The sequence below is a fragment of the Oreochromis aureus genome, linkage group 18 (assembly GCF_013358895.1).
Source record: "Oreochromis aureus strain Israel breed Guangdong linkage group 18, ZZ_aureus, whole genome shotgun sequence".
NCBI classification, from domain to species: Eukaryota; Metazoa; Chordata; class Actinopteri; order Cichliformes; family Cichlidae; genus Oreochromis; species Oreochromis aureus.
In genome coordinates this window covers 32,940,834-33,012,922 of record NC_052959.1, presented here as the reverse complement: position 1 = coordinate 33,012,922, position 72,089 = coordinate 32,940,834, and the positions used below count along the sequence as shown (strand labels likewise).

General features: G+C 41.5%; 1 protein-coding gene and 1 pseudogene across 4 annotated transcripts; both read left to right on the top strand.

The window, feature by feature from the left end:
* The first annotated feature begins 11,344 nt into the window (after window positions 1–11,344).
* Window positions 11,345–14,226, top strand: LOC120434336. Of its 4 annotated transcripts, none has more exons than XM_039602190.1 (5): window positions 11,349–11,564; window positions 12,740–12,823; window positions 12,955–13,185; window positions 13,318–13,392; window positions 13,744–14,224. In XM_039602190.1, exons 1-5 carry the CDS (start codon window positions 11,426–11,428, stop codon window positions 13,890–13,892), a joined length of 678 nt encoding a protein of 225 aa, XP_039458124.1. In that variant the 5' UTR covers window positions 11,349–11,425; the 3' UTR covers window positions 13,893–14,224. The 4 variants fall into 4 exon arrangements, with proteins under 4 accessions (XP_039458125.1, XP_039458124.1, XP_039458123.1 ...); XM_039602189.1 differs by having other exon boundaries at window positions 12,952–13,185; XM_039602191.1 differs by lacking the exon at window positions 13,318–13,392 and having other exon boundaries at window positions 11,345–11,564; window positions 12,952–13,185; window positions 13,744–14,226.
* A 43,699-nt stretch (window positions 14,227–57,925) lies between these two features.
* On the top strand, window positions 57,926–64,025 carry LOC120434143 (annotated as a pseudogene).
* The last annotated feature ends 8,064 nt before the right edge of the window (window positions 64,026–72,089 follow it).

Sequence of the window (72,089 nt, the reverse complement as noted above, 5' to 3'; positions counted from 1 at the left end):
CGCATCACTGCAGCTGTTGATCTGTCGACAGCTCCCTTCTCCCATCACTCGTGAACAAGACCCCGAGATACTTAAACTCCTCCACTTGGGGCAGGGCCTCGTCCCTGACATGTGGGCACATGATTGAGTTTATCATACATTTTGAATTGTCCAGGTTTCCCTGTGTCCCTGTGTCTTTGTCCTGTGTCCCTCTCTGTGGGTTCCGGTTTTTGTGCGCGTGTGTGTCTTGTTCCTCTTTCTGTTTCCATGCTCCCTCTCCTCGTGTTCATTCCATGTCTCCCCTGTCTGTCATGTGTATCCATGTATGCCCCCCCCCCCCCAATTCTGTCCTCCAGTTATCTCCCTCTCTCCATCTCGTTCCCCTGAGCATTCCTTCCCCTGGGTCACAGTGTCAAGTCTGTGTTTCTTAGTCTGCATGTTTCCTGTTTTATTTTGACAGTCTAGTGTTCTATGTTCAGTGTGTTAAATGACTTCAGCTTTGCTTCCTCCTGTCTTGTCATTATGTTTATTCACCCCAGCTGTGCTATCCACGTGTTTTCTCTTCCCGCTTCATCTCTCTGTGTATTTATTATGTTCCCTGTGTTCGTAGACAGTTCCCTGTGTCTCTATGTTTCATGTGTTCAAGAATTTTCAGGTTTCATGTACTTAGTTTTCCCAGTTAAGGTTATATGTTAGTTTCTCCCCTGGTTGTTTCCTTCATTCATTCATATGTTTTTCTTCCTAGCCTCAATAAAGGCTCATTTTTCATTAAAGTTCACCTCCGCCTCTTTTATCTGCATTTGGGTCTTCATAGTACAACTTCCATGCAATCTGCCATCACAGATTGTCACAAGTTGCTGCTCAGATTTTCATAGACATTGACCATAATGGACTTAATGGGTACATCAATGGTGCGGCTCAAGATGAGCTGTTTGGAGACCAAGTTAGAGAGACAAGGCTGAGATGGTTTGGACATGTACGGTAGAGGCAGAGGGGATACATGATGGTGTCCTTATTTTAAAACAACAATCACAAAAAAAAACCACCAACAAAAAAACTGCCTCATAGTTTCCCAAAAAAGTTGATTCTGTTCATCTGGATGTAGCGTTTTCAGTGGGAGAAACATTTTGTCACTCATCCAAGTGACTTCTTCAGTGTCAGCTGACTGAATGTTTCCCCAATCTTACAAACAGTACATTTGCACAATGACTGAAACCAGCCCACTGAAAGAACAATGAGCTGGTCATCTATCTGGTCCTCACAGAGCAGCTATTACAAACATGTGATTTATAGAATATGATGCTGGACATTAAACAGAATATATACGTATTTAAAATGAGATCTACTTTAAACATACTCAGCAGTAATATTAATATAATTCATTTAACACTGATAGTGAATATTTTTCTGCAGATGTTTTTTACTTTTAATACTGTATGCAATAATACATAATAATACGTAATACACAATAATAATTCATGTTTTCATGTTTTATTGTGTCTTTTCCAAAATGGTTTGAAAAATTAGTACACCACTTGTCATTGTCAGCTAATGTTAAAGACGTGCAGTAGATATTTATTTAAATATAGAAGTAATAATATTCTTAATTCAAACAAGATGGTGCTGGAGTGACGGCAGCCTTTCCAAGTAGCTCTGCAACACCGTACTTGTTTCTTAACTTTTAACCGTTTTCGACTAGTCTTTCAAACTTTTTTTTTCACCTTCCTTTAGTTACTTTACTTTCTACCTCTTAGATATAGTATGGATAACACACTTTTTAAAACTTCTGGAACCAGCTCCTTCATCTACTCGAGAGCGGAGCTGCTGGCACTAAACACAAAGACACAGACCCGCATGAGACACAACATCCCGGCCAAGCTAAAGAGGAGCTACAGAGGAGCTACAGAGGCTGCAAGGCTGGATCGAGGAAAGCGGATCACCGAAGGCGATTCAAACCATCAATCCCGACAGTGATAATGGGCAATGTGAACTCGTTACAGAATAAGATTGATGAACTGTCTGCTCTGAACAACCACCGACTCTAACGTGAGTGCAGTTTGTTTATCCTCACGGAGATGTGGCCAACCGAGCCAACGCCGCAGGCTAATGTAGACCTATGTGGATTCACATCCGTGAGAGCCGATAGGGACACACAGGCCAGCAGAAAAAGCAGAGGTGGGGGACTCATTGTCTACATTAACAACAGATATTGTAACCCTGGACAGGTCTCCGTTAAAGTATTGGCATGCCGTCCGGACCTGGAGCTGCTAGCCGTTAGCTTGCAGCCATATTATCTACCTCGGGAGTTCAGTCATGTGATCTGTGTGTGTGTGTTTACATCCCTCCGAGTGCTGACGCAACAGCTGCCTGTGAGAAAATACACACAGTTACAGCAAGACTGCAGACACACACTAGATTCTACTCTGGCTGCTTTTCATCAATTTGTGAATTGTCCCACACGGAGTAACAGGACAAGTGAACTACTGTATGCTAATGTGAGAGATGCATACAGAGCCACCCCGCTCCCCCCACTAGGGAAGTCAGACCACAACCTGGTTTACCTACAGCCACAATACACACCCCTCATCCAAAGGCAGCCTGTCACAACGCGCTCCATTAGGAGATGGACCCCAGAAAAGGAGGATGCTCTGAGGGACTGTTATGACACCACAGACTGGGATGTGCTTCTGAGCCCACATGGTGAGGACATAGAGGGGGCGACACACTGTCTGACAGACTATCTCAACTTTTGTGTGGACGCGGTCGCCCCTGCTAAGACAGTACGGTGTTATCCTAATAACAAACTGTGGGTAACACAGGAAGTCAAAGCTGTCCTCAAGTTGAGGAAGAAGGCCTTCAGGAGCAAAGTGAAGGACAAGATGAAAGCAACACAGCGGGAGGTGAAACGCTGCCCCTGAAGGAAGCAAAGGACACCTAGAGGAGGAAGGTGGAGGAAAAGTTGGAGAGGAACAATATGAGGGAGGTCTGGAATGGTGTGAAAACCATCACAGGCCACAACACCAAGAACAGCACAGTGGGGGGGACTGTGGAGAAGGCAAACGAACTCAACTACTTCTTCAACAGGTTTGACCAGCCCACAACCCCCCCACCCTCACCCTCACCTTTACCACAGAGCCCCCCCCCCCCGAAACTATGACATCCCCCTCCTTCTCCTCCAACCCCTCTCTAAACAACACGACAGTCTCCCTTCCCCCCTTCCAATCCACTCCCAGTGTCACAGTGGATCAGGTCAGGAGACAACTGAGGAAGCTTCGCCCCAGGAAGGCAGCAGGCCCAGACAAGGTGTGTCCTAGGATGCTAAAGGTGTGTGCTGCTGAACTTGGGGAGCCGCTACAACGAGTCTTCAACCTCAGCCTGCGACTGGGGAGAGTGCCCACCCTCTGGAAGACATCCAGCATCGTCCCTGTCCCCAAAAAGAACCGGCCCAATGAGATGAATGACTTCCAACTTATAAAGACTCTAGAGCGGCTCCTCCTCAACCTCCTCTGACCACAGGTAGAACATGCCCAGGACCCACTACAGCTCGCCTACAAAGCGGATGTTGGAGTGGAGGATGCCATCCTGTACCTTCTACACAGAGCCCACTCACACCTGGACAAGGGAAAAGGAGCAGTCACAATCCTGTTTCTTGACTTTTCCAGTGCCTTCAATACAGTCCGGCCCTGTCTGCTCCAGGAGAAACTAAACAGGATGCAGGTGGACCCCTGCCTGGTTGCTTGGATCTCCGACTACCTCACTGACAGACCACAGTACGTCAGGCTGAAGGACATCACGTCTGACACTGTGGTCAGCAGCACAGGAGCACCACAGGGAACTGTGCTGTCCTCTCTTCTCTTCACCCTGTACACCTCTGACTTCTGCTACAACTCTGAATTATGCCATATTCAAAAGTTTGCGGACGACACAGCCATCATGGGGTGTATCTGGGATGATCAGGAGGAGGAGTACAGGAGTCTGGTGAGGAACTTTGTCACATGGAGTCACACAAACCACCTGCAACTCAACACCTCAAAGACCAAGGAACTGGTTGTGGACTTCGGGAGGTCCAGACCAGGTCCACTGCCAGTTCAGATAGAGGGAGAGGAGGTGGAGGTGGTCAACACATACAAGTACCTCGGGCTGTGGGTGGACAACAAACTGGACTGGTCATGCAACACAGAGCACCTGTATAAAAAAGGCCAAAGCCGACTGTGCTTCCTCAGGAGGCTGAGGTCTTTTAACATCTGCAGGAAGCTCCTGAGGATGTTTTATCAGTCGGTGGTTGATGGAGTACTTTTCTATGCTGTGGTGTGCTGGGGGAGCAGCACAGCAAAGAAGGACTCATCCAGGCTGGAGAAACTGATCAGGAAGGCTGGCTCTGTGGTCGGCATGAAGCTGGATGAAGCTCTGGTGACAGTGGCAGAGAAAAGGACATTAAAGAAACTGCTGGACATTATGGTCAATGCTGGGCATCCTCTGCACACGGTCGTAAATAATCAGATGAGCCTATTCAGCGACAGGTTGCTTCTCCCAAAGTCAAAAACAAACAGACTTAAAAACTCCTTTGTCCCACACGCCATCAAACTGTTTAACTCCTCTCTGGAGGGGAGAGGGAGGGGAAACAGGGGGACAAAGGAGGGCGGGAATAAGCTGTAGCGAGCTGTAGCTGGTTTTTTTTACACCATGCAATATTTGCAGTATTTGTTTTTTCTTATATTCGACTGTGCAATAATCACTGTGCAATATACTCACTCAAATGTGCAACCCTATTTATCCATATTGTATATTCTGTATTTTTATATGTGTATATGTGGTGTATTTATGCTTATATCCTTACTCTCATTCCCCTTATTGTATCTGTAACATGCAACTTCTGTCGGTGCTGTGCTACTGGAAACTGAATTTCCCGGAGGAACCCACCCAAGGGATTAATAAAGTTTCATCTAATCTAATCTAATATTTTACAATTCTTCAGTCAGGAAGAATTACAAAAAAGTGAAGAAGTATATGCAGAGTGCAGCAAGCTTCAAGAGGCATACAACATATTTAAAAACATAAAAGAGAGGCAGCATAAAGACTTTGTTTTCATTGCAGTTGTCTCTAGTCGCCTTTCTGTCACAATTCTGTCTTATGTATTTGTGCTAGAGTGCTGGGCTGTTAAAGAGCACTTTTTTTTAAAGTGCTCTTTAACAGCAGTTACACAGGCTTTCTGAAGTTCTTGTTTTCTTTTTTCATATTTGGAAAATTTGTGTTTCCACTCATCTAACCTCTAATCTAACCTGTGTACTGTTGGTCTGCAATTGTAACTTTCTTGTACAAAGACCGAGTGTGTAAAGACGGCAAAACAGCCAACTGTAAGCTGTGTTCAAGTTCATGACACAAAATGTGTTTCTTCTTTATAAGGCTGGTGCCTACATCTGTCATGGTGGGGTACGCCTGTGTATAGTGGAATGGACCCAAAAGCAGAACACAGGAGGAGATGGTCTGATCTCTAAACTAAGGGTGAGCCTTTATTAGGGCTGATGACCAGAGTGCAACACAAAACTACATGAACAGCGGCGAAGGCTAAACTAAAACCTAAACTGGAAACACTAGAACTGACTATGATGACTGTGAATATGATTTTTCAACATAAAACAGGAACATAACGCGACCCCAACACAAAACGAGCTTAACAACATGACACACGCAGACATGAAACATGACAGGTTAAGACATGAACCAACAAGAGAGACCTAAACACAGGGGCTGAAGACACAAAGAGATCTAATAAGAAAAGAACTGAAACTGAGCTACCCAGGAGCTAATAACTAAATGAACTTAATATTAACAATGAATGTCAAAATACAGGGAAACTCAATTCCTAACTAATAATAGCTACAAGAAGAACTTAACATATCTTCAATACAAGAAGTCAAAGATACAAAATGAACACAAAATACTGGGTCACAGACCCAGCCTGTAACAACATGACTGTTGAAACTGAGCTCCCCACTGCTGAATAGACGAACATTGTATCCATACAATGGATATAAAGGAGCTGTTGTTATTGTGTGCCTGTATGAAGACTGTTTGTGCTGTGTTTATCCGTTAGCAAAGGTTTCTTTCTTTCTCAGCTTTATGTTGATTCAGAAAAACCTGCAGGCAGACTCAATGAGTTTTTAAACCCCCGTGGTCTTTCGCTACTCAGGCTAAACATGATATATAAGTGACTTAGATAACCTAAAAATAAATTTGTTTGACTTTTTTCAGTGTTTTATTTGTTTGTGAGTAAATCGGTTTGGCTGAGATTAAAGTTATTAGATTAGATTAAATAAAACTTTATTAATCCCTCAGGAGGGTTCCTCCTGGGTTTTCACAGCTGAATAAAGATCAAACAGAAAACGGATTAAGCAAAAGTGTGAGATGGTTGAGAATCTATGGCAGCATCCGGTTATATTTTAGATAGCAAGGAGCAGGCAGCAGTTTCACTCCACCGAGAGAACTCGTGACGTAAATCTGAAGGCTAGACCGTCCAATTTCACAGTCGCTCACTTCCGGTCTACCCGGCTTTCGGAGGACCCGGCCCACTTAGACCACGAAGGCCGGGTCCTCAGGTGGATACAGCCTCTGAATTTGGACACCCCCCTGTTTCCGGCCAGACAATAATAACGGTGACATTTAACTTATTTTATCCGATAAATAAGCATTGTAAAATTCAAGTTTTTTGTATATATATTTTTATGACATATATATAAATTACATTTACCAGCTTGCAGGACAATAGGCTCATGCAGAAAAATGAATTAGGATACATAGTGAATATTGGACTGTCACAGGCCGCAAAGGCAGACCATGTGGGTGAGAGAGAGGTGGACCCAAGAGCAGACACAGGCAAAGAGACGGAGCTGACATTTCAACAAAGCGAGCCTTTTATTGTGGCTGGTACATGTAATACAAAAACCAAGGCGCAGAACACACTGGAGCACACAAAACTGGCATGACTGTGGTAAAATGAAAACTAGAAATAAGTTATGACTAAACTATGCCGTTAAGAATAAACTATGGTGACTATGAATACTATGAGTACGATTTCACTGTGAACACTTTGGTTAAAACTCTGACTTGACATGGGAATGACAATACAGACGACACAACACTGAACACAGGAAGACAGAGGGCTTAAATACACACATGAGGTGATCAGGGGATGTGGAGACACATGAGGAGGAAACAGCTGACTAGAAGGAACATAATGATGCCACAGTGGAAGTGGAAACTAAGTACATAGAACATGGAAACAAGACTTCCAAAATAAACAGGAAACATTAAGAGTAGAACACAAATGGAAAACAAAATACAATAAAACTCAAACACTGAGTAACACGACCCAGTACCAGGACATGGACAAGATAAATGTGGAGCTTTAGAGATTCTGACTGAAGAACTAAAACAGGTTTTTTTTAGAGTGTTCCACGTGTTTCTCTTTCAAAAGTTGAACAAAATGAGCAAAATGATGTTTAACATTGCTGCATATGTTGGTGATTTAATGATCTGTTCTCCTTCTAATCAGACCTGGAAGACAGAAACAAAAGCACTGTTTAAATACCTCAATGACAAGGGTCACAATGTGAGCCTGTCACGGACCAACAGAATGAAGGACCCACTTGTGAGACACTGGGAAAGGTTCAACAGGTTTATTTACAGATTGTTAGGAATACATTATTAAAACAGTCAGTGAGTGGGCAGGAAGGGTAGCTGAGGTATGGTGGGTACAAACACACACACACCGAGCATCTCTGAACATCCCACATGTGATCTTGGAATGAAATTGCTGTGACATCGACTCCTGGGAACATTGCATCACTGTGATCTGATGATCAGTTATCAAGATAATACTGCTTATATAATTCAGGGTTATGGGCGCTATCACCTCTAGTGTTCTTGGTCTTAATTTAAGGTTTCTACCATGTGTTGTAGATAGTTCAGGAGGTTAACTCGACCAAGCAGTCTTTTTGTTTCCGCTATGTACTGTTTAAAATCCAGAATAGGGAGGATGGTGTAGGTTTAAGTTTATTAGATTGATACATATATACCAACAAGGCAGTGTACATCAAAGCAGTTGTTTTCATGCAAAGGCTTTATGGTTTTTCCTATAGCGATTGACAGATCACGTGACTTTCGTGCATTGCATGCCGGGAACTCGTGGCAAAACAATCCAAGTACCGCATCAAATGCAAGCATTTGCAGCACCGCAAAACGTTCATTCTCCGGTTCCAATACCTTCTTGGTTTTTCTTTGCCGCACAAAAAAGGAATGTACAAAACTAAGGAGAACAATGCCGGTCCGTACAAAGACAGACTTGACGAAAAGTCAAAGAAAAGATACGAGGAAAAAATCAGAGTGAAAGGGTCAGACCCTTACGAGCACACAGAGTGGACAAAAGACGTCAGCGTGCTGCCCAACTTTCACCACGCTCAGATTTATAATTATACGGTTCTTGGAGTGAGTGCATACACTCATGAAGTTTAGTAACTTCAGGTCACTGCAACAAGCCCGGGTACAGTTTACCGACGGATGGGTACAGGACCTTGAAATGCACCGTGTAGAACGAAAGACCATCGTACAAACAAAGGTAAGTTTACCAGTCTCACAAATCATCTTCATAAATACACATTCATTAACCGTTTATTAATAGGACCTTTGAGCTCAACCGTAATTAATTAGTAGTGGAAATAATTTCTGGTACGCATTACAGAAATGTAGCAGTGACAATAATATTGTATGTTGTAATCGTACTGGACAATTAGTGATACAAAACAACTGTTTTATCCTGTGAATAAAAGTATATGTTTTTGTCAATGTACCGTGGTAATAACAGAAGCGAAACGCAATATTGTGTCAGGACAATTCACTATTTATGCACAATAAATAAAGAAGCATAGCGTGACAATTTCTGTTCAGCGCCAGACTTGCTTGTAACCTATATCACCAATTATGTTATGAAAAATGACGTATTAACTACTACAAAACACTGACCTTTGTGGGAATGCTTGGAGCAGACTAACATGTGAGCTGGAGTGTTCTGAGACGTTATATTTGGTATATTCAGACCAGCCGTCTGCTCTTACTTTGGAAACATGGCTTAAAAAATTTCTCTTCAATGACGTAATCCGATAAAAAAACCTGTGCACTGTCGATCTTACGTGCTGCACTATAATGTTCAATATTTAGTATTTACTGTTATATTCACATAGATCATCGCGATAATCTTGTTTATTATATTGCTCTCTTTTTTTGCTTGTTTTCTCTTTTTTCTTTCTCAACAGGTGATCCAGGTGATTGATATATGTATTTTTTGTCTGTTTGTTTTTTTGTTTTTTGCTCTTCATCACCGTCCCTCTTCCCAGCTCTTTTTCTTTCCCTACCTCTCTTTCTTTCTCCCTTTCCCTTCCCCCAGTCATGACTGTCCCATATTTAGCAAGTGAAAATAACATAAAATAAACAACAAAAACAAAGGTGAATCAAATAGACCAATACGGCAAGGCCGGGATGGTCCATTTGGTAAAGTAAATCCATTGGGCATCTTTCTTTGCCTTTAGACAATAATTCTGATGGGAAAAAAAAACACACGGGACAGGCGGGGAAAAACATAAATAATAATAATAATAATAATAATAATAATAATAATAATAATAATACATTTTATTTGAAAGCGCCTTTCAGAACTCTGAAGGACACTCTACACAGCAGAATAATAAAAGCAACATAAAAGCTAGCAGTTTACACAATCATAAACGCATAAGACATAAAACAAATTTAAAATAGAAGAGTGGAGAGGTTATGTGGGATAAGCTCCTCCAGAGTCGAGGAGCAGAGCAACTGAAAGCCCTGCTCCCCATGGTGGCAAGATGGGGAGAGGGGACAGAGAGAGAAAGAGAAGAAGAAGATCTGAGACACCAAGATGGGATGGTGATCTGAACCAGATCAGAGAGATATGGAGGGGAGAGATGATGAATAGCCTTAAATGTGTACAAGAGTATTTTGAAAATGATGCAATATTTGACCGGGAGCCAATGAAGCTGCTGCAGGACAGGAGTGATGTGGTGGACAGAAGGGGTCCTGGTGATAATACAGGCAGCAGAGTTCTGGACACGTTGGAGCTTGTGGATGGATTTTTGAGTAAGACCAAAAAGAAGTGAGCTACAGTAATTGATCCTGGAAGTAACAAGGCTGTGAACAAGAATGGCTGTGACATGTGGAGTGAGAAAAGGACGGAGACAATTTATGTTGCGCAACTGAAAATATGCAGACGGAGTGACATTATTGCACAAGAGACACAGCACACCCTGGACAGGTCACCGATCCTTCACAAGTGATTTAATCCAGTGTAGGTTGTTTCCTTTAATACCAGCAGAGTATTATATTTTCTGTATTAATATTTTGTGATCAACAGTATTGCATGCTGAACTAGTGCTGTTTCTGTGCTGTTAGCAGTTAGTAAAGTTGCTTTACTTAGTGATATGTTGGTGGGAAGACTAAATCATTTTTCTAATTATTAAAATTTGTAAAGAAATTCATGAACCTATCTTTAGTCTTACTTAAAGAAATATTTGGAGTTCTGAGTTGTTATCAGCCTGGCTACAGAATTGAACAGAAACCTGGGTTTTTTTTCCTGTTTTCATCAGTGAGTGATGAATAGTAAGATGTTCTAGCTTAATAGAGGATCTTTTCTATAGAGCAGCAAACTAGTTTTTCTGGCCTAACAACGTTTTTCTAAATTGGTATAATTGCATTTCCTCTCCAGCTGAAATGATATGCTTTAGGTCTGCGTTTTGGGACTGATACGGGGGAGTCAGGCATGTCTGATGATTCTTCTGTAATGAACTTAAGTCCACAGTGCTGTGTAATCCATCCATCCATCCATCCATCTGCTTCCCCTTATCCTTTTCAGGGTCGTGACAGTGCTGTGTAATCCTTTAATGTAAATTTAATTGTTAATAAAATGATCAGTGAAAGGATAAATTTCATGAAACACTGTTGAACATTCTTCTTCTACATTTTAGGTATTTGTCCGGAGGATGATTGAAATGATGAGTCAGCTCATTTATATTTATATTGAAGTTAATTAAGTTTAAAAAAGAATTAAATACAGAGCTCCTGTTTTTATTTTCAACTTCCACGTGAATGTTAAAGTCAGCCACTGTAATTAGTCTATCTGAACTGAGCACTAAATCTAAAAATAACATAGCAACTCAGAGTAAGAGCCAGGCAGACCAGACTTCTGATGTATTGAGAAATCATACGTAAAGATTCCTGCCACTCCTTCTCCTCGGTGAGCTTTGCTCTGTTCTAGATGCAATCCATGCAGTGGCTCCAAGTAGTTGACTGACCAAAAGATTTAGAAGAGAAGAAGAGACAGTCATGTTGATATGAACATTAGAGAAACACATCATGGAGCTGAAATATGATCCTGCTTCCTCATTTGGACTCATTCACCTCAGCTGACACATTCAGCAGCAGACAGGTTTTTGTAGCAGTCTGTCTCACTGTGGGAGGAGGTAGCTACTACATCTTTGGCTCTGGAACTAAACTGTCTGTAACAGGTAAGAACAAACATTTATTTTCCTTCAGTTGTTTTATTGTAGAAGCTGAAAATGTGTTTAAAGTCAGTTTCTGCTGCTTCAGGCTTTACATGTTAGTTTTTTCATCATTAGTAGAGAATTCATCTGCAGCCATTGTTACATAAGAAAAGCTCAATAATCTCTGAAAACATGTTGAAATCTCACTGAACAACTAAAGTTATTCTTTATTTCTGCAAATATTAGTGATGTTACAAATATTTAGGATTTGATCATCTCAGTAATTCTGCACCATCTGCTGGTTTTTGTACATGAGATCATATTTGATGTTACAATTAATAATTTTGGTATTAAAAAGTACAAACAAATCTGAGATTTGGTTATATTTAAATAATAAAATTGAGAAATGTGTTTGTTCAGAAAGACCTTTTCTAAAGAATAATAAGAATGTGAGTTAAAACTGATACTGTTAAAAAATTACAAGAAAAGTGATTTATTGATTTGCTGATAATAATACATTTTATTTAGCAAGAAATTATTTATAAGCAATATTTATGTGTCTTCAAGAGGAAAATAATAAATATCATTAATGGTTAAATTAATAGATTTTTGGGGAATATTTAACATAAAATACATAAATATAATTACAGTTAATAGGAAATGAAAAACGTTTCAAAATTAAATATAATGGTGCCAGCTAATGTGTCCCTATCCTGATGGGCAGTTTAAGATTATTTTCATCATATTTAAAATAACTGAATACATTTTTAAAATATCATGAAGTAAATGTCAGATGTAAATAACCACGTCAGACACTACAAACATGTGAATATAATTTAATATAATTTGATGAATACTGTTAAATCTATTATATTATATATTTGCTTCATACTTTAGATATTTAAAATAAAATAGTATAATAACCACGTTTCATTTCATACATAAAAAGAACAAAAAAAATATTTATGATAAGGCAATATTGAGATATTATTTCTATGTTCATTTTATAAGGGTAAAGTATGTAATGTTTAAATACTTAAAATGTTATCTTGACGCTGTGTGCAATGAAATTTTAATTGGATTGTTAAATAACAAAATAAAATACTATGTTAACTATCTTTGTTATTATTACACTAAATATAAAAGTCGTAAATGGACAGAGTTTTTTCAAGCTGAACAAACTTGTCTTTGGATCATAGATGGAAACCAGAGCACCCAGAAAAGAACGACACAGGCACCGAGAATTCATGCAAACACACAGCAGAGCCCCACCCGACCAGCAGGTCTGAACACACCGTCTTGCGTTGAGGCTACAGCGCTAAACATAACACCACCATTTATGTTTTCAGTTATTTCTTTTAAAACTAATAAAAGGAAACAACAGAACATAATCTCTGTGTTGTTCAACCAGCAGGACCCAGAGTCCACGTGGCAGGGAACAGCTCCCTGCTGTGTGTGCCCCCAGCCATGTTTCCTCCTCTGGTCCAGCTGTCATGTAAAAGACAGAAGAAGAACAGCCAGCTGGAGGAGCTGCCCCCTGCTGAGGGAGAGCAGCTGGGACTGATCCATCAGAACAGAACATATAAATGTAACTGCTACATCAAAGATGTCAGCAACAGCACAGTGGAGGCCCAAACACAACAAGGTAATGAAGGCTTGGTGACTGTGTTCAGCAGTGATTCAGCTTCATGTGGAGATGCTGTCAAAGAGAGCAGAGGAGCAGAGGACTGACATTTCTCACTGCAGCTCCAAACATTTGACTCCTTTTCTGTTTCAGAGGTTCCAGCTCCAGCAGCCTCCTGTCCTCCAGAGAGAGAGCCAGCAGACCTGCCAGCTCTGCAGCCAGCTGACTGTAAGATCACCTGCTGCCTCTCTGCATGGACAGCTCCAATGTCCAATGAGGGAACAAGTTTAGGGACTTAAAGTGTCACTAATTGATCAAATCTTCATCCAACAAGCTCTGATAAAGCCACTGTACACTAGCTGCTCAGCACCAAACAGCAGACAGACCATAATATGTCAGAGATCAGTTTGTTAGCTGCTTGTGGAGTTCTTCTGCCCCCAAGTGGACACAAACACTACATCAATTCATCCACTTGAAGAAGAAGCTGTGACTGTTTCTATTTGGACTTTTTCTCCTTGATCTGAGAGGAATAACCCGACTGTCTGTCTGTCTGTCTCTTTGTGTCTGTCTGTCCTTCAGTGTCCTTCCAGTCTCAGTGCAGGGTGAAGCTGCTCTGCCTGCTGTACACAGTGCTGATAGTGAAGAGTCTGGTGTACTGCTGTGGACTCTCTCTGCTGATGATCCTCACAAACAAGGGAGCGTCCACCAACTGCACACATGCTGACTGACTGTTTTCTGCTCGCCTTTTCTCACCATCAAATCTCATCAATTCATCTCATTCATCACTTTGATCAGTATCACAAATGTTAGTTATGATGTGTTGTGCTTATTTTGGCTTTTTCTTCAATAGTTAGAAGATCATCTGAAATAAATACATTTTTACATGTATTGTTACTCTGAGTTAGAATTATTTTTGTACTTATTGTGACTTTTATTGTAGTAACAAAAATCATCAGCTATATTTTTATCACAAGTTTTCTGTTTGATTTGTTTTTGGTTGATTTTCAAATGTCAAACAGTGTAGTTGTGTTTGTAAGTGTGAATAATAAAGATTTCAATATGAAGAATTTGATTCTACTTTCATTGTGTGATAAACAACAACCCGTGTGAGTGAAGCACAAACTGACTGTATCCAAACTTGCTCTCCTGCAGCAGACGGGCTGTGTGGGTTTCTGCTCTGCAGCCTCCACACCGTTAGCTGTGGCTTTTCACTTTAATAACACAATGACAGTTACAAGCATGAACTCTGCTTCAAGAATGATTCCAGGAAGGATCTGTGTTCTTCACCTGTGAGAGAAACAGCTCAAATCCTCAACTCAGAGCTGACAAATGAACTTTAATGGAATCAAAGGAGAGACCATGAAGCCCCTGCAGTCTGCTCAGCTCCCATTTTATTAGCTGAGCTGAGTTTTTCATTCTGGATATCACACACGTAAGAACAGATCAAGTCTGAACAGCAAATGTTGGAGGATCATTTTGAAGTGTTGCTAAATGTCATTATTATTCCAAAACTACTGAATGATTCAGAAAATCGTTTCCAAAAAGCAGAAATATGCAAACAAAGTAGAAACAAGGCAACATGAGTCATTCAGATGCAGATAACATATTCTCCTTATTTTGAAGAACACAGTCATGAAATCTTTCTGTGTGTCATTCATTGAGTTGAAGTGCCTAATAGAAGAGGAAAAGCAGAAATAATCAATGATAGCTGAGACATTGAGAACATGGCTGTATGCCTGCTATCATAACAGGAAACAAAGCACACAAACAGCAAACACACAATAATGTGGTCGCAGCTTGTTGTGTGTTGTTAGGTGTCATTTTGACTTTGACATTTAATGAAGTCCCAAAATGTGTGCGACTCATTAAAGGAGTCTGTACGTGTCAGTCAGTGCTCTGTATTCATGTGTTCACCTCATTAAACTCACTGAGACACTTTTCTCCTCCAAACTTCCAGCACAGCTTCATATTTCACTGACTGATTCTTTGATTACATCCATTAAGGCTCACACAGTGAAATTAGTGCAAACTTACAAATGTGTTGGAACAATTTTGGCCTCCAAACTGAACTTTGAGACAAACAGTGAAGCTGTGAGCAAAAAGAGGCTCCAGTGTGTGTCATGGTGGAGGAAACTGTTGTATTCCCACATTCAAAACATGCTGATCTTATTGGATTTTTCCCTCAAAGTCTTTTTCCTCCTTTTTCTCTTCATCCAAATGTTCTAGCAGGCTGACTGTGAGTCCCTGTTTAACCTGTACAGCAGAAAGTAACAGCAGTCAGCGGCCTCCACTTGACTTCATGACTTCAACCCCTCGCACAGTCACTTTCACTTTCTTCCTTCTGTCTTTTAGTCCGAAAATGTAGAACAACACCAGATCAAAATATTTGTGTCCTTCACTCACATCTTCAAATGATACCTTCTATATCAGAGATGATACAAAGGCAACATTTGTCTTATTTCTCTTTCATGAATCAAAAAGTACTTTTGTACTGTTGTGTAAATGTGTATGTAAAGGTGGATGACTGCCTACTGCAAATGAAATCTAACCATGGGTACAAATAAATGAAGCTGAAGCTGACGTAAAACACAGCCCTGTTTTTATTACTGTTTATAGATATTATCATTGATGATCATCATTTTGAATGATTCTTAAAAAGGGTTTAATGAATCCTTCAGTCTGAAACCAACTTGGAACAAAACACATTAGAAGATGTGGGAAAGAACCACAGAGTGCACATATTTTAAACACACAACCGAACCACATGTGTTTGTTTAAAATAACATGTTCACTGTGAATAATGTTATATGTGATTTCATTTTTAAGTAATTTTTTCCAATTTATGAACTTTTAAATATTTTTTACACCATATTAATTTGTATTTAGAATTTATTTATATTTTACTTACTTTCCGTTTTTATATTTAGTGTTTTCATCACAGCTGTTAAACTACAGATAACAGTGTGTGTTACTAAATTCACAGCAACCTGAATGTGTTTGTGGGAACATGAATGTGTTTGAGTGTTTCTGCATCATGTGACCCAGATTTTTGGATCTGCTGTCAGATTGAAATGAAGATGATGAAACCACACAGCAGCTTCAGCTGAGCTGTCAATCAGCAGCAGCAGTCTTATCTGTGGGCCGCAGGGGCTGATGGGAGCTTTGAGGACCTGTTAGAAACCACGTGGCCCTCGTCTGATCTCACAGCTCGTCCTTGTTTGGCCTCAGCTGCATCAGAGCGCCACTTCTCCCCAGGTTCACCAGAGGAAACACCACTGCACAAAATGCTTTTCCTCCCAGCTGCTGCTCTGTGCTGTCTGTGTTCAGGTGAGTGTTTCCAGCCAATCAGGAGCCAACAAAGTCAACCTGTAACAAACACTGTCACACTAACCTTCATCTATCTGTCTGTGTCTCTACAGCACTGGTTACCATGGCAGCAGAACAGCTTATTCAGGACGATTTAACATTGACCAGGAGAGTTGGAGAAAGTGTCTCCTTCACCTGTGGAGGGACTGAACGGTGTGATAGCGGCAGCAGCGTATACTGGTACCAGAAGAAAGCAACATTCAGAGTGATTGGGTATACACCTAAGAGAGGTCGCTGCACACTTTCCAAACCTTACAACCATCCTCAGGAGAATGATTTCTCAGCAGTGAATATACAGGACAGCTGTGAGTTGAGCATAGAAAAAGTTAAAAGCGATCATTCAGCCACCTACTACTGCAACTGTTATAAGTATGCTCCCCACAGTGAGAAATGATCCCTGCAGCCTGAACAAAAACCAGCAGATGTCAAACAGTGTTTGTGACAGGAAGAGAGCAGTAAACCACAGCCCAGGTTCACAGATTTCACCTCCATCTCAGAGTCACAAACATACTGAGCTCAGGGAGATTTGTATTTACTGCTGTCAGAAATTCAATTCTATTTATTTCTGTGTTGAACAGATTTTTCATCATGTTTTAAGACAGAAACAAGAGGAACAGATGACATCAAACTTCCAAATGTAAACAAATGTATCCTCAGTCCCACAAAAACATTTATTCAAAGTGAAAGAAAAACAGATTGTGTCAAACTGAATCAAAGTCCATCCCTCATTCACAGTGTTAATGTTCTCTTCATGAAATGGTAAATGGTAAATGGCCTGTATTTGTATAGCGCTTTACTAGTCCCTACGGACCCCAAAGCGCTTTACACATCCAGTCATTCACCCATTCACGCACACATTCACACACTGGTGATGGCAAGCTACATTGTAGCCACAGCCATCCTAGGGCGCACTGACAGAGGCGAGGCTGCCGGACACTGGCGCCACCGGGCCCTCTGACCACCACCAGTAGGCAACGGGTGAAGTGTCTTGCCCAAGGACACAACGACCGAGACTGTCCGAGCCGGGGCTCGAACCGGCAACCTTCTGATTACAAGGCGAACTCCCAACTCTTGAGCCACGATCGCCCCATGAAAACTCTTCCAGCAGCACTTGTTGTTTAACACCTTTCAGTACATTTAACCAGACACCTTCACTTTATGACATTTTAAAGACAAATCTTGGACTGATGTCAGGTCAGGATTTTGTCCTTCTAGCAGCGGCTGAACTAAACACACAGATTTAACAGCAAAAAAGTGATTCCATGTAAAATAGTCTCACTGAGGTGAAATTGAATCTTAGTCATTTAATCACAGGAAGTTTCTGGGATTGTTTGTTCCAGTCCAATTTTTGTTTTCTCCATAAATTTTTATTGAACTGAGATCAGATTTCTTTTTTTTTTTTTTTTACCTGTCCAGTTTGGCTCTTTTGCCATCAGAATTATTGTCTAAAGGCGAAGAAAGATGCCCAACGGATTTACTTTACCAAATTGACCATCCCAGCCTTGCCATTTGATTCACCTTTTATTGTTTATTTTATTTTCACTTGCTGAATACGGGACAGACTTGACTGGGGGAAAGAAAGAGGGAAAGAAAAACAGCTGAGAAGAGGGACGGGGAAAAAGGGCAAAAAACAAAAACCAACAGAATAAGCACACAGGGGTGAGGTGTATACCCTGATGGTAATTTGAATTCCGTGTAGCGTGCCCACCCCCAAGATCCTATATGTATGTGTAATGAGAGTGTGAGTAATGTGAATGCCTAAGTTGTGGGCAGTGTTGGGTGTAACGCGTTACTAAGTAACGCGTTACTGTATTTAAATTACTTTTCCACTGAAAAAGTAGAGTAACTAATTACTGTTCATTTTTAGGTATTTTAAATACAGTTACTTACAATGTACTTGCGTTACATTGTAAAATAATTAAACTCGCTGAATATCATTATTTAATTTCATTAATTTATCTTCTAAACGTAAAAGTAAACTCTGCCGCTTTAACATCGCTGTAGTGCAGCTGCACGTCATTTGGCGCCAGTTTGCTGCATAGTCGTATTCTACAGCGGAAGATGTCGGACTCGGCTGAAGCGAGTGGCTGTTTTATGACATGGACATATTCCCGTCTCTTCACTTTTCTGAAACAAGCAGACAAGAACATTACAGCAATATGTAAGCTTTGTGCTATCGGCTGCTGTTAATAGCGCGAGTAATCTACTGAAGCGCCTGACACAGAGCATAGACGAACACTTCTGAGTGATTCTTGTTCATCATCCATGGATAACACCGGGGCAACTCCTGCTAAGCAGCAAAACAGCACAGAAAGCGTCTGAAGGTGAGCTTAAAAAATGACTGCAGGCTACATAGCTGGACGGGCCGATGGTGATTTTTCGTTTTTATGGGGGGGGGTTTCTTGGTTTTTGAACTTGTTTTATCTTATTTATAAGGTTAGTTATTAGAGTTTCCAACCGTCCCGTAAAAAACGGAATCGTCTGGTATACAGAGAAAATATTACGCGTTTCGTATTGAGCTGAAGAGAAACAGTTTGTCCCGTATTTCAGCTACAATGAAAAAGACACAAAGCTGCAGTTATTCTGTGTCTTTGCTGCACAGCTGCCTCTTCTTCTATCTCCTCTCTCTCCTGTTTCTACTTCAATCATGAAACTGATCAGTGATCAGCTGATCGGCTTTTCTCTCTTGTTTGTTTATCGCGCTGAATCTTACAACAAACGTTTTCATCTGATGTAAAATGTATAGAAATCCATTATTGTACATAGTATTTTTTAGGATCCCATCATAATTTCTTCAGAAGTAGCTAAGTACTGTTTATGATGCCAGCATTTTCCCACATTTTCTAGATACTGTACCAGTACTGTGTGTAAAATGCCATCAAAAAGTCAATTAAGTTTTTCTTTCTCATCTGTCTTTCAATCTCCTTTCACTTTTTAAAGGTTGCCATGTTAGAAAAAATATTTTGCCCTGCCATGCTGTTTATTGATGTGGTAAATGAATGGTTTATGAAAATATATCTAAATCTGTCATCAGTAATCAGTAATGATCATGTCTCACCTCTAGTCTTCTCTGTCTTAATTTCAGGTTTTCACATTGTGTTGTAGATAGTTCAGGAGGTTAACTCGACCAAGCAGTCTACTTTCGGGTTTCACTGTTTAGAATACCAGAATAGGGAGGATGGTGTAGGTTTAAGTTTATTAGACTGATACATATATACCAACAAGACAGTGTACATCACTGTGACAACAGCGTTTGTTTTCATTCAAAGGCTTTATGGTTTTTCCTATAATACCTGGTGGGCGGTCTCTAGTCAAAATGCCGGGCCGATTTTTTTTCCCCAGTCCAGCCCTGCCAGGCTACATTGTGGAACAGATGCTACCGCTGCGTGCTGTAGAGTGTCTGTCTTTAAAAATGTATTTATTATTTAAAGAGTTTAATTTCTATTGTTTGTCCACTCAAGGTTTATATGGATTTTAAGAAGTATTTAGTTAAATACTTATGTAGTACTTAAGTTACTTTTCTGACACAGTAATTAGATAAGTATTTTAAATACAATATTGACTAAGTAATTAGTAATAGTAATTAATTACTTTTTTAAAGTAACTTACCCAACACTGGTTGTGGGATAAAATTGAGGCACAGGCAGCCAGAAGGGGACAGAGGGGGGGATGCCTCCTCTGCACCCTGGTGACACACCTTTACCCCAGGGCCCTGCGTGTGGGTGATTGTGGTGGAGCGGGAAGAGGGAGGCAGCTGGAGATGGGGAGGGAAGGAAGGGAGGGGCAAGTGACCCCTCCCTGGGGCCAGCTCCCCCGCTGGCCCCAGTAGGCACCCCCATACTCTGCAACCCACCAGGGAAAGGGGGCCCAGGCCCATCTGGACCGGGGCCCAGTGCAGCAGCACCGCCCGGCCCCACAGAGCCCGGGACAGTCCACCTGACCCCATCACAGAGAAAAGTGCACCCACCCCGTCATCCACTCATCTTCCAGACTACACAAGACAATAGACGCCCAGGCTGAGATCTTCCTCCACCTCTCCTGTATCTCCCCCTCCTGCAGAGAGAGTTCCCGAAGAGAGGAAAACTCCTGCAAGATGTGACAACCTCCCCCACCAGTTGAAGAGCCCCCCAGGTGGCTCGATGCACCGGCAGCACCCTGCGCCAGGGCTGGGCCCCCATACACCCACCCGCCCACAACCCTGGCAACACACCCCTGAGGCCTGGCCAGGGCCCCAGCCCAGAGACGGAGCGCCCCCAGAACCTCACGCCCGTCCCGGATCCACCCAGGGGCAGCCAGGCTACCAGGTCAGTAACCCACGTCCGTCAGCACAGACCCTCCCCTAGCCCCGCTGCACGCAGCCATGAGGAAACCGTCACCTAAGAGCCGACAGAGCCCCTAATTGGCCATGGCCGCTACCCCGGGTTGAGCCCCCCACGGAAGATGCTCCTGGGGAACCCCCCGACGCCCTAAGCCTGTCCCTACCCCCACACCAATAACAACATTGAAGGTGGGACCAAACTATGACCCCCCACCCCACTAGGTGATGGAGCTGATCAAAGGAGCCCAGAGCAATTGATCAGATGTGGTGGCAGAGGCTGTATCAAGACTAATGTAATCTATTAGATAACTTCTATATTGGTTAGAATTAAGATTATTTTTATTTTTCCAGTTCATGAGGACTGTTTTCTTGGCGATGCATAGGGCAGTGAAAACCATATGGGCTATATTCTTTTCTGAAGTGACATTATCTAAGCTGCCCAACAAACACACTAAAGGGGAAGTTGGAATGTTACATTTCAGACACTTTGATAAGTCTTCACATATCTCGCGCCAAAACTTCTGAACTGGTGGACAGAACCAAAGAGCGTGGATATAATTGTCCGGTGTGAATTGGTTTGGCAGTGTGAGCAGTTGCTGGTAGACGTAAAGCCCATCTTGAACATCCGATGACCTGTATAGTGCACTCTATGTAGTATTTTGTATTGAATTAATTGAAGACTGGGATTTCTAATTAGATGAAAGGTTTTTAAGCAAATCTGAGACCAGAAGTTTTGGTCTAAGTTAACTGATAAATCCGCTTCCCATTTTGCAATAGGAAGTGATATTGATTCATCTGTTTTAGAAAGCATTCTGTATATTTTGGAAAGTAATTTGGGGGTTTTAAGAGTAAGAAATTGAACCACACTTGGTGGTGTTTGTAGTTCAACTTGACCCGGTTTAAATTTCTTTTTTACTATGGATTTAATTTGTTGATATTCTAAAAATCTTTTCTTGTCGATCCCATATTGTGTAACTAGTCTGTCAAATGAAATAAATTCTGTTCCTTCTAATATATGTTCTAAATATTTGATTCCTTTACCACTCCAATCTGAAAAGTTTATCATATTATTGTTTTGTAATATGTCAGGGTTGTTCCAGATAGGTGTACGTTTGCATGGGATTAATGAAGACTCTGTCAACTTCAGAAACTCCCACCATGCTGTCAGAGAAGAGCTGATATTGATGCTTTTGAAGCATTCATGTTGTTGGATGTTTGAGCTGATAAATGGTAGATCTGAAATCTCTAGATTATTGCATAGTGCTTGTTCTACATCTAGCCAAGGTTCATCTAAGAGGGTATGTTTTAGCCATCCTGAGATAAACTGAAGCCTGTTGGCTAAGAAGTAGTGCTGAAAGTTAGGTAGTTCTAATCCTCCTTTATCCTTGGTCTTTTGCAGTGTTTTTAAGCTTATACGTGGGGGCTTATTTTTCCAAAGGAATTTGGACATACATGAATCTAGAGATCTGAACCAATCTTGCGGCGGTTTAGTTGGGATCATTGAGAATAAATAATTTATTTTTGGTAATACCATCATTTTTATAGCGGCAACCCTTCCCATGAGTGATATGGGTAGACATTTCCACCTAGCCAGATCACCTTCTACTTTCTTTAAAAGTGGGATGTGGTTTAATTTAGTTAGATCTGCAAGCTTGGGAGAAACATTAATACATAAATATTTTATATTTCCCAATTGCAGTGGGGTAGAAGAAGAATTATGGAAGGAGCAATTAATCGGTAGGACTGTAGATTTTGACCAGTTAATTGAGTAATCTGATATTCTTGCAAAAGAGTTTATCAGTTCAATCACCCCAGAGATATTGGTTTGTGAATTTTGGAGAAAGAGTAACACATCATCCGCATAAAGGCTGATTTTATGTTCCACGTTCTTGCATTTTATGCCCTTAATTACTGAATTCTGTCTAATTGCTGCTGCTAGTGGTTAAATAAAAGTTGAAAACAGTGAAGGGGAAAGTGGGCATCCCTGCCTGGTGCCCCTCAGGAGACAGAAGCTGGAGGATGTTTGGTCATTTGTTCTGACACAAGCTGTTGGGGAATTATATAATATTTTTAACCAGTTGATGAAAGAAGATCCAAAACCAAATTTGTGTAAAGTTGCAAATAGAAATTTCCAGTTAACTCTGTCAAACGCTTTTTCTGCATCTAAAGAAAATATAGTAGTTTCAAGGTTTTTACTGTATGAGTAGTCTATCAGATTAAGTAATCTACGTGTATTTGTTGATGAGTGCCTACCTTTTATGAAACCAGTTTGGTCAGGATGAATTAAGAGGGGGGTTATTTTCTCTAGTCTCTTCGAGAGAGCTTTGCAGATTATTTTGAGGTCTACATTTATAAGGGATATTGGACGATAGCTTGAGGGATATACAGGGTCTTTGCCTGGTTTTAGCAGGAGATTAATGTTTGCAGAATTCATATTTGATGGAAGTCTGCCATTTTCTTTGATTTCCAACAGTGTTCTGTAAAAAACTGGTGCTAGAATCGTCCAGAATTCTTTGTAGAATTCTGCAGGAAAGCCGTCTGGGCCTGGGGCCTTATTATTGGGCATACTTATAAGGGCTTCCTGGAGTTCACCTGATTTCAGTGGTGAATCCAGTGCCATTGCTTGAGTGTCTAATAATTTTGGAAGAGTTATGTTGTCTAAAAACTGATCAATTTCCTTTTTAGATGGGTTTATTTGTGGTGAATACAACGTTTTATAGAAATCCCTGAAGATGTTGTTTATTTGTTTCAGTTCATATATTGTATTCCCAGATGAATCTTGAACAGCACATAGTTGTTTTTTCTTTATTTATTTTTAGCTGGTTTGCTAGAAATTGACCGGATTTATTACCATGTTCATAATTTTGTAAGCGTAGTCTTTGTACTAAGAATTTAGTTTTTTTATCAACTATCTCATTTAATTCTAGTTTTGTTTTGCATATTTTGTTCAATGATTCAGAAACTGGTTCACCCGAAAGACAAAACTCCTAAACACAAACTGAACAACGTGGTGTATGCTGTACAGTGCAGCGAGGAATGGCCAGACCTCTACATCGGAGAGACCAAACAGCCACTTCACAAGCGCATGGCACAACATAGAAGAGCCACCTCCACGGGACAAGACTCAGCAGTTCATCTGCATCTAAAGGACAAAGGTCACTCTTTCGAGGATGCCAACGTTCACATTTTGGACAGAGAGGACAGATGGTTTGAAAGAGGAGTGAAAGAAGCCATTTACGTCCACTGTGAGCGACCATCTTTGAACAGAGGCGGTGGTTTACGACACCAACTGTCTGCCATCTATAATCCAGTTTTGAGATCCTTCCAGACGCCCACTCACATCCTGGGCCATCTGACCTCAGGAAATCACATGATAGGATGGGACCAGGTTTCACAATGAGCTCACCCGAAACTCTGGCTGATTAGGACCCACACCCGCTTTCACACCTTGGCTCATGTGATTAGGTAGAGGATCATCAGGGGGTCCTTTGTCCCTCTTTGGGGGGGGGGAGAAACTCCCATTAGGTTTAAATCTGAGACTCTCCACCACTGATCCTTAGAACTGAAGAAGCTTCTCGGATGAGAGGTGAAACGTCTTCAAGCAACTCAAGAAGTCCAGACGCTTTTCTTTCAAAGCTCCTTAGTCTACGATGACCTGGATGACTGAGAACCTTCACAGACATATTCAGTGTTTCCTGATCTTGGTGGGACACGTAGGCTTCTTCTAGTGATTTGATGTTTTTTTCTAATTCCTGAATATTTTTGCTTTCTTTTTTCTTTTTATGTGATGAGAAAGAAATTATTTTACCTCTCATCACAGCTTTCCCTGCTTCCCATAAAACAGAAGCTGATGTTCCGGGAGTGTCATTAAAGTCTAAATATGAAGTCCACTCTTTTTTAAAATATTTAATAAAGTCTTCATCTTTAAGCAGTGATGTATTAAATGGTAAATGGCCTGTATTTATATAGCGCTTTACTAATCCCTAAGGACCCCAAAGCGCTTTACATATCCAGTCATCCACCCATTCACACACACACACACTGGTGATGGCAAGCTACATTGTAGCCACAGCCACCCTGGGGCGCACTGACAGAGGCGAGGCTGCCGGACACTGGCGCCACCGGGCCCTCTGACCACCACCAGTTAAATCTCCAGTTTTTACTTGGCGTAGTATTATTCTTGTGCATTAGTGTTAAAGATACAGGAACATGATCGCTGACAGCTATAGGGTGAATCTCAGTGTCTGAAATGTCACTCAGCAGTGAGCTGCTGACCAAAAAATAATCCAGACGAGAGTAGGAGTGATGAACATGTGAGAAAAAAGTATATTCCTTACTGGTGGTGTTGGGATTCAGAAATTCTTTTATTGCTGCCATATAACCTGCCTTATGATAAATGCATTAATGACATGTTTTACAGTATTATTTTATCAGTAATATTTCTTACAGGGTTCATATTGCATTGAATATGTTTGTCACCACATTGGCCTTTCTATTCACAGGGTTAGTTCAGTTTATACATATCTGTGCTTGTTTGGAGTTGATGTTCCATCCAAGAGGGTTTTAAGCTTCACTGGTGAGAGTGTCCAGGTGATACATGTTGAGGGAAGATGAGAACATAGCAGGTTAATTGCATGCATGCTTACAATACACATAAATCTAGTAGCAGACCTGAGCGAAGGCCCAAGTGTCTTCTGCTTTTCTTTGAGACCTGCTGCAATTCAGTTTACTTAGTGATTGATGACGAGGGTCAATAATTAGCCCTTAGAGACCCTGAAGCTTGAAGTTTATTATCTTAAAAGGCAGGTGTTATAGAAAAGAGAAGTTATGTGTCTGTTTATAGTTACTGTATTAGAGATGTACAAGATGTACCCTTGTCTGTAAACAATGACTGTACACAATGTATTTTTGACCACTGCCGGCGCATAAAAACAAAAGGTAAGCACAAGCCTCTTAAACTGAAATTGTGCAATATTGGATTACAATTCTAAAATAGGTGGTCAAGGAGTTACCTGTTGATCTCTGTTTGAGTTTTGTTTGAAATGAAAATTTTTGTTTGGAACGAATGTGAAACTTTGAAGTAATGTTGCATTTGAGGTCGGCTTGGAAAAAGCAGTACTAGGCTAAAAGTAACTCGAGACGTTGTTTTAAGGAAATAGAGAGAAGAGAGACTGATTTGTGATTAAGGAATAAAGAGATTATAAGTGTCTAAAAGTCACGGAATTGAAGAATTCCCTCCCTAAAAAAGGCATAAGGAAGGCCAAGGCAGACTATAGGAAGAAGATCGAGAACCACCTGGAGAGTAAGAACAGCAGGTTGGTGTGGCAGGGTGTCCAGCAGCTGACAAACTACAAGTCCAAATCAGGTGCCGCTGCAGGCGACCCAGCATTGGCAGAGGAGCTGAACATCTTCTTCACACGCTTTGAGGTCACTGCACCCTACGCCTTAGAGGAACAGCCACAGCACACAGCCCACAGTAGAAGTACCACCATCACTCTGGGAGAGCATGAAGTGAGGCGCACCCTGCGGGCCGTTAACCCGAGGAAGACAGCCGGCCCAGATGGCATACCAGGACGTGTACTGAGGGACTGCGCAGATCAGCTTGCCTATATTCTCACCAGGATCTTCAACCAATCCCTTGAACAGTCAAATGTCCCACCTTGCCTCAAGACCTCCACCATAATACCTTTGCCTAAGAAACCTCATATCTCTAGCCTAAATGACTATAGACCAGTGGCACTAACCCCGGTGGTGATGAAGTGTTTTGAGAAACTCGTGCGCTATCACATCATAGCAGCCCTACCTCGCAACCTCGACACACACCAGTTTGCCTACAGAGCAAACCGATCGACGGAGGACGCCATAGCAACAGCACTCAATGCAGCATTAACACATCTGGAGAAGCAAGGAAACTATGTGCGTATGCTCTTTGTGGATTATAGCTCTGCATTTAACACCATTCTCCCATACAAACTGGATGCTAAGCTAAAAGACTTGGGGCTCCCCCACAGCACCTGTAAGTGGATTAATAGCTTCCTCACCGACCGCAGACAGAGAGTGAGAGTGGGATGTCACACATCTCCAGCCCTAAATTTAAGCACTGGGTCGCCACAGGGCTGCGTGCTTAGTCCACTGCTTTACTCGCTTTACACACATGACTGCATCCCCGCCCACCAGAACAATACCATCGTAAAGTTCGCAGACGGCACTACTGTGGTGGGGCTTATATCTGGGGGAGACGAGTCTGCCTACAGAGATGAGGTGGAGCGGCTGTCTTCATGGTGTAAGGATAACAACCTTCTTTTAAACACGAAAAAAACTAAAGAACTCATAATCGACTACAGAAGACATAAGACAGAAATCCAATCACTAATCATCAACGACGACTGTGTGGAGAGGGTGGCAGACTTCCGCTTCTTGGGAGTCAGCATAGAGGGAAACTTATCCTGGAGTGTGAACACCTCTGAGCTACTGAAAAAGACACAACAGAGACTGTACTTTTTGAGAGTACTCAGAAAGAACAACATCACACAGAGACTGCTGGTGTCTTTTTACAGAGCCTCCATTGAAAGCATACTAACGTACTGCATAGGCATCTGGTACGCTAGCTGCACAGTGGCTCAGAAGAAAGCACTACAGGGAGTAATCAATGCTGCCCAAAGGACAATCGGCTGCCCTCTCCTCAAACTGGAAGACCTACACAGTTCTCGCTGCCTCAAAAGAGCCCATAACATTATAAAAGACATTTCACACCCTGGACACTCCATGTTCGAACTGTTGCCTTCAGGTAAACGGTATAGAACTATATACACAAGGACTAACAGATTCAAACACAGTTTCTACCCAATTGCAATATCCTGTCTCAATGCTACTAAAAGTAGATAACGTTCACTGCCCCTGCTGTCAGTTATGCCCTGCTGTTGGAATGATGTACGCTAACATAATTGACTGAGTGTTTGATTGTTGAGTGATATATCACCTAGGACGTATGTCGAGTGACTGTATGTGGCATTAGGCCTGGATCGCTTTGGGTGCATCTACTGTATGAGAAGGTTGTATTTTATTTTCTATAGTATTTATAATATAGTTTTTATAACATAGTTTTTAAGTATTTATTTTTTGTGAATGTTGCATTGATCAGAGACATCTCTCAATTTCATTGTACTTGGAACAATGACAATAAAGAATATTCTATTCTAGGAAAGACGTTTCCTAGGTGGTCTTGAGGACCTACTAGGGGAAGGGCCCCGCTGAGACTTGTGGCCTCAGGAATAGCCCTGGTGATCGCAGAGGATCATTTTGAGAGACACTTAATTGTGAGAAAAAGAGTAAAAACCGGACGCAAGGGTCCAAGGAGTTGATATATGATCTAAGAGAAACTCAGGCCAGCCGTGAGCTTGAGGTTTTGCAGCAAACCGAGCCGAGCAGTAAAAGTGAAACTAAGGTCTATTGTGTTGAAGTAATTCTGATAATAAATACTGTGAGTTATGAGAGACGATTAAAAGCATTACCTGTGCATTTGTGGACCCGCCGTGGTCAGTGAAAATTTGTGGACCCGCCGTGGCCCGTGAAAAGCTGTGTTTTTGTTGATATTCCTGTTGGCGTCTGAAAGACGAGCGGCAGTGTGCATATCCGGGTCGAACTGAACTGAGGCTGTGACGTAGGAAACTGTCTGAAAATGATTTAAGATCAGCCGGCTGCAGGCTGGGTGTGTGAGAGGCTTCGAAGTCTCTTTTTCTTTTCTTTCTAGTGAAGGTGCGCAGTTAAAAAATTAGGGTGCGGCTACATCTCCTTTTAGGTTCAAAGTAACAGGCACGTTGATCAAACGGGGGGTAGCAATTTCAGTTTCATGCTTGGAAAAAAGGCATGTTCATTTCGGGATCTTGAAAAATTGAATATTCATATACAGTGGATGCTATTGAGGCTGCACGTGAATTTTCTCGCTTCTGTGAGCGTGCATTTGATGGGTTTGAAATAGAGTACCAGTGGACCGGATAACCGGACGCGTAGTTTTAATACACGGGTTATTTTGATGGAAATAGAAACTCAGTGATAAATGGTGGTGTATTACTTTTGAATGATTTAAGGGCTTTCTTCGTTTTGAAGGAATCTGAGCATTGAATGAGTGAGGCACACCTCTCATTGTTCGGAGTGGATCAGAGAGAATTAACTGGTTTTACATTTGCGATTACGTTGGATCCCGCAACTACTGGAATGCCAGGAGAGGTGCAGGTGGAGGTGTCTGTTTGCTGCGAAACAGAGCACAAAGAGTATGACTTTTATAGAACAGTGATTCTAACTGAATTAGAGTTCACTAACTGAAGGGGATCTTCTGAATGCGCAGGTTGTTTGCTACTGTGAGACAGTGGAGAGAACTTACGAAGTTATCTTCTTTCACCAAGTAAGAGTGGAAGATCTCGTAACATTCCGGTGGAGATGACGGGGTAAAAAGAGTGAGCTCGGACGAGGGAGTCCGAGAAAAGGACACCTTGAGTTGAGCAAGGTGTTTAACTGACTCAGGATTTCAGAGAATCGAGTCAGCTGTGGTCTTGAGTTTTAATGGTAAGGTGATTTTAAAGGAAGATCAATGTTTACCATGTTGAAGTAATTCTGATGATATTACTAGATGTGCTGTGATACAAGTGAAGAATAAGTTGTGTACATGTTGACACACAATTGTGTTGATATGGATGGATTGGCTGCAGTCCATCTGATAAGTGAATGCTGGGTAAACTGAGACAAGAAACTGTTTTTAAATCTTCACTGGCTGCAGTGAGATACATGTGCTGAAGATTACTGGACCCATAGAGGTCCATATGATGAAGTTCTTGGGCAGATAAATGACAGAAACAGTTTCTGAATTTTGAGGAGAATTCTGAAGCACTGAGGTTGAATTTTCTCTTATATCAGAGTTATAAGTCCAAAGGTTATGACCTGGTGGTCATTCATGGTGTTTAAAGAAGAAAAGGAAATTTAATGTCATATTTTGGGTAAATTGAGGAAAACTCACCACATAGGTTCACCTTTTTTTTCCATTTGAAGGGACACAGACATTAACACACACAAAGTTCTTAGGTGTGAGTTACTTCCTCTTTTAATTTTAAACTGTGACACGTGTTCATTGAGCTAGAACTTCAGCAGTGAATGAGACAGGATTTAGATTAGGTCCAGTTCTGTAGTTGTGTAGAGAAGAACATGACTTAGAAACGGACATTTAAGGTCACATTTCGTCTAAGATGGGGAGAATTGTCTCATATGTGTTTATTTCTCTTCTCTTTTAAGAGGACATACGCACTTAACTGAGTGTTGTCTACTTCCTCTTTCTGAGTCTCAAAAGTATGTTTGATAAAATACTCTTAGGAAAGCGTATTTTGAGTGATTCTAAGTGTGTGAATGTTGTGAGTACTCGATTTGAATGATTCTGTGTGATTTGTACAAAATAATAAATAAGTAATAATAACACATAGGAGAGTGTGTGAACAGAGGAAGTCTGAGAGAAAAGTGTGTGCGTGGAATAAGGGTGTATTGTTTTTAGATCAAGATTTAGTAGAACTAAAGAGGGTTTGTAAATTGTAAATACAGAAAACAAGAGGTTGATTAGCCTGTAAAAAGAAAATAAAAAATAAAAAAATTGTCACACTGCAGATGATAAGAAGCATGCTATTTTAAAAAACAAAACAAAAACAGCAACAAAAAGCAAAAGGTGAGCATTTTACATCTGATTTATTTCAAAAACAGGGATCCACAATGAGATTTTGAGCAGTACGTTAAAAGTATAGACTCTCTGTTGGAGAGTGGGCAAGCCATTTTCATCTCGACAAATTTTGGATGAAACAAAGAAAATTTCCAGAGCCAGTGTGTCCCCTCCCCTCATAGCACCCGTGCCCGCTTGGCCCCCGTATCAGGCGAGTATGGAAGGCTGGATAGCCCATGACGTGTAAGATCCCACCTCGAAACCCTGGGACAACCTAAGGCAGGCACAGTCACCATTACTCGGCCTCAGTCCCTGTGAGCTCAGACTCACTGGTGAGATGAAGTGGGGAAGATGGGACTTCAAGGGTAAAGCCGCTGGGCTGAGGCGGAGTGGGAAATGTCATTAACAATGACCAGTGATGAGCCAAAGAGAGAAAACACTCCCTCTCTTTCTGGTTGAATTGTTCACAGCGCCATGTCTGCATAAACCTGACAAGTGGGCCCTAACTTCTGGCTGAGGACAAGGAATGCTGTTATTTAAGGTGGGAAATCAAAATTGGGGTTAGCAAATTTGGGAAAGAGAAAACTGACTGTTTAAGTGGAAAATTGTGAAGGAGTCTGAAAAAACCACAAAAAGAAACATATACACAATCACACACACAAATAGAAAATGCATTAACCTTAGAATACAAAAGAGCTCATGAAGATCAGATAGCATGTTGAGCATATGAGTCTGTTTATCATCTTGTCCAACTCGCTTAGTGTGTAGTAGTTTTTAGAAAAGAAAATTTAGAATTTTGTGATGATGGTGTGCAAGTTGTGTGGTTTTTAACAAGATCTTCTGTGTATTGAGCAGGTGAAATTATGTCAGTTGACCTGAGAGTCTCAGGATGCTGAAGTACCTGAGGCAACTGAAATATGATGTGGGGAAAATGAACAGATGGAGTGATTTAAGTCTGATTTCAGACTATGTAAGTATTAGTTAAGACAAAAGTAGGGCAAAACTTTTGTGACCCTGAAGTTCTAATCCCTACAGCATATGGATAGATTAATAAGCAAAATGTTCTGTGTTTAAGATTTTTGAGGTTGTGGTTGTAGTGATGGGTTGATTCGGTCGGTTAGATTTAAGTTGTCTTGTTGTTGTTTTTGTTTTTTTTAATAGAGGGAGTTTTATTAGACATGGACATGTCTAAGAGGGCCCATGATTTTTGTAACAGTGCACTTAGAAAAACCTGTCAGGTGATTTTGTTTTGTGTTTGATGAGCTAATAATCAGCTCTCTTTCTTCTCATTTTTGTTCTAAGCAGGCCTGCAAGAGTGAACTAACAGCGCTGTAAAATTTCTGGGAGAACAAACATAAGGTGGGCTTTCCAGATTATAATTGGTTGAGGAGGAGTCTACCTGTGGGGACCTGATTGGCTGTAAGTCCCTGTCGAAAAGGATTGTAGCGATTCAATCCAGTCCAAAAGCATAAAGAACTCTTTTCCTAAAAACAAAATAAAACAAATAAATGAGCTGATGTTGCTGAGAGTGGAGAATGTGATTATTATATTATAACAATAATAATAATAATATCCTTTTTCTGTGTGTCAAATATACTAAGTAAACATTCCTCCAGCAGACAACTGTGTTTGCTGCACACCTGGCTTGTCTTCTAAAATCACTATTAAAAACATAAAATACAATAAACATCAAATACAGTTCAACAAATTTCCCAAGCTAGGCGAGTGGCTCCAGCAGATCCCGGGAACAACATTGGAGATCTCTGTCCAGAAGAGCGCAGTCCTGGGAACAGCTAAGATACTGCACAGGACCCTCAAGCTCCCAGGCCTCTGGTAGAGGACCCGAGCTTGAAGGATAAATCGCCCGCAGGGGCGTGCTGGGTGTTTTTTTTTTTTTTTTATATCCTATATATATATGTGATTAAAAACAATTATCATGACAAGCAGCACACATCATTCCTAACAAAATGGAAAAATGAGTTTCATACTCAATTAAGTGAACTTCATTGTACAAACTGTAAGCAAATATAAGCGATGCATATGTTGTTGCCAGAGGGCCACTCAGTAAACACCACATCTGTTCACATCTGGCTGTAGAGCTCCAACCACTATGGGTTCAGGCTCCACTGTAATACTTGATGTGATAACATTACAGGCTCTCGATAAACAGGCAGGCTGTGGAGTGGACAGGAGAGGAGGATGTGACGGGCTCTCCTTTCACAACACAACGTGACAACAGTGAGTGGATCATCTGTCTGATCTGAACTAGTGTCTTATAAAACAGTGTAAACAGAATGAAATCAATTTAATCATCATGTCAAATCTTTTCGAACTCCTGGCTCCATCCAAAGCCTGCATCCTTGGAACTTCCTAGAAACAAAACCTGTGTGTTAACCAGAACTTCACATTTCATACTCAGTTTTCCTCACTTATGATCCAACCTGTGTTATTAGAAAGAAAACTTAAAACAGAACAGTTATCAGTCATGTGTTTAACCTTAGTCCAGTCTTTACCTCAGTGTCCAGTCGGTCCAACCTTTGGTCCACGTCGTCCGTCCAGTCACCGTCCAGTTACACACATTCACTCACACGCATTCACACAAGGTATTGCTGATAGGGGAGATTCCCGCGCAAATAATCAGATTCTCCACTCTCAGCAACATCAGCTCATTCATTTGTTTTATTTTGTTTTGTAGGAAAAGAGTTCTTTATGCTCTTTGACTGGATTGACTGCAATCCTTTTAGACAGGGACTTACAACCTGATCAGGTCCCCACAGGTAGCCTTCTCCTCCACCCATTGTAATCTGGAAAAGCTCACCTTATGTTTGTTCTCCCAGAAATTTTACAGCGCTGTTAATTCACTCTCTTGCAGGCCTGCTTAGAACAAAAATGAGAAAAAGAGAGCTGATTATTAGCTCATCAAAGCACAAAACAAAATCACCTGCCAGGTTTAGAGCACTGTTACAAAAATAATGGGCCCAATTCTTGACATGTCCATGTTTAATAAAACTCCCTCTATTAAAATAAGAAAACAACCCATCACTAAAACAACAACCTCAAACATCTTACACACAGAAAATTTTGCCACAAGTTCTTCAGGGTCCTGACACTCTCAGGTCAACTGACATAATTTCACCTGCTTAATAACTTCACACAACTTGCACATCATCATCCCTAAATTCTAAATTTCTTTTCTAAAAACTACTACACACTAAGCGATTTGGACAAGATGATAAACAGACTCACACGCTCAACATGCTGTCTAGTCTTCATGTGCTCTCTTGTAATTCAAAATCACACATTTTCTGTTTGTGTGTGTGATTTTGTATATGTTTCTTTTCCAGTGTTTCAGACTCCTTCACAATTTTCCACTTAAACAGTCAGTTTTCTCTTTCCCAAATTTGCTAACCTAAATTTTGATTTCCCACCTTAACAGCATTCCCTGTCCTCAGCCAGAGGTCAGAGCTTGCTTGTCAGGTTCATGGACACATCGCCCTGTTAACAACCCAACCAAAAACTTACCTGAACATTTCCAGTGATGTTAACCTATAACTTTCTTCCGACCGCTGCATGTGGAAAATTGATCCAGGTCTGCTTCCACCTACAGATAACAAACTGAGACATTTTCATTATTATCATCAGTGCTTAACCGACCCACTTCTCTCTCTATCCGGTCAAAATTACGAATTACGTCATGTATACAAGCGTAATCATGTCTTCATTGCATTTTTTTTATGTTGTCATGTTAATGGAGTATAAGCTGGTCCTTCATTGCATTTTTATAATCAGGTTTAATACATGCATCTTTTCAGTGAGCTCTGGAATCAAACTGTCTCACTTCTGATTCTTTCCAAAAATAATTTCACATATAACAATTTGTGTGTGTGTGTTTTCTATTTATTCATGTAATTGTTAGTTCATGTATTTATTTTCCTCGGTCTTTCTCTTTTCTTTTCTTTTTTTTTGTGGTGGACAATCCTAAACCTCCATGATTTAGCTTCCATTTTCAATCCAATTATATCCTGTACTCTCGCACTCAAACTCGTCCGGGCTTGACCTCTGACTGGTCCCTGTTCCTCTCTTCACAGTGTCCTGTGTGGCCTTAAAATCTCCAACAACACAGTCCCACTCAGATTTTTCTGCTCCTCTGTTTCTTCTCCGTTGATCTTTTCAGTTTTTTCCTTTAGGATTACTCCAAGCATGGCAAATATCACACCCAATGGCTTCAAACAGTCATGTCACTTGTCAGGTTTCCAGCTTGTAATTCAAAGCTCATGTTCCATCAGTGGTATTTATACATGCTGCTGCTTGACCCTTCAGTATTATAGGTCAGTTGCACTGTCTTTTGCCTGCTGTTAACTCTTCAAGTACACGGTGTTCTGTCTTCTGTCTTCATCAGGAGATTAACTGTCCTTTAAGCTTCTTCTCAGGGTGGGGACAGAATGAGAGGTCAAGCTGTAAAATTTTGAAGCCAAAGGCCTGGCCTGTTTTCATCCCAATTCTGTTAATCTATCCTTTTGCCTCTGTTCTCATGTTTTCAGGTTGAGGAGAGTCCACCTGTATTGACACATTAAAGCATACAATTAATATCATTTTTATTACTTTTTCTTAAGGCATTCAGTCTCTAATTCCTCTGTTTTTATGTTGCAACGTCTCTCACAAACACTTTTCTCTCAGACATCCTGTTTGACACACACACTCTGCAGTTTGCCTACGCACACACTTTTCTCTCAGACTTCCTCTTTTTCCCTCACTCTATGAACCCACATTGTGTTATTATTACTTATTTATTATTTTGTACAAATCACACAGAATCATTCAAATCGAGTACTCACAACATTCACACACTTAGAATCACTCAAAATACGCTTTCCTAAGAGTATTTTATCAAACATGCTTTTTAGAATCAGAAAGAGGAAGTAGACAACACCCAGTTAAGTGCGTATGTCCTCTTAAAAGAGAAGAGAAATAAACACATATGAGACAATTCTCCCATCTTAGACGAAATGTGACCTTAAATGTCCTTTTCTAAGTCATGTTCTTCTCTACACACAATGAATGACCTCCAGGTCATAACCTTTGGACTTATAACTCTGATATAAGTCCACACAGCGCACCAAGCACAGAGAAAATTCAACCTCAGTGCTTCAGAATTCTCCTCAAAATTCAGAAACTGTTTCTGTCATTTATCTGCCCAAGAACTTCATCATATGGACCTCTATGGGTCCAGTAATCTTCAGTACATGTATCTCACTGCAGCCAGTGAAGATTTAAAACCAGTTTCTTGTCTCAGTGCACCCAGTATTAACTTATCAGATGGATCCATCAATATCAACACAATTGTGTGTCCCCCGTGTACACAACTTATTCTTCACTTGTATCACAACACATCTAGTAATATCTTCAGAATTACTTCAACATGGTAAACATTTATTTTCCTTTAAAATCAATTTACCATTAGAACTCAAGACCACAGCTGACTCGATTCTTTGAAATCCTGAGTCAGTTAAACACCTTGCTCAACTCAAGGTGTCCTTTTCTCGGACTCCCACGTCCGAGCTCACTCTTTTTACCCCGGCATCTCCACCGGAATGTTACGAGATCTTCCACTCTTACTTGGTGAAAGAAGGTAACTTCATAAGGTCTCTCCACTGTCTCACAGTAGCAAACAACCTGCACGTTCAGAAGATCCCCTTCCCATTGTAGTTCAATTTTCATAGACCCAAAAGTAAGCATATTATTTCCCTAGTCAAACGTGAAACCGTTCCTCACACAGTAATTCTTAATCCAACAGCCTTTGTGTTTTGAAACTAAAAAGAGGAAGGAACAGCGCCCAATTTTTAACTGCGCATGTTGGTACTGAACAACACACACACACCAGGCAATCCTTCATGGATAATTAATCAACATTCAAACCAACACAGTCCGGATTGATTATTCTTCTGGACCTCAGCGGATCCACCAACTCGCCCAGCTCTAATGACCAAAGTCCAGGTGTTTTCCCTCTGTCCACTGACAAGAAACAAAGAGCTGAGTAGCCCTGCAGGTCAAATCCTACCAGTCACCTCAGTATGACAGCTCCCCCCTAGATCGTGGAACTTGTTAGTAACAGGGTTGATGTTAGAGGCCTGAACAGTCAGCCCCAAGGGGATGTTATATTTAAAGGCCCGGAGTAACCTCTAAGAGCTATTTATAATAAAACAATTAATATTCTTATATTTACTTTTACTATTTCACAAAGGTTTAAAAAGGGTATGTCCACAATTTAGACTGTAATTACAGGATATCTTACTAAGCCATTTGGCAGGAGTGAAGCAGAGGCAGAATTAAATGATAATAACAGTCACAAAATAATAAAAAATCACATCAATCATAATTATCTCATTAATCTACTCTGAGCTAATGCTGATTTTGTCCTTATCTTTGAGATGAGAGAGGTTGGAGGAGAGAATGAGCATATCTAGAGCTGAATTTTGTTTCATCTCAGTGTTTTGTGCTAATGGAAATAATCCAGCAGGAAAGCAGGAATCCTTGAATATTCAATACTTTAGGAAAACAGCGAGACCCCAGATCTTCTCAGTGTTGGGAGAAGCTGCAATCCACCAGGAAAATGATGGAAGTCCAAACCGTCCAAATCCAACACAGCAAAGATGATGATGATGATGATGAGAAAAGATGGAGCCAAATCCAAGTTGAATTGGTAAGTCCATTGTTTGGGCAGCTGCTTCATCTCTCTGGTGTCTCTGCTAGAATTTCCAATGGTGAATTTCTGGTATCCGATCATCTGAGCTGCTCATCACACAGGACTGCCGGAAACAAACCCTGAACATCTCTGAGGCTCCAATTTATGCTCTGACAAGTGCTCACTCACCCAGCTCTCCTCCCTCTGGTAGGTATTCACCAATCACTGTTTACATAAGATTAGCAGATATTTTTCATTTCTGACACTACATTTATTATTTAACATATTGATAAGGATTATACTTTGATTATAAGTTTGATTAAAAACAAAGATGATTTACTACTAGAACATAGGGGGAAAAGCACTTTTTTTACACTGATGCCACAAATCTGGGTCTAACACATGAGGCTGGATGTTAAATCCTTTTACCCGCTCAAAGATGTGACGACAGAGTAAAGCGAAGGAGACTTCAGCCTCTCTTTCTCACATTTCTTCCGTCAGAAACTTTTTTTTTTTTGTTCAGCTGAGATTAGATTTGTGATGATCAATCTGATAACTTGATGTTGTTGCCCTCATGTTGCAGATCCACTGTGAGCTGAAATTCCAATGAAGCTGTTAGAAAAATCAAAGTGATGTTTCAGATTAGTCAATGAGCTCATTAGTTAATAACTGTGTAAGATGGTGTTATGGTCCCCCGATCCTCTGCTGCCTACCCACCATCGATCTTTCCTCCCTCTGTTTTCTATCTTTGTCTCTCTGTGAGTGTGGCATTTGTGGTGTGTGTGATGTGTGTCAGTGGGGTTTGGCAGTTCTGGTGGTTCCTGCTCCTCCTCGGCTGGAGCACCTGCAGTAACTGATAATCAGTCCAGCACATCAGTTTGGAAGAATTTGACTCCATTTTTGACACAGAGCAGCTTTAATTCTGACATGTTGGATTTTCTCACATGAACTGCTCGCTTCCAGCTCTTTCACACCATTTTTGTTGGACTCTGTTGGACTTGGTTGTTCCAAAGCTCTATTTTTAACAGCAGGCATGGACGCTTTGTGTTTCTACGAGGCTGCTGGAGCTGATTGAGGCCACTCAATACAACACTGATGATTCCAGCAGACATGCCATAGCACATTTCAGAAGCATCCCTGAAGCATCTCTTTGCTCTGCACCACTAAAAATAACTCTGGCTCTATTTTTTACAGAAGCTTCAACAAGCTGCACAAAACAGAGGAAAATGTGCAGGACAGAAAAAACAGCAAAGGAAATCCTGTCAGTGTTGAAAATAGAAGCGCCTGTGCAGACCAACATGTTTCACTTCTAAAATACACCAGGTGTGGTTTGAAGGACGCAACAAAACCACATCAGAAAGACATCAGAGACTCATCACATCACTCGCTGGATTCACTGGATTATTTTTCTTTCAACATTATTTGGAACAAAGAAAAAAAAAACTTGACTGTTTTGTGTCATTGTGGTGCTGCATGGCCCACTTTCTCATGAGATTCAGGTCACAGACAGATGTTCTGATAGTTTTCTTTACAATTTGCTGGTTTAATTCAAAATTGATTGTGTGATTAATGATGGTGAGCCAGATGGGCCAAACCATGATACTGTCAGCAGCATATTTCATTGTAGTGATGGTATCATTGATGGGATAAATGGACTGGTGCTTATATAGTGATTTTCTATTTTCATGTGGACTAAAGTAGTGGACTGACCAACAGACTGACATTAACATCAGAGCCGTGCTGCTAGTGTGGCTAAAAGAAAAGAGAAGAAGAGACCAACATGTTGATATGAACATTAGAGAAACACATCATGGAGCTGAAATATGATCCTGCTTCCTCATTTGGACTCATTCAGCTCAGCTGACACATTCAACAGCGACAGGTTTTTGTAGCAGTCTGTCTCACTGTGAGAGGATATGGCTACTACATCTTTGGCTCTGGAACTAAACTGTCTGTAACAGGTAAGAACAAACATTTATTTTCCTTCAGTTGTTTTATTGTAGAAGCTGAAAATGTGTTTAAAGTCAGTTTCTGCTGCTTCAGGCTTTACATGTTAGTTTTTCATCATTAGTAGAGAATTCACCTGCAGCCATTGTTACATAAGAAAAGCTCAATAATCTCTGAGAACATGTTGAAATCTCACTGAACAACTAAAGTTATTCTTTATTTCTGCAAATATTAGTGATGTTACAAATATTTAGGATTTGATCATCTCAGTAATTCTGCACCATCTGCTGGTTTTTGAACACAAGATTATATTTGATGTTAAAATTAAATTAATATAAATTAACAAATATGGTTTCAGGAAATATTTGCTTTATGTTGAGGAAAAAATATTTTTTAATAGTCAAACATTTACATAGCTACTTCAAAAAGGTAAAAAAAAAAAAAAAAGATAAAAACAGATACTGGTTAGAAAACTCAGAAATGATATGACATGTTAAGAGATTTTACTGTTTTATTATACCTTTTTATAAAGCTTATGTTTTACTTCATTTAACACGGAAACTATGTGGAAATAACTGCTCCTGTATAACTGCTTGTGAAACCAGTTTCAACCACTTTTAGAGAAAAACAGGAAACGCCTGAGGAATTTGAAACTAGGAGATCACGCCGTAGTCGCGAGGACGAAGACGTGCAGTAGAGTTAGTCTAAAGGGGAAGCACGCCTTTGCCCTTATTAGAGTTATGAAAGGGTGTATTGTGTGAACGAGTGTATAAATAAAGAAGGCGGACTACAGTTGGGTGTGAGTCTCCACTGAGATCACCCATGTATATACATGTTTGAGTTGTGTCTTTCTTTGCTTGCTGAAATGATTCTTTGACATATTTTTTGGTCCTTCGAGCCGGAGAGGAAATAACAACTGTTTTGCTGTGACTCCAAACAGAGATCTACACTGATTCCTGACGCCGTGGGGATCCCACACTGAAGTCTGTCGACAGCCCTCTCCAGGTAGAGGAGAAAGCCTAGAAACGTTAAATTCGGGTTCTGGCCAGTGTTTTTATCAGTGGTCCACGGCGGTGGGATTCGGTGGAATTATCTAACGAAACCGGCTGCAGCGACGTTTCAGTAAGGTAAAGAAACTCACTCGTATACACTCGCGTAAAACGTTGTTCGCCTATAGCACGGGCTGGTAGAAAAGTGCAGGGATCCAAAAATAGGTTCGCCACCGCACGGGCTGGTATAAAAGTGCAGGTTCGCCACTGCACGGGCTGGTATAAAAGTGCAGGGATTCGCCCGCCTGAAGGGCCGGTAGACTGATCCACTGAAAGGATCTGCGCGACTGTATATTAAATGTTTGTGTTTTCTGTGTGTGAAGAGTAAATCATTTTTAACAGCACAGTACGCTGCTGGATTGCTCTTTTGTTTCTGTCATTTTATTTCCTGTCAGTGGCCAAAGTACTGGTGAGGAGGGAGAAAGGTCGTGTTTTATCACGTAAAGCTGACACCACTCCATGAATAGCTTGGAGTAGGAGGGCATGTCAACTACCACTCCTAACTCTAATACCAGAGACGTCTCTGCAGTTTTGTTGTAATGGGTAATAAAGCTACAAAACTCACTGCTGACGAGCAGTGGCTAGAGAAAAAATGTCCAGGCGCCGGACAAATTAGTGCATGCAGATGAAGGAACCCAAAGAAAACTAAATGTCCCACATGGGAGGGAAAAATGTAGCCTCTCCGCATTGACTAAATTAAAAGAAACCCTCCAAGCAGAAATAAATACCGAAAAAGATCCAAAAAAGAAAATAAAACGCTCACAAGAACTGCAATATTTTAAAGCATGGAAAGAGGAATGAAGTGGAATAAACAAAAGGTTAAATTAAATTAGAGCTTATCTAATGTATTCAAACTAATAATAGGAAGGATAACAACCTGTAAACTGGTATTAACAATGAAACATAGTTGGCATGACGACCGTGCCTAGAATGGATAGAATGCATGAAACCAGATAATTCACACGAAAGTATATCAAATAAAAAAGAGAGATGCATAAGGTATATTGAGGCTGTGTCATTGTTCAGCCAAGGAAAGTGTGTCTCCAGCTTGGGTAAGGGTGAAACTGCAGATCACCCCCAGCCCTTGATGGATACATAATAAAATATATATGAAATATTATAATAGACTATTGTATATTTGTAGTACAGTAGTATATTGTAATATACTATTGATGTTATATAGAAATAAGAGAAAATAATTAAGAGATAATAATATTAATAATGACATAATATTAATGAGAAGAAGTGTCTTATTCAGTTATGATGTGGGGTGGATAATTGTTAAAAGTAGTCTGAATCAAGCTTAAGGTTTGCTCAAACTCAGTTCAATGATATATGAGATGAAGAAAATAAAGAAAATACCTAAACTAATCAGGTACATAGAGGCGCTTGACCTGATTGAAATCCTGTCATCCTAGATGAGACTTTGTTGAGATGAAGAGCAAACCTATACTAACAACTACTAAGCCAAACCCTGAATACAACAGCTAAAGCTACAGGTTTGAGAAGCTGAATTAAATATGTGAACACTACTAAGCTGATGAGCAAGTTTCACATTTTTTATTTTTTTAAGAGCAGAAGCTGCATGATATTAAAGCTCATACATGCAGCTGTCTGTGAGCTCAGTTTTTTTTCCTCACACTTCTGCTTTGTTTCTGACAGCAGCTTCTTTCTTTTTCTTTTTGTGTCTCAACTCATGTGTGTAAAGCGTTCATGCCATCAGCAACTTGTTTTTGTTTTTGTTTGATTATTTTGTTGGTTTGGGAACAAATTTGTGATCATACTTGTGGATCACAGTGACACATAATGATTAGGCATATGATTTGTTGATGCCTAGTTTTAGAGCTGTGGGCTATGAGCTGTAAGCAATGCAGTTTTTCCCAACTTAGAAGTTTGACATATCGTTAGCTTCATAGCATAAGTGCCTAAGTCATTTCAGCATAAGTGCCTAAGTCCAAACACAAAAAAATGACTTAGGCAATTATGCTATCAAGCTAACGATATGTAGCATGTGTGAGATATATGAATTCTTTTAAAACAAAATAGAAATTGTCCAAAATGCCTTAAGAAAATATGTAGTGCTGCATCTACAATGGAAAAAAGAAGAAGCATTCAGTAACTTGGAAATAGCCTTTCTACTTACATGTAGATGGAAGTGCAGGTTACATGAAAGCAGTTTTAACACAGGCATTTGGAGAAAAACAACGCCTGCTTGCATTTTACTTCTGTAAATTAGACTCTGTTGCGTCAGGCCTGCCCACATGTGTGCAAACCTGCGCGGCCGCTGCAGAGGCAGTAAAAAGTCAGCTGACATTGTTTTAGGGCGCACTTTAATCATTAAAGTGCCCCATGCAGTGACTTCAATTTTAATCTACACTAATTTGTCCTGTATGACAAAACTAGATGAGGAGACAAAGCCGCGAGCTGACATTTACTGTACACCAAAAGCGTATTACACTGACGTTTTGTAGACGGCTAAGCGTCTAAAAGTAGCCGTCGGCTATGCAGTAACTACAACAGACAGAGTTGTGGAAGTGAAACCGTTGACATCCTCACACTCGCAGGCCAAGATATAAATATATATACTGACAGTATGTTTTTTAAGCAGTGCACCACTTTGAAAATCTGGCAGAATAGAGGCATGGTTACATCAACAGGACGCCCGGTACAACATGGAAATCTTCTGGAAACCTTACTAGATGTAATTACCTTACCAAAACAACTAGCCTTATGCAAATGTGCTGCACATCAAACAGACATGTCAGACATAACTAAAGGAAATAATTTTGCAGACGAAGCAGCTAAAGCAGCTGCGAAACAAAAAGTGGACACACTGGTGTTTGACACCTCCATGCAAATTCTGTCTTAAGAGATGAACAAAAATCGGCACCATTATCAGAGCAAAAGAAATGGTTGAGGTGTGGGGCGACCTTACAGGATGATCTGATGGTATGTCATGGAAAACCAATACTACCGAAGTCTTTACATAAAACAGTAGCTCTGGTGACACATGGAGTTACTCATGTGTCAACAGGAGGGATAGTATAATTAGTTAAAATATATAATATACTTTTATATACTAAATTTTGACTTCGGAAGACTTCAGCAAAAGAATTTATAAGGCCGTGTATGATTTGTCAAAAGCATAATGCACAAGGTAACCTAAGACCAAGAAGAGGTCATTTTCCTGCACCACCTCACAATTTCATACCATTCACATGGATTTTATTGAGCTAAATGAAAGCCAAGGTTCGAAATACACCTTAGTGATCATAGATGTGTTCTCAAAATGGCCAGAAATTTATTCTGTAAAAAAGGCAGACGCAATTTCTGTAGCAAAATGCCTATGCAACCATTTTGTTCCAACATATGGCATACCGTCCCTAATAAGATCAGACAATGGAACACATTTTGTAAACGATGTAATTAGCAAGGTCTCCGAAGCATTGGGATTTAGTATAAAAAATCACTGTGCCTACCATCCACAAAGTGCAGGGCTAGTGGAAAGAACAAATGGCACTATCAAGCAAAGATTGAGAAAGTGCATGGAAGAGACAGGGAGACCATGGCCTGAATGTATAGGTCTAGGCAAAATGTGGATGAGATTAACACAAGGCTCACAAAAATTGATGTCATTTGAAATAATTCATGGAAGACCTTTCCCACTACCAATAACGAGTGAACCAGTAAACAAATCAGTTAGAGAGACCACTCTAGCAGAGTGGATGGCAAAGTTGCTAGAAAATACAGAAATTGTACTGAACAACAAATCGCCGTGTGACTCTTCTCCAGTATCTTGCAGGTTGAAGCCAGGTGATTGGATCCTAATCAAGGTGCTCCTAACAACACCTACTGCATGCAAGATTTCTGAAAGACCATCCTGGATTCACCAAAGCCACTGTAAGAAAGTGAGTGAGAGCATAGACTAACTAGACGCCGATGCCCCTGCCCTCTGGTGATCCGAAAGGTGGAGGAAGGGCTGATTGGGTATATCCCGCCTTTTGCTTCTTGCCTTTGGTCTACTTATCAGAGGGGCCAGGTGTGCCAGGTCACCATGAAGCTGCTCCTGATCTCACTAACCCTAGCGGTGCTGGCTGCAGGATGCTTCCTACTATTCAATATGGACCAAAAGCATCACCAGAAGAGAGCTTGGATGCATGACAACTCACACCACTACTACACAATGACATTTCCAATGGCACCTATTGGGTGCAAGGAATGGCCTGGCTCTGTGGCCAACGAGCCTATTTTATCCTTCCTAAGAATTTGACAGGTCAGTGCGCTCCCATTTTCATATCTGACCACACTTTCAAGATAACCGTGGACGCCACGACGACAACAAGGAAAAGACGAAGCACCCCAGACCCCAAGCCGCATGATCCCATATGGGGTTCCGATGTCCCAGAGGAATTCAAACTTTGGACTGAAAGACAAAAGGCTGCTCACGCATTCTTCCCATGGGTAGGAGTAGGAAAACACGCTTTAAGAATAGAGACTCTAAACTACCGTTTTGGACTGTTTCTGAATGCTTCCTGCAAAGTCAACAGCGAACAGAACGAAGAAATAGACGCACTCAGGATAATGGTTATGCAACATCAGGTGGCGCTTGATATTGTGTTAGCAGAAAAGGGAGGTTTATGTGTACTTTTTAGCACCACTTGTTGTACGTACATATCTGATAATATACATTCCAGCAACATGACAGATGCTTTAAAGGTTTTGAAACAGCTCCAGAATGTGCAGTCAAAGGAATATGTGGATGGAGGCACTGACTGGCTGAGATGGTTATAAGTGGCTCATGGACGGTTTTGTTATACAAAGGTCTAATAGGCGTAGGAATTTTACTCCTGTTATTTTGTGTATTTTCAACATGCATTCTTCCATGTTTAAGGAAAATGATTACCAAGATGATTTTTACATCATTAACGGCTTACGTTTCAGTACCAATGAATGAACACAATGATGAGGATGATCCCGATGGAGATGATGATTCTGTGTAAAGAGTTGTAATTATTCATAAGCTATGGTTCTAATGACGAAGTGATCGAAAATGTGAAAACAAGAGGTCATATTCTGATTATGTAGACTGCTAAATTCGTAAAAACAGGAGGGAATATGTTAAGAGATTTTACTGTTTTATTATACCTTTTTATAAAGCTTATGTTTTACTTCATTTAACATGGAAACTATGTGGAAATAACTGCTCCTGTATAACTGCTTGTGAAACCAGTTTCAACCACTTTTAGAGAAAAACAGGAAACGCCTAAGGAATTTGAAACTAGGAGATCACGCCGTAGTCACGAGGACGAAGACGTCCAGTAGAGTTAGTCTAAAGGGGAAGCACGCCTTTGCCCTTATGAGAGTTATGAAAGGGTGTATTGTGTGAACGCGTGTATAAATAAAGAAGGCGGACTACAGTTGGGTGTGAGTCTCCACTGAGATCACCCATGTATATACATGTTTGAGTTGTGTCTTTCTTTGCTTGCTGAAATGATTCTTTGACATGACATATAAATTTAGGATGAATATGACATTGTTAAGCTCTGATATGTATTTCTGAGATTAAGTTGTGTGTGTGGATTTGTAAATGGCAATAAAAGTTAATAACACTTAAATTTTCCAAAATACTTTCAATACAAATTTGTATTAAATATAATTTGTATTTTATGTCCTGTTTTAAGATCATACATGTAAAAATATCAATAATATCTAAAAATATCATGAAATATATCTCATATTATTGAAAACATTTTATTCACATTTTCAGTTTTAGTGTTTTAAAATGTTTGCTACAGTTTTTTATGTGAATAAAAACATAACTTAAAATAATCACTGCATTACTTTTCCAATTTTTACACAAAAATATTTAAGAATAAATAATTCTGAAAGGCAAATATGGTCTTTATGATAAAATATATCAAAGACAAGAAGAATGGAAATTTTATCTGCTGAGTTGAATTTTGTGAAATGATATGTAATTTTATTAATAGTACAAAACAATATGAAAAAAGATGAATTTATTTTTGGACAGAAAAGGATCTCTGTTAGAACTCGTGTCTAAGGACTAATATGGAAAATACATTTTCACTTGTATAAAGACAAATATATATATTTTAAAATTGGACTGAATTAAATTTTTACTTAAAACAATAAAAAGCAAACACATGATGTATTAAACTGAAATGAATTTAATCTGACTTTATAAACATGCTGAGTGTTCCACATGTGAGCCATGATGACATGAGGTGATGACTGTGTTTGATATGAAGCTGAATCCAGTGTATGTAGTGAACTTTGTATTGATGAGTAGTTTAGTGATCAGAGTCCATGTAGTTTCCAGGATCAGACTGAATGCAGTGCAGTGCTGGAAGCTGCTGCTGGCTGTGTGAATGTGTGTCTGTGCTGCTTGTTGCTGCTGTCAAACTTCAGATGAGCAGGTAGTGAAGCCCGTGGTGAGCGTGTACCCAGCAGCATCCAGAGCCCACCTGGAGGGGAACAGCTCCCTGCTGTGTGTGGCCTCAGCCATGTTTCCTCCTCTGGTCCAGTTCTCCTGGAAAAGACAGAAGAAGAACGGCGGAGAAGCGGAGGAGCTGCCCCCTGCTGAGGGAGAGCAGCTGGAGCTCAGAGAGTCGGGACGCACCATTGCCATCAGGATGGTTGATGGGAGTGATTCTGACACATATAAATACAGCTGCTGGGTGAAGCACGAGGGGGGCACAGTGGAGGCCCAAACACAACAAGGTAATGAAGGCTTGGTGACTATGTTCAGCAGTGATTCAGCTTCATGTGGAGATGCTGTCAAAGAGAGCAGAGGAGCAGAGGACTGACATTTCTCACTGCAGCTCCAAACATTTGACTCCTTTTCTGTTTCAGAGGTTCCAGCCCTCCCACCAACTGTGCCTTCTCTTCCTTCTATACACGAGGTGAAGCTGCTCTGCCTGCTGTACACAGTGCTGATAGTGAAGAGTCTGGTGTACTGCTGTGGACTCTCTCTGCTGATGATCCTCACAAACAAGGGACCGTCCACTAACTGCACACATGCTGACTGACTGTTTTCTGCTCACCTTTTCTCACCGCCAGATTTCCTGGCTCAGCAGTCAGAAATGTATATTAAATTCTGGTTGGTTCAATGTGTCATTACTGAGCATTTGACCTTTTCTCATTTAATCATCTTAAACTGTCTAATATAAATTTACGAATAAACATGTTTGATGTGTTTGTAAAAGCGTAGATTCTTTATGTGAAGATTTCTTTTGATTTCTCTGCAGAAAAACTCAACTGATGCATTCAGATCCCACCATAACAAAATAACAGGGTAGTTATTTGTTCGAAGTAAAAACAAAGATTTGAATGTTAAGACTATGCTTCTAATTTCTTCTATGATACATATCCCGTGTGACTGCAGCATTCACAGATCATAAACTTGCTCTCCTGCAGCAGACGGGCTGTGTGGGTTTCTGCTCTGCAGCCTCCACACCGTTAGCTGTGGCTTTTCACTTTAATAACACAATGACAGTTACAAGCATGAACTCTGCTTAAAGAATGATTCCAGGAAGGATCTGTGTTCATGTATGTGAGAGAAACAAACTGTGAACTCAGAGCTGTTACAGAGTTGATGTTTAGTACGATCACAGCAGGAAAATACAAGATGAAGTCTAAACATTAAATCCCACAGAACTCATGTAGAACCATTATGATTTAAAAACACTGAAAAAGTGAATAAATTAAGACAACATTTGTAAAAAGAATTTCACAAGACACCATGAGTTCAGATAGATATTGGGCATCTTTCTAGCTTTTCCTAATTATAAATATGTAAACTTTTTTTTTTTTTATCAAAATGTGTCATTGATTAATCAGCTTAATTATTCCGACTAGTACAATTTATACAAAAAATAAAATTGAGTTAAAAATTGAAATAAAATCATAATTGACCTCACAGCCCATTGTTCCTTCAGTGGGCTGGTTTCAGTCATTATGCAAATGTACTGTTTATAAGGTTTGGGGAAACCTGCAGTCAGCTGAGACAGAAGAAGTCACTTGGATGAGTGACGAAACGTTTCTCCCACAAAACACTACGTCCAGATGAACAGAATCAACTTTTGGAGACATTAACACAAAATTTTGCATTTTGCAATTTAAGCCCACCAGACCTGGTTTACATAAAGGACACTCTGTTGTTGAGTGAAAACAAAATGAGACAATAAAATATTTAATTGTTTAGATAATTTTGACTATCTGACTAACTACAGAGTGCTGTATGTTGAACTTTAGTGAGAAAGTTTTTTTTAACCATTTATAAATTTTAAATGTCAGCACATAATCACACCTCAGGGGTCAACAATGACCCCATCTGGTTTGATTGATACTTAATTAATATGGAGTGGATTTTTTCCCCACTTTTAATTAAAACTTAATTCAAACATTTTGACACTATTTCTTTATTCCATTTCAAACTTATGTCTGATAAAACCTCATTTATACGAAATGTTTCTTTGTTTTCGGGTAAAACAAAATACATTAAATGATCAGTTATTGTGATTATTGTTACACAACCAGAGTCGGTTGTGTGTGAACAGATTATCACAGATGGGTTTATGTCAATGTTAATTTAGGAAGCTGTTTTTAAAGTACTTCAAGATTTTTACTGGCAGCAAATAATCACATCTGTTTTCCTTTGGGCTCAAAAATGACCCCGTCTGGTTTGACTGTTTACAAAGGAAAGGTATAAAATATCATCCATCTCTGTGTCTTAAGGTTTAATACAACTTTATTCCAACTAATTGCCTGACATATTTCTGTATTTTGGCATGGTAGGAACACCAGGGCATGGGTCTTAGTGAAGGCAAACTTTCATCAAAACAAAGGTGTGTCCATATTTGACACAAGTGCAGGAGGATAAATTATAAATTTGCTGAACTTTAGTGATGCTTTTAAAGAATCTGTGATTTTAAAATCTTAAATGTAAATATAAAATCTGATGAGATTTATTCCACAGATTTGTGTTTTATGTCAGGGGAAATAATCTATAACAAGTTAAGTGATTTACTATGAAGTGAAAAAGACAGACTATGAAACAGATGTTGTCATCGAGGAGTGGTATGGGCTCAAAATGTGGTCATAAATATTTTGTACTTGTAAATTAGGATTTGTATGTGTAAAAAGAATTTGTGTGTGCGTAAAAAAAAAAAAAAAAAAAAAGATTTGTGTGTGTGTAAAAAGAATTTGTGTGTGGACTTACACACACAAACTTTAACACAAAGTCAGGGCTGACCCGGGACCATTGCTGTGAGCATAGCTGGACTGGCCATCGGGCATACCGGGCATTTGCCCGGAGGGCCGCTGGCCATTTTTTGTTTTTATGGGCCGATGGATTTTTTTTTTTTTTTTTTTTTTTAGGAAGGGTATATATAATGAAAGGTGTTGGATTGGCCAATTGGTTATGATCGACTCTGGGCTGGACCAATTACAGCCGAGGAGGCCGGATGCACCCTCCCCCTTGTTTAGCAATCTTATAGACGAACTAAAGAAAATGGAGAACAAAAAAAAGGAAAGGAGGTGTTTATGAAAATATCACTAAATCTGTCATTTATTAATTTTAATATTAATTAATGATCATGTCTCACCTCTAGTGTTCTTGGTCTTAATTTAAGGTTTCTACCATGTGTTGTAGATAGTTCAGGAGGTTAACTCGACCAAGCAGTCTTTTTGTTTCCGCTATGTACTGTTTAAAATCCAGAATAGGGAGGATAGTGTAGGTTTAAGTTTATTAGATTGATACATATATACCAACAAGGCAGTGTACATCAAAGCAGTTGTTTTCATGCAAAGGCTTTATGGTTTTTCCTATAGCGATTGACAGATCACGTGACTTTCGTGCATTGCATGCCGGGAACTCGTGGCAAAACAATCCAAGTACCGCATCAAATGCAAGCATTTGCAGCACCGCAAAACGTTCATTCTCTGGTTCCAATACCTTCTTGGTTTTTCTTTGCCGCACAAAAAAGGAATGTACAAAACTAAGGAGAACAATGCCGGTCCGTACAAAGTAGTGATGCGCGAATCATGAACGAATCGTTCAATACTCGAGAATCACTTTACTGACTCGTGAATCATGATTCACAAGCGCAACTGACTCACTGACTCATCCCTGTTGCTGTTAGCAAACTAATTTCACTAGTAGAAATATATCTAGCTTATAATTCAAATTGTGAAGAAAAACACAACATCCAGTATCTTAACAAAAACATTTCTGCTCTGAACTGGAAGAAAAAACCCTGAGTAGAAGCTCACATCAAGACAATAGCTCCTCGGTTCACAGTAGCAACGCTCTGCTAACATGCTAACAGCACATTTGAGCTACTCACCCCTCCATTCCTGCGCTGAATCGTGGGGAAGCAAATCACTCATGACTCACTAACCCCTCCCTCCTGTGCTGAATCGTGGCGTAAGCAAATCACTCAGGACTCACTAACCCCTCCCTCCTGTGCTGAATCATAGAGCGCGAATCACTCATGACTCGCTCACCCCTCCCTCCTGTGCTGAATCATAGAGCAAGCGAATCACTCATGACTCGCTAACCCCTCCCTCCTGTGCTGAATCATAGAGCGAACGAATCACTCACTCACTCACTCACCCCTCCCTCCTGGCTCGCAGCTACTTCTTCTTCTTGTTCGTTGGCAACCAATGTTAAAGGCACTACTACCGCCCCCTGGCTCACAGCTCAGTGGACATTTAGATGAGAAAATATATATTTGACACATGTAAGGAAAATACTAATAAAATAAAAATAAACAAAAGAAATGTTCCTTTAGAAATTCTTTTGCTCTTTTTGGTATATAAAATAGTTGTTTTCTTTAAGAATCACTCATCTTAGCAGTAGGATTTACACTAAAAGAGAAAAAAATTAAGTTTGAGTGAAAATGTACATTTTTTGCACTCTCTGGTCAACTCACTCAGTGACTCAAATGACTCAAAAAACCCGATTCACTTTGGTGAGTGACTCATTAAAACTCGATTCAGTAAAAAGAATCAAATTTACCATCACTAGTACAAAGACAGACTCGACGAAAAGTCAAAGAAAAGATACGAGGAAAAAATCAAAGGAGTGAAAGGGTCAGACCCTTACGAGCACACAGAGTGGACAAAAGACGTTAGCGTGCTGCCCAACTTTCACCACGCTCAGATTTATAATTATACGGTTCTTGGAGTGAGTGCATACACTCATGAAGTTTAGTAACTTCAGGTCACTGCAACAAGCCCAGGTACAGTTTACCGACGGATGGGTACAGGACCTTGAAATGCACCGTGTAGAACGAAAGACCATCGTACAAACAAAGGTAAGTTTACCAGTCTTACAAATCGTCGTCATAAATACACATTCGTTAACCGTTTATTAATATAACCTTTGAGCTCAACCGTAATTAATTAGTAGTGGAAATAATTCTGGTACGCATTACAGAAATGTAGCAGTGACAATAATATTGTATGTTGTAATCGCACTGGACAATTAGTGATACAAAACAACTGTTTTATCCTGTGAATAAAAGTATATGTTTTTGTCAATGTACCGTGGTAATAACAGAAGCGAAACGCAATATTGTGTCAGGACAATTCACTATTTATGCACAATAAATAAAGGAGCATAGCGCGACCATTTCTGTTCAGCGCCAGGCTTGCTTGTAACCTATATCACCAATTATGTTAAGAAAAAATGACGTATTAACTACAAAACACTGACCTTTGTGGGAATGCTTGGAGCAGACTAACATGTGAGCTGGAGTGTTCTGAGACGTTATATTTGGTATATTCAGACCATCCGTCGGCTCTTACTTCGGAAACATGGCTTAAAAAATTTCTCTTCAACGACGTAATCCGATAAAAAAAACGATCTCTTTACCCGTGGCTGTCATGCGACCGGCCATTGAAGTTAATAATACAACAGCTTCTTGCCATTTTTTGGGTTTCTTTTTATCGCTGTGTAACTGAGTTCAATTGAAAGCCTGCGTGTGCTAGTTCCTCTTGCCACAAGTTCCCAGAATCCTTTGCGGTTTTACCCCTGAATGACGTCACATTTTCAGTCTCTATCCTGGTGGGCCGGTCTCTAGTCAAAATGCCCGGGCTGATTTTTTGTCCCAGTCCAGCCCTGGCTGTGAGTCACAGTGCGCAGCATAAAGGTCCTTTCACATCAGACGTAGCATGTGCTGCTAATGCTAACTGCTAACTAAAAGCAAAGGATCCAGAATTTGTTGTGCTGGCTGCTGAGCTCTGTGGGTTTTTGCAGCAGCTCTACCTGTACTAGATGCACCTGCTCCTTGTCGTTTCTATCTCTGACTTTATGTCCTCTACAAGAGTTTCTGTTTTTTTTGCTAGTTATTCAAATGTTCAATAAAAACATGTATGCTAATTCATAACGAAGAAAGCTTTGTAATGAAGACTGTCATTTCCAAAACACTGCCCGCCCTAGCGTCCGCAGCGCTGTTGAAAAGGCTCTGGAGGTCCCTGTATTAAGCACGTAGACCTGTGACACAAAAATCACCAAACTCGGACGACCACAGACTGTTTTCCTTCGAGGTGATGAAGGAAAACGCTGGGTTGACATGTAAAAGGACATTTATTCCCTTCAAGGACCTGCAGTTCAAAAAAGTGCCCCTCCGACAGCCAAACCCATCTGTTCTCTGATTGGACTGTTACATTTGTGATTGACATGACATTGGCAAATCAGATGAAAGGAAGAAAAATAGGGTCAAAATTCGTACTTGTAACTTACAGGTTTTTTTTTGGCTAAGTCCACACACAAATCTTTTTTACGCACACACAAATTCTTTTTACACATACAAATCCTGATTTACAAGTACAAAATATTTATGACCACATTTTGAGCCCATAGAGTGGACTCAGGTGCAGACAAAACTCAGATGCTTGATAGCGTAGAATTAAGTGAAGTTTATTGCAGGAGGTTTGGTGTGACAACAACGAGTGATGAAAACAAACATGAACTAAAGGCGAGAGCCTAAAAATCGGCTCTGAGGTAAATAACTACTTTACAAGGTAGCACGTATCACGTATCACACCATGCTGTGAGATGCTGTCAGTAGTACCACTGAAGGAAAACACTATGAACAGTGTTGAGACGACGCCAGTCTCTCTGATCCTTTTGTCTTGGTAGAGATCACAGAGATGTTTCCAAATACGCCTACTTTTGTACTGTTGTGTAAATGTGTATGTAAAGGTGGATGACTGCCTACTGCAAATGAAATCTAACCATGGGTACAAATAAATGAAGCTGAAGCTGACGTAAAACACAGCCCTGTTTTTATTACTGTTTATAGATATTATCATTGATGATCATCATTTTGAATGATTCTTAAAACTGTCGTCAATTAAACAGAACAAATAAAAATTAGATGCTGTGAATATTGTGTATTCATTTTGTTTCACAAAAACAAAGAAAAGGTGAAAATATTCAAAAGGTTATATAAAGAAGAAAACAACAGATAACAGTGTGTGTTACTAAATTCACAGCAACCTGAATGTGTTTGTGGGAACATGAATGTGTTTGAGTGTTTCTGCATCATGTGACCCAGATTTTTGGATCTGCTGTCAGATTGAAATGAAGACGATGAAACCACACAGCAGCTTCAGCTGAGCTGTCAATCAGCAGCAGCAGTCTTATCTGTGGGCCGCAGGGGCTGATGGGAGCTTTGAGGACCTGTTAGAAACCACGTGGCCCTCGTCTGATCTCACAGCTCGTCCTTGTTTGGCCTCAGCTGCATCAGAGCGCCACTTCTCCCCAGGTTCACCAGAGGAAACACCACTGCACAAAATGTTTTACCTCCCAGCTGCTGCTCTGTGCTGTCTGTGTTCAGGTGAGTGTTTCCAGCCAATCAGGAGCCAACAAAGTCAACCTGTAACAAACACTATCACACTAACCTTCATCTATCTGTCTGTGTCTCTACAGCACTGGTTACCATGGCAGCAGAACAGCTGATTCAGGAGGATTTAACATTGACCAGGAGAGTTGGAGAAAGTGTCTCCTTCAGCTGTGGAGGGATTAAAAAGTGTGATTATGACTGGGTACTCTGGCTCCAGAAGAAAGAAACATTCACCCTGATCCTTCGTATCAACAGAAATACAAATGAGATTCACACAGGTTACAATCATACTCAGATCAATGATTTCTCAATGGAGAATACAGTGAGCGGTTGTGAGTTGAAGATAGAAAAAATTAAACTCGATCATTCAGCCACCTACTACTGCATGTGTGGAAAGAAAGATCCCCACAGTGAGAAATGATCCCTGCAGCCTGAACAAAAACCAACAGATGAACAGATGTCAAACAGTGTTTGTGACAGGAAGAGAGCAGTAAACCACAGCCCAGGTTCACAGATTTCACCTCCATCTCAGAGTCACAAACATACTGAGCTCAGGGAGATTTTTATTTACTGCTGTCAGAAATTCAATTCTATTTATTTCTGTTTTCAACAGATTTTTCATGTTTTAAGACAGAAACAAGAGGAACAGATGACATCAAACTTCCAAATGTAAACAAATGTATCCTCAGTCCCACAAAAACATTTATTCAAAGTGAAAGAAAAACAGATTGTGTCAAACTGAATCAAAGTCCATCCCTCATTCACAGTGTTAATGTTCTCTTCATGAAAACTCTTCCAGCAGCACTTGTTGTTTAACACCTTTCAGTACATTTAACCAGACACTTTCACTTTAGGACATTTTAAAGACAAATCTTGGACTGATGTCAGGTCAGGATTTTGTCCTTCTAGCAGCGGCTCATTAGGACGCTGATTTTGTTGGACAGATTTCCATCAGTTTCCTGTGGATGTTTAAAGAGGATGAATCAGTCATGGTGCCTCATCTTTCTATCACCTTCTTTTCTCTCTGATAGGAAAAAAACAGATTTTGTATCTGAATATGTCAGAGATCAGTTGTCAAATCTGGAATCACAGGACAAGATTTCTGCTTTCTCCTTTTGTTTCCTGACCAATCACATTTGGGCAGCTTTGGCTGCTTAATTTCGATTCCAGCACCACTGCTGAAGAAAAATCAGAGTCTGACTGGACTAAACACAGAGATATACCACCAGAAAAAGAGATTCCATGTAAAACATTCTTGTTGATGTCACGAATTTTAACTCACATAACTTCACATTTTCTCAAATTGAATCTTAGTCATTTAATCACAGGACGTTTCTGGGATTTTTTTCCAGACTGTATATTTATTTATAGATTTTTCTCTACTGAATTTGTTTGAAATATTCAGATTAAAAATCAGTCTGATTTATTCTTAATGAGTCTTGTTCACAGAGTTACATGTGCAGTACTCTGTACATCTTCCATCCTTTGAGATAAATAATATATGTTGTCCAACACTCAGCAGACTGAACCAGGACTGGAAACCTGCTCATCATCTTTGAGATCTCCATTTAAAAAGCACCAATGACTCAAAGGTAAATATTATACTGGATAATGTGTTAGTATATAAGACTTTGTCTTTTTTAACAAACAGCTCATATTAAATGCATCTTAGAACACACATGCATCAACACTACATATGAGCAGGCGGAGGGAGGTTTGGAGTCTTCACACCCCCCCGTTCAGTCTGTTGGGGCGGGGGGGCTGTGAGGAGGAGTTGGCCGTCCGATTGGGGTCTGGAATGTGGGGCCTCCCTGCTGCTGCGGAGTCGGGGCAGTCTGCTTCTCCCCACCCCAGGGAAAAGGGTAACACTACCTGTGTCTGGGTGCAGTTTCCCCCTCCAGGGGCAAGGGTACCTGGACCTGGGGTATAGAGTACACTTGGGGAGTGTGATTGTGTGTACAGTGTCTCTTTATATCTGTCTCCACGTTGGGTGAGTGTTGAGTAATTGCATATGAGAGCATGAGGGTGGGAATGGATGTTTGTATCTGTGTGTGCTTGTATGTCTGTGTCTATATGTCAGGTTGGGTATCAGACGCCACCTCTCTGGGGACATCTCAGGTCCTCCAAGGTATGGAGGCCTATCTCCCCCAAACACTTCCCCTGCCGGTGGCAGATGCCCTCAGACATCGGTGCGTTGGTGATTCTTTGTGTCCAGGGATGGGCGCCCAGGTACACACCAGCTCACTCCTTGGCGGCTGCTTATCGGGGCCTGGAGCCTGGGGCTCGCTTGGACCCCTTCAGGGGTGGGGTGCCCTCGGCCTCTCGGCTTGGGGCACGGTCATTCAGGCACAGCTGGCTGCCAGCGGAGCTCATGGGCACGTCACTGCAACCCCCCCTGGCTTCTGCTCCGCAGCTGCTGAGCGACCCCTCATCTGGGGCTCTCCTCAGCTCTTTCTGGCATAGTGGCGTGGCTGCCCCTCTGTTGGTCTTCCTTGGTCTCTTGTGTTCTGGGGGCCTCTGGATGTCTGGAGCCTGGATCTCCTCCATACCTGCTTCATGCCCAGGAGGATGGGGCTGTGGCCCCCCACACCCTCTAGCAGATCATTACATGAAGGAACCTTTTAAATACAAGCGTGCTCATGCTCACCGTTCCTCTTCCCCGCTCTTTTTCTTTCCCTCTTTCTTTCTCCCTTTTCTTTTCCCCAGTCAAGTCTGTCCCGTATTTAGCAAGTGAAAATAAAATAAAATAAACAATAAAAGGTGAATCAAATAGACCATTACAGCAAGGCTGGGATGGTCCATTTAATAAAAGTAAATCCGTTGGGCATCTTTCTTTGCCTTTAGACAATAATTCTGACGGCAAAAGAACCAAACGGGACAGGAAAAAAAAAATGTGTTCTTTACCATGAAGTCATTAAGAGTACTTCATACCAGAGTAACCAGAAAGGATAATATACATTTTTAATATATAACTTTCTACAGGACTGAATATAACATCATTATGTAAAAGTCCAGAGTCTCTGTGCTTCATCTAAGGATGATGTGAATACTTCTAACATCACACAAAGTAAAGGTCTCTATCACACTGCTCATGAAATGCCAGACATCTCCATCTTCTATTTTATATATAGTGGAGGTCTGAAGATTTCCCTCTGAGGAAGCTGCTGGTGAAGATTGCGAGTTCTGCTTGATCCCTGCGGTGACCTTCAGTTCCTGATGTTTCTGAAATGACACATCAGGAGTCTTCCTCCGTGGGTCAACAGAAGCTGTGATAAATGAAAGGGAGGACATTTCTCAAACCTCTGGACCCAGGAAACCCTTGGTCCTCATGGTCACGTTCACTTGTTGTTCCCCAGGGTGAATGTAGCTGTTGATAATAATGTGGACTTTGGACCCTGTTATTAAATGAAAAGAAAAAATTACACTTGTATGGAACCTTTTGTCAGTGTGCTTTATTTCATTTAAACTTCCCATGTTACCAGGCTGTAGAGCGCTCTGTGTGAACTGAATCTAAAACTGTTTAAAATCCATATAATTCTGATACTAACAGTGACTCTGGGTCTCTGTGGAGTCTGCTGCTGATGTCATCTCTGTCTAAAACAGGATAAGAAAAAATGAGAGCTGTGGAATCATTGAAGCATAAAGACTACGGGAGTAACAGGTGAGCAGCATCGCTAACTAGCTAGCAACAACCCTCTAATACAGTGTGGCTAATCTAGCTATTGATCGCTTACAGTTAGAATGACAGAGATGACATTTTGTATAAAAACTGCTACAACTGTTTAACAGGTTGTTGATCCTGTCATGTTCTTTGTGTGTTTGGCAGCCATCATGAAGCTGTACCTGTCCATCACTGCTGTCAGTGTGAGAGCAGGACTTCTGTGTATTCTGGCTATCAAACAGCTCTACAGAGCACACTGTTTGTTCTTTAAAACATTTTATTAAAAATCACAGTTCAGTGGCCGTGATATCGCCACTCTTCTCTGTAATTCCACTTTTAAATCACAGTATTTTACCTTGGATGTCAGGTTATGTTTTTGTGCCAGCAAACATTTTAAAACTGTTCTGACTTCAGTTCTTCTCAGACTGAACCATCAGGAGGATTCATACGTGCAACACCTGGAACCAGTCAGCTGGAGGCAGCAGCAGTTTGTCTCAGAACAACTTTATGAATAAAAAAAAGTAATCTCAGAGAGATAGATACCAACCTCTGAACATGGATTCAAACTAATAACCTTCATCTGATCGACCTTTCAGGCTACACCTGTTATTTGTAGCTGTCCACTGTAACACAGCAGGTTAAAACTGACTCTGATCCACAAAAGCTGGCTACACAGCAAATTGAGGACACTCTGCCATTGCGTGTGAGGCATCCATCTTCCCTACATTAGCCTTAGGCATGTTTGGAAGTGGCTGGCTGGTAAAAAAAAAAAAAAAGAGAGCACGAGCCTCTCTGGTATGTGCAGGTAATATGAAACAGTCTATGCAGGACTGTGGAGTTTCCCTGGTCTGCATGGCATGTTCCCAGAGGGAACACAGCTTACAACAGCGAGCATGGAGAGGGCACCGAGCACGGACTCGTGAGACTGTGAGAACAGCTTCACGTCCACCAGAGAACTCCCACACGATGCACAGGGGATCCACAGCAGGACCTATTGGATACGTGAGCCTGCGAGGCCATGAGCAATATTCCAGGAGAATGCTGGCTGCAGGACCTTCGGCAAGCGCCGATTGTGCGATCTGCGGGATATGGCGCCAGCAACTAGTTATCGCAGGAGAGCTTTTCCATTTTGGATCGTGGCAACAGATCACAGTTTCACATGTGCAGCTGATTTATAGTTAAGCTGGTCTTACCCAGCAGGCAATGTAGAGTTCACATAGAGTGTGGGTGAGGGGACTCGCCCAGCTCTAATGCCCAAAGTCCAGGTGTTTTCTCTCTGTCCACTGACAAGAAACAAAGAGCTGAGTAGCCTTGCAGGTCAAATCCTACCAGTCACCTCAGTATGACAGCTCCTCCCTAGATCGTGGAACTTGTTAGTAACAGGGTTGATGTTAGAGGCCTGGACAGTCAGGCCCAAGGGAATGTTATATTTAAAGGCCCAGAGTAACCTCTAAGAGCTGTTTACAATAAAATGATTAATATTCTTATATTTACCTTTACTATTTCACAAAGGTTTTAAAAGGGTATGTCCACAATTTAGACTGTAATTACAGGATATTTTACTTTATTTGGCAGGAGTGAAGCAGAGGCAGAATTAAATGATAATAACAGTCACAAAATAATAAGCAAATCACATCAATGATACTTATCTCATTAACCTACTCTGAGCTAATGCTGATTTTGTCCTTATCTTTGAGATGAGAGAGGTTGGAGGAGAGAATGAGCAGATCTAGAGCTGAATTGTTTTTTTTTTTCATCTCAGTGTTTTGTTCTAATGGAAATAATCCAGCAGGAAAGCAGGAATCCTTGAATATCCAATACTTGAGGAAAACAGCGAGACCCCAGATCTTCTCAATGTTGGGAGAAGCTGCAATCCACCAGGAAAATGATGGAAGTCCAAACCGTTAGAATTATAATCCAACACAGCAAAGATGATGATGATGATGATGATGATGATGAGAAAAGATGGAGCCAAATCCAATATCTATGTCCAATGTTTGGGCAGCTGGTTGATGTCTCTGGTGTCTCCGCTAGAATTTCTAAAGGTGAATTTCTGGTATCCGATCATCTCAGCTGCTCATCACACAGGACTGTTGGAAACAAACCCTGAACATCTCTGAGGCTCCAATTTATGCTCTGACAAGTGCTCACTCACCCCACCTCTTCTCCCTCTGGTAGGTCGTCACCAATCACTGTGTTTACATGAGATCAACAGTTATTTCATTATTTTCATTTCTGAAACTACATTCTTACATTTAACATATTGATCAGGATTATACTTTGATTGTAGCTTTGATTAAAAACAAAGATGATTTACTACTAGCACAAATCTGGTTCTAACACATGAGGCTGGATGTTAAATCCTTTTACCCGCTCAAAGATGTGACGACAGGAGAAAGTGAAGGAGACTTCAGCCTCTCTCTGTCACTTTTCTTCCGTCACAAACTTTTTGTTTTTTTATTGAGCAGAGATCAGATTTGTGATGGGCACTCTATTAACTTGACGTTGTTGCCCTTAAACGATTTTGCCACAGTTTCTGAAGTACAACTGTGTGTTTAGCCCAAATGTGTTTAAACTTCAAGTTCAGCTCTTGAAGGTCTTCAGCTGCTCATGTTGCAGATCCACTGTGAGCTGAAATTCCAATGAAGCTGTTAGAAAAATCAAAGTGATGTTTCAGATTAGTCAATGAGCTCGTTAGTTAATAACTGTGTAAGATGGTGTTATGGTCCCCCGATCCTCTGCTGCCTCCCCACCATCGATCTTTCCTCCCTCTGTTTTCTATCTTTGTCTCTCTGTGAGTGTGGCATTTGTGGTGTGTGTGATGTGTGTCAGTGGGGCTTGGCAGTTCTGGTGGTTCCCGCTCCTCCTCGGCCGGAGCACCTGCAGTAACTGATAATCAGTCCAGCACATCAGTTTGGAAGAATCTGACTCCATTTTTGACACAGAGCAGCTTTAATTCTGACATGTTGGAATTTCTCACATGAACTGCTCGCTTCCAGCTCTTTCACACCGTTTTTGTTGGACTCTGTTGGACTTGGTTGTTGCAAAGCTCTATTTTTAACAGCAGACATGGGCGCTTTGTGTTCCTACGAGGCTGCTGGAGCTGATTGAGGCCACTCAATACAACACTGATGATTCCAGCAGACATGCCACAGCACATTTCAGAAGCATCCCTGAAGCATCTCTTTGCTCCGCACCACTAAAAATAACTCTGCCTCTATTTTTAGAGTGAGCCAGACGGGCCAAACCATGATACTATCAGCAGCATGTTTCATTGTAGTGGTGGTATCATTGATGGGATAAATGGACTGGTGCTTATATAGTGATTTTCTATTTTCATGTGGACTAAAGTAGTGGACTGACCAACAGACTGACATTAACATCAGAGCCGTGCTGCTAGTGTGGCTAAAAGAAAAGAGAAGAAGAGACAGTCATGTTGATATGAACATTAGAGAAACACATCATGGAGCTGAAATATGATCCTGCTTCCTCATTTGGACTCATTCAGCTCAGCTGACACATTCAACAGCGACAGGTTTTTGTAGCAGTCTGTCTCACTGTGGGAGGATACCTGTACTTCATCTTTGGCTCTGGAACTAAACTGTCTGTAACAGGTAAGAACAAACATTTATTTTCCTTCAGTTGTTTTTTGTAGAAGCTGAAAATGTGTTTAAAGTCAGTTTCTGCTGCTTCAGGCTTTACATGTTAGTTTTTTCATCATTAGTAGAGAATTCATCTGCAGCCATTGTTACATAAGAAAAGCTCAATAATCTCTGAAAACATGTTGAAATCTCACTGAAGAACTAAAGTTATTCTTTATTTCTGCAAATATTAGTGATGTTACAAAATATTTAGGATTTGATCATCTCAGTAATTCTGCACCATCTGCTGGTTTTTGAACACAAGATCATATTTGATGTTAAAATAAATTAATATAAATTAGCAAATATGGTTTCAGGAAATATTTGGTTTATGTTGAGAAACAAATAATTTTTAATAGTCAAACATTCATGTAGCTACTTCAAAAAGTGTCTTCTGGTAAAGAAAACGATAAAAACAGATACTGATTAGAAAACTCAGAAATTATATGACATAAATTTAGGATGAATATGACATTGTTAAACTCTGATATTTCTTTCTGAGATTAAGTTGTGTGTGTGGATTTGTACGTGACAATATAAAGTTAATAATACTTTAATTTGACAAAATACTTTTCGATACATATTTTTTATTAAAGATACTTTGTCAAATAATTTGTATTTTATGAGTAAAAATATCATGAAGTATATCTCCTTTTACTGAAAACATTTTATTCAACATTTCAGTTTTTGTATTTTAAAATGTTTGCTACAGTTTTTTATATGGATAAAAATCATAAAATCATAAAATATTTACTGCATTACTTTTCCAAGTTTTACACAAAAATATTTAAGAATTAATAAGTCTGAAAGACAAATATGGTCATTATGGTAAAATATATCTAAGACAAGAAGAATGGAAATTTTATCTGCTGAATTGAATTTGTGAAATGATTTGTAATTTTATTAATAGTACAAAACAATATGAAAAAAGACGAATTTATTTTTGGATAGAAGAGTATCTCTGTTAGAACTCGTGTCTAAGGACGAATAAAAACAAATACATTTTCACTTGTATAAAGACAAATGTATATATTTTAAAATTGAAACAAATTCAATCTATAAAACAATAAAAAGCAAACACACGACAAATTAAACTAAAATGAATTTAATTTGACTTTTAAAATCATGTTGAGTGTTCCACATGTGAGCCATGATGACATGAGGTGATGACTGTGTTTGATATGAAGCTGAATCCAGTGTATGTAGTGAACTTTGTGCTGTATTGATGAGTAGTTTAGTGATCAGAGTCCATGTAGTTTCCAGGATCAGACTGAATGCAGTGCAGTGCTGGAAGCTGCTGCTGACTGTGTGAATGTGTGTCTGTGCTGCTTGTTGCTGCTGTCAAACTTCAGATGAGCAGGTAGTGAAGCCCGTGGTGAGCGTGTACCCAGCAGCATCCAGAGCCCACCTGGAGGGGAACAGCTCCCTGCTGTGTGTGGCCTCAGCCATGTTTCCTCCTCTGGTCCAGTTCTCCTGGAAAAGACAGAAGAAGAACAGCGGAGAAGCGGAGGAGCTGCCCCTGCTGAGGGAGAGCAGCTGGAGCTCAGAGAGTCGGGACGCACCATTGCCATCAGGATGGTTGATGGGAGTGATTCTGACACATATAAATACAGCTGCTGGGTGAAGCACGAGGGGGGCACAGTGGAGGCCCAAACACAACAAGGTAATGAAGGCTTGGTGACTGTGTTCAGCAGTGATTCAGCTTCATGTGGAGATGCTGTCAAAGAGAGCAGAGGAGCAGAGGACTGACATTTCTCACTGCAGCTCCAAACATTTGACTCCTTTTCTGTTTCAGAGGTTCCAGCTCCAGCAGCCTCCTGTCCTCCAGAGAGAGAGCCAGCAGACCTGCCAGCTCTGCAGCCAGCTGACTGTAAGATCACCTGCTGCCTCTCTGCATGGACAGCTCAATGTCCAATGAGGGAGCTGGAACAAGTTTAGGGACTTAAAGTGTCACTAATTGATCAAATCTTCATCCAACAAGCTCTGATAAAGCCACTGTACACTAGCTGCTCAGCACCAAACAGCAGACAGACCATAATATGTCAGAGATCAGTTTGTTAGCTGCTTGTGGAGTTCTTCTGCCCCAAGTGGACACAAACACTACATCAATTCATCCACTTGAAGAAGAAGCTGTGACTGTTTCTATTTGGACTTTTTCTCCTTGATGTGAGAGGAATAACCCGACTGTCTGTCTGTCTCTTTGTGTCTGTCTGTCCTTCAGTGTCCTTCCAGTCTCAGTGCAGGGTGAAGCTGCTCTGCCTGCTGTACACAGTGCTGATAGTGAAGAGTCTGGTGTACTGCTGTGGACTCTCTCTGCTGATGATCCTCACAAACAAGGGAGCGTCCACCAACTGCACACATGCTGACTGACTGTTTTCTGCTCGCCTTTTCTCACCATCAAATCTCATCAATTCATCTCATTCATCACTTTGATCAGTATCACAAATGTTAGTTATGATGTGTTGTGCTTATTTTGGCTTTTTATTCAATAGTTAGAAGATCATCTGAAATAAATACATCTTTACATGTATTGTTACTCTGAGTTAGAATTCTTTTTGTACTTATTGTGACTTTTATTGTAGTAACAAAAATCATCAGGTATATTTTTATCACAAGTTTTCTCTTTTATTTCTTTTTATTTTGGTTGATTTTCAAATGTCAAACAGTGTAGTTGTGTTTGTAAGTGTGAATAATAAAGATTTCAATATGAAGAATTTGATTCTACTTTCATTGTGTGATAAACAACAACCCGTGTGAGTGAAGCACAAACTGACTGTATCCAAACTTGCTCTCCTGCAGCAGACGGGCTGTATGGGTTTCTGCTCTGCAGCCTCCACACCGTTAGCTGTGGCTTTTCACTTTAATAACACAATGACAGTTACAAGCATGAACTCTGCTTCAAGAATGATTCCAGGAAGGATCTGTGTTCTTCACCTGTGAGAGAAACAGCTCAAATCCTCAACTCAGAGCTGACAAATGAACTTTAATGGAATCAAAGGAGAGACCATGAAGCCCCTGCAGTCTGCTCAGCTCCCATTTTATTAGCTGAGCTGAGTTTTTCATTCTGGATATCACACACGTAAGAACAGATCAAGTCTGAACAGCAAATGTTGGAGAATCATTTTGAAGTGTTGCTAAATGTCATTATTATTCCAAAACTACTGAATGATTCAGAAAATCGTTTCCAAAAAGCAGAAATATGCAAACAAAGTAGAAACAAGGCAACATGAGTCATTCAGATGCAGATAACATATTCTCCTTATTTTGAAGAACACAGTCATGAAATCTTTCTGTGTGTCATTCATTGAGTTGAAGTGCCTAATAGAAGAGGAAAAGCAGAAATAATCAATGATAGCTGAGACATTGAGAACATGGCTGTATGCCTGCTATCATAACAGGAAACAAAGCACACAAACAGCAAACACACAATAATGTGGTCGCAGCTTGTTGTGTGTTGTTAGGTGTCATTTTGACTTTGACATTTAATGAAGTCACAAAAATGTGTGCGACTCATTAAAGGAGTCTGTACGTGTCAGTCAGTGCTCTGTATTCATGTGTTCACCTCATTAAACTCACTGAGACACTTTTCTCCTCCAAACTTCCAGCACAGCTTCATATTTCACTGACTGATTCTTTGATTACATCCATTAAGGCTCACACAGTGAAATTAGTGCAAACTTACAAATGTGTTGGAACAATTTTGGCCTCCAAACTGAACTTTGAGACAAACAGTGAAGCTGTGAGCAAAAGAGGCTCCAGTGTGTGTCATGGTGGAGGAAACTGTTGTATTCCCACATTCAAAACATGCTGATCTTATTGGATTTTTCCTCAAAGTCTTTTTCCTCCTTTTTCTCTTCATCCAAATGTTCTAGCAGGCTGACTGTGAGTCCCTGTTTAACCTGTACAGCAGAAAGTAACAGCAGTCAGCGGCCTCCACTTGACTTCATGACTTCAACCCCTCGCACAGTCACTTTCACTTTCTTCCTTCTGTCTTTTAGTCCGAAAATGTAGAACAACACCAGATCAAAATATTTGTGTCCTTCACTCACATCTTCAAATGATACCTTCTATATCAGAGATGATACAAAGGCAACATTTGTCTTATTTCTCTTTCATGAATCAAAAAGTCCTTTTGTACTGTTGTGTAAATGTGTATGTAAAGGTGGATGACTGCCTACTGCAAATGAAATCTAACCATGGGTACAAATAAATGAAGCTGAAGCTGACGTAAAACACAGCCCTGTTTTTATTACTGTTTATAGATATTATCATTGATGATCATCATTTTGAATGATTCTTAAAAAGGGTTTAATGAATCCTTCAGTCTGAAACCAACTTGGAACAAAACACATTAGAAGATGTGGGAAAAACCACAGTGTGCACATATTTTAAACACACAACCAAACCACAAGTGTTTGTTTTAAAAAAAAGATTTTACTGTAAATATTGTTAAATTTATTGTATTTACAATGTTTTCTTTAATTTTAAATCATTATTACAGCATAATAATGTTTTATATTTGTATTTTAATTAATAGTTTTGTTATATTTAGTTTGTATATTTAGTGTTTTCATCACAGCTGTTAAACAACAGATAACAGTGTGTGTTAGTAAATTCACAGCAACCTGAATGTGTTTGTGGGAACATGAATGTTTTGAGTGTTTCTGCATCATGTGACCCAGATTTTTGGATCTGCTGTCAGATTGAAATGAAGACGATGAAACCACACAGCAGCTTCAGCTGAGCTGTCAATCAGCAGCAGCAGTCTTATCTGTGGGCTGCAGGGGCTGATGGGAGCTTTGAGGACCTGTCAGAAACCACGTGGCCCTCGTCTGATCTCACAGCTCATCCTTGTTTGGCCTCAGCTGCATCAGAGCGCCACTTCTCCCCAGGTTCACCAGAGGAAACACCACTGCACAAAATGCTTTTCCTCCCAGCTGCTGCTCTGTGCTGTCTGTGTTCAGGTGAGTGTTTCCAGCCAATCAGGAGCCAACAAACTCAACCTGTAACAAACACTGTCACACTAACCTTCATCTGTCTGTCTGTGTCTCTACAGCACTGGTTACCATGGCAGCAGAACAGCTGATTCAGGATGATTTAACATTGACCAGGAGAGTTGGAGAAAGTGTCTCCTTCAGCTGTGTAACTAAGCGGTGTGACAGTGGCAGTTATATACGTTGGTACCAGAAAAAAGAAGGAGAAACATTTCGGATCATTCTTTATATTGACTGGAGTGGTGGTCGAGTTTCTCATTATAATCATCCTCAAAAGAATGATTTCTCAGCTTTGAGAACCCACAGTGGCTGTGATTTGAAAATTGAGAATGTTAAACTTGATCATTCAGCCACTTACTACTGCAAATGTTGGAAGACAGATAGCCACAGTGAGAAATGATCCCTGCAGCCTGAACAAAAACCAACAGATGAACAGATGTCAAACAGTGTTTGTGACAGGAAGAGAGCAGTAAACCACAGCCCAGGTTCACAGATTTCACCTCCATCTCAGAGTCACAAACATACTGAGCTCAGGGACGATTTTTATTTACTGCTGTCAGAAATTCAATTCTATTTATTTCTGTTTAAACAGATTTTTCATCCTGTTCTAAGACAGAAACAAGAGGAACAGATGACATCAAACTTCCAAATGTAAACAAATGTATCCTCAGTCCCACAAAAACATTTATTCAAAGTGAAAGAAAAACAGATTGTGTCAAACTGAATCAAAGTCCATCCCTCATTCACAGTGTTAATGTTCTCTTCATGAAAACTCTTCCAGCAGCACTTGTTGTTTAACACCTTTCAGTACATTTAACCAGACACTTTTGTCACGGCGGGGCGAATTACACACAGTAATTCGGCGTGCCCGTGTGGCGTGCTGGCTAGACCCAAACGCGGCGAAGGCTAGCGGTGGGTTGGAACAGGCACGCAGTTATTCTAGTAACGATCCGTGCGAAGCTTGGCTTCGAACTGGCGTTACAAATGGAGAGCGCGGCGGGGCTCGGATGAGAGAAAGAATCGAGAGGAAAAAACACTCACAGTTGCTGAATCAGGCGGAGACTGACGTAGGCAAAGTTTCGGAGCTCCTGACATGAAGGGAACGATGTCTGAGCGGCGAACAGGTGAGTGGCATCTCTCTTTTAAGCCCGGCCCCGTAATCAGCTGATCAGCCGCTGACAGGGCTGACAGGACCCCCCCCTCGAAGACCGGCCCCCGACGGTCCAGGACGGCGGCGACGGAAGTCCGAGATGAGGGAGGGATCCAAGATGAAGCGGGACGGCACCCAGGAGCGCTCCTCAGGACCGAAACCAGCCCAGTCCACCAAGTACTGGACCCCCCGACCCCGGCGACGGGAGTCCAAGAGCCGCCGGACAGTGTAGATCGGGTCCCCATCGAGGAACCGGGGAGGGGGCGGGGACGGGGACGGGGGCGCCAGCGAGGAAGCAACGCGCCGCTTGAGCTGGGAGACGTGGAAAACAGGGTGGACCTTCATGGCGGATGGAAGCCGGAGACGGTAAGTCACGGGGTTGAGACGGGCAGTGATCTCATAAGGGCCAACGAACCTGGGAGTGAGTTTCCTGGATTCGGTATGGAGTTTCAGGTGCTTCGTGGAGAGCCAGACGCGGTCCCCGGGCCGAAAAGGATGACCCGGACGGTGGCGGCGACGATGCTGCGCAGCGTACCGAGTGTTGGAGCGGGAGATGGCAGCCCGTGCCTTGATCCAGGCCTGACGACAGCGGCGGACCATCTGTTCGGCAGCAGGCACGTCGACCTCCGCCTCTTGGTGGCTGAAGATAGGAGGATGAAAACCATGACAGACTTCAAAGGGCGAAAGACCGGTGGCTGAAGAGACGTGAAGGTTGTGAGACAGCTCAGCCCACAACAGGTAACGAGGCCAAAGCGACGGTTGGGCGGAGACGAAGCACCTCAAGAAGCGTCCCAGTTGTTGATTGGTCCGTTCAACCTGCCCATTGGTCTGCGGGTGGTAGCCGGACGAGAGGCTGGGAGATGCTCCAATCAGACGGCAAAAGGCTTTCCAGAACCTGGCGGTGAACTGGGGCCCCCTGTCGGAGACTATGTCCTTGGGGAAGCCGTGAAGCCGGACGACATGGTCCAAGAAGAGCTCAGCTGTCTGTTTGGCGGAGGGGAGGCCGGCCAGGGCGACCAGGTGCACCGCCTTAGAAAACCGGTCCACAAAGGTGAGGATGGTGTCCAGACCGTTCACGGACGGGAGGCCGGTAACAAAGTCAAGGCCGACATGGGACCAGGGACGTCCCGGCACAGGGAGAGGGCAAAGGTCGCCTGCGGGAGGCTGAGTGGAGGACTTGGCCCGAGCACAGGTGTCACAGGCGGAAACGAACTCACGGACGTCCCGAGTCATGGAGGGCCACCAGAAGGCACGACGGAGGAGCTGGAGAGTCCTGTCAGGCCCCGGGTGACCAGAGAGCGGGGAGGAGTGAGCCCAGAGCAAGGCCTCCTGGCGGCATCGGGATGGTACATAGAGTCTCCCAGCAGGGGTGTCAGGCGGAGGTGGTTCGGCGGTCAGAGCATCCCAGATAGAGTCCTCCAGGGGCCACCGAAGGGGGGCAGCAAAGCGCTGAGAAGGCAGGATAGGTCCTGGGTCTGACGTGAGGTCGTCCTGGGCGAACTGTCTGGAGAGCGCGTCTGCCTTGGCGTTCTTGGAACCAGGTCGGTAGGCGAGGTGGAAGTTGTAAGGCTCAAAGAACAAGGCCCAACGGGCCTGCCGGGGGTTGAGTTGCTTGGCCGAGCGGATGTGGATCAGGTTCTGATGATCAGTCCAGATCAGAAAAGGGTCTTTTGCCCCCAGGAGCCAATGCCGCCATTCTTCTAAGGCCCACTTAATGGCCAAGAGTTCTCGGTCTCCGACACCATATCGTTGCTGCGTGGGAGAAAACTTCCTTGAGAAATAGCAGCATGGGTGCAGTTTCCCATCCGGGCCGTGTTGAGAGAGGATGGCGCCAGCGCCAACATCGGAGGCATCCACCTCCACCACGAAGTCTTTGGTAGGGTCAGGGTGGAGCAGAACGGGGGCCGTGGTGAACCGCTGGATAAGCTCTCGGAATGCCTGTTTTGCATCCGGGGAGAGGCAGAAGGGTTTAGGCAGGTTAGCTGGTTTGGTGAGAGATGTCAGTGGGGCGACAACGGTGCTGAAGTTGCGGATAAAACGCCGGTAGAAATTGGCGAAGCCCAGGAAGCTCTGTAGCTGCTTAAGGCTGGAGGGCTGAGGCCATTGGGTCACCGCTTGAACCTTTTGCGGATCCATGGTCAGGCCATCGGAGGAGATGGTGAAGCCCAGGAAAGAGGTGGACCGCTGATGGAACGCACACTTCTCCAATTTGCAGAACAGCTGGTACTCGAGCAGCCTGCTCAGCACGGCCCTCACATGGCGTACATGGTCCACTTCGGTGCGGGAGTAGATTAAGATGTCGTCAAGATAAGCAAACACCCACCGGCCTAGCATATCCCGCAGGACGTCGTTGATCAGATGTTGGAAGACGGCAGGACTGTTGCAGAGGCCGAAGGGCATCACCAAATACTCCCAGTGCCCGTTAGGGGTGATGAAGGCGGTCTTCCATTCATCCCCTTCCCTAATGCGCACCAGGTTATAGGCGCTGCGTAGGTCCAGTTTGGTGAAGATGCAGGCCTGGGAGAGGGAGTCGAGCGCGGTGGATAGCAGTGGAAGCGGATGGCGGTTCTTGATGGTGACTTTATTCAAGCCCCGATAGTCTATGCAGGGGCGGAGCCCGCCGTCTTTCTTCTTGACAAAGAAGAATCCAGCAGCAGCAGGAGAGGTAGAGGGGCGAATAAAGCCCTGTTGGAGGGCCTCAGCAACGTACTCCTCCATGGCTTTAGTCTCTGCGGGAGACAGAGAAAACAGACGACCACGAGGAGGGACCGCCCCCGGGAGGAGCTCAATGGGCATGTCATAGGAGCGATGAGGAGGTAGAGTGGAGGCTCGCCTCTTACTGAAGACCTCGGACAGGTCGTGGTACGCCGGAGGGATCTTATCCAGATCAATGGGCTCCGGGGGAGGGGCCTCTTCTGACTTTGAGTCCTTTTGGGTCCGAGAGAGAAGGCAGCGGCGAGGACACCGGGGACCCCAACCCAGGATTTGACAGGAAGACCAGGAGATGTGGGGGTCGTGCTGGCGGAACCAGGGGTATCCAAGGATGAGCGGTGAAGAAATGGCCGAGACGACTAGGAATTGGATCTCCTCCTGATGGTCCCCGATAGACATGTGAACCGGCTGGGTTTGGAACTGGATCGGGTAGGGTTGGAGGGGTCGCCCGTCCACTGAGGTCACCGGGAGGAATCGGTCCACAGGAGTTAGCGGAATGCCAAGTCGGGAGGCTAGTTTTTGGTCAATAAAGTTCTCAGCGGCTCCGGTGTCCAGGAGGGCTTCTGATGAGGACTGACGGCAGTTCAGATGAAATATTACTGGTAACAGAAAGCGAGAGGGGCCGGAGGAGTGCGACTGGCCAGGTGGGACCCCCCCGCAGTCTACCTGGCGTCGTCGTTTTCCGGACGTAGCGGGCACTGAGGACGACGGTGGCGAGCTGATCCGCAGTAGGCGCAGAGACCCTCACGCCAGCGTCTCTCTCTCTCTTCTTTGGAGAGCCTGCCCAGCTGCATGGGTTCCTCGCTGGATGTACGGCTTGGGCTAGCAGCGGCTCCGTCAGAGGGGGGAGGAGGCTGCGAAGACGTGGTCCTCTGAGGCTGGAAGGGTTTGAAGGCCCGAGGGGTGTGGCGAGGCCGCGACATCACTCGTTGGTCGATCTTTAGGGCGAGATCCACGGCCTCATCCAGGGTTTTAGGGGCCTCACGGCCGGTCATCTCATCCCGGACATTTTAAACAAATCTTGGACTGACGTCAGGTCAGGACTTTGATTCCATGTAAAACACTCTTGTTCATGTCTTTGAACTCACATAACTTCACATTTCCTCAAATTGAATTTTAGACATTTAATCACAGGAAGTTTTGGGAATTGTTTGTTCCAGTCCAATTTTGCTTTTCTCCATAATATTTTATTGGACTAAGATCAGATTTGTGATGGTCACTCTCCTAACTTGACTTTGCTATCTTTAAAGGGTAGTTTTTGTCTGTTTGTTCACTTCCTCACTGATGACCTGAGGTTTTCTGCACTACAACCACATTAGTGTTCTTCTTCATGCCACCTTGTGAAGTAAACTTATACCTTGTCCCTGTTTCAGTATCTTCAGAAGCTCCTTTGCTGTTGCTCTGGGACTGATTTGCACTTTTCAAAACAGAGCATGTTATGACTGCCAGATTGCCTGTTTTTTGTTTTTTTTCATGTGCTGAGTTTATAATTCTGGTGTTTTCATTTAGTTTTGGTTCTTGTTTTGATTTTATTATTTCTTGTAGTGTTGTAGTGTTCTCAGTGATTCCTCCAAGGTGTCATGATCTTGGGTTGGTGACCCAGTGTTTTGAGTTTATTCTGATTTTGTATTAATTCTTTAAGTTTGGTGTCTTATTATCCCTACCTGTGTCTTCCCTCTGTGCTCTCTTCGTGTCCCCCGAGTTTTGTGTTGTAAAACAGTCCACATTCATTCCACCACACGACTGCTGCCCCAGGCGTGGGACAAGGTTAGCTGCACAGAGATAACCACAAAGCCAAAAAAAAACTTAGCACACCTCGCACACGGCAGCTACAAGG

Excerpts from the sequence above, each read along its gene's own strand:
- LOC120434336 (XM_039602189.1), top strand. The coding sequence starts at position 11,426 with ATGATCCTGCTTCCTCATTTGGACTCATTCACCTCAGCTGACACATTC. Across the intron at positions 11,565-12,739 it reads AACTAAACTGTCTGTAACAG|ATGGAAACCAGAGCACCCAG; the intron begins GTAAGAACAAAC and ends TTTGGATCATAG. Across the intron at positions 13,186-13,317 it reads GGAGGCCCAAACACAACAAG|AGGTTCCAGCTCCAGCAGCC; the intron begins GTAATGAAGGCT and ends TTTCTGTTTCAG.